This window comes from Salvelinus fontinalis, chromosome 11, assembly GCF_029448725.1.
Source record: "Salvelinus fontinalis isolate EN_2023a chromosome 11, ASM2944872v1, whole genome shotgun sequence".
In the NCBI taxonomy this organism is placed as follows: Eukaryota; Metazoa; Chordata; class Actinopteri; order Salmoniformes; family Salmonidae; genus Salvelinus; species Salvelinus fontinalis.
The window spans coordinates 34288780-34360868 of NC_074675.1; the positions used below are offsets into that span (position 1 = coordinate 34288780).

The following is a 72089-nucleotide window of genomic DNA, read 5'->3' on the forward strand; positions in this document are numbered from 1 at the left end:
CCTTTGCTGGCATATCTGTAAGAAATTATACCACAACTTTTAATAGTCATTGTTATGTGTTTGTCAGTACTTTTGTACTGGCATTACAACAGACAGTTTGAGCGTCCTCTACTGTTTTCCTTAGTACATTACAGAAGGTTTGCCCATTGTGCTGTAAATGGTATGCCGTCTGATAATAATGGGACCACCATAATATGTTGTAATATTCCTGATTAAGCAATGTGCCAGAGAAAAATGCAGTTGGGTGTGCTGTAGTTACATCTATAGTGATGTATTGTAGTTATTTGGTTATTTAATGTAAAAATGCATGGACATAGAACTAAAATGGAATAGTGAATAGTACTTACCTACTTTGCATGCGTACACATATAATGCTATAGGCTATCGCCTTTCCTCCCCCCTCACCAATCCCCCTTCAATTCCCTCCATCCTTTCCCTCTACCCCTCCCCCTCAACCACCATTCAACTCCAGATTACATAATTCATCCCAAAATGACTGTTCTCTAGTCTCCTTCCTATTCTGCATGCCATACAGTGCATTCGGATAGTATTCAGACCATTTGACTTTTTTCACATTCACAGCCTTATTCTAAAATGTATTATATTAGGTTTTTAATTCACACACAATACCCCATAATGACAAGGCAAAAACAGCTTATTTAAAAATGTTTTGCAAATGTATTATAAATAAAATGTGAAAAAAACGTATTTACATAAGTATTCAGACACGTTTGCTATGAGACTCGAAATTTAGCTCAGGTGCATCTTGTATGCATTCATCATCCTTGAGACGTTTCTACAACTTGATTGGAGTCAACCTGTGGTCAATTAAATTGATTGAACATGATTCGGAAAGGCACACACCTGTCTATATTAAAGTCCCACAGTTGGCAGTGCATGTCAGAGCAAAAACCAAGCCATGAGGTCGAAGGAATTGTCCGTAGAGCTTCGAGACAAGATTGTGTCTAGGCAGAGATCTGGGTAACAGATGTCTGCAGCATTGTAGGACCCAAAGAACACAGTGGCCTCCATTAGTCTTAAATGAAAGAAGTTTGGAACCACCAAGAGCCTTCCTTGAGCTGGCCGCCCGGCCAAACTGAGCAATCGGGGGAGAAGGGCCTTGGTCAGGGAGGTGACCAAGAACCCGATGGTCACTCTGACAGAGCTCCAGAGTTCCTCTGTGGAGATGGAAGAATATTCCAGAAGGACAACCATATTTGCAGCACTCCACCAATCAGGTCTTTATGGTAGAATTGCCAGACGGAAGCCACTCCTCAGTAAAAGGTGCATGACAGCCCGCTTGGAGTTTGCCGAAAGGCACCTAAAGGACTCTCAGACCATGAGAAACAAGATTCTCTGGTCTAATGAAACCATGATTGAACTCTTTGGCCTGAATGCCAAGCATCACGTCTGAAGGAAACCTGGCACCATCCCTACGGTGAAGCAAGGTGGTGGCAGCATCATGCTGTGGGGATGTATGTCAGAGGCAGGGACTGGGAGACTAGTCAGGATCGAGGGAAAGATGAGTGGAGCAAAGTACAGGGAGATCCTTGATGAAAACCTGCTCCAGAGTGCTCAGGACCTCAGACTGGGGCAAAGGTTCACCTTCCAATAGAACTTACAACCCTCGGCACACAGCCAAGACAACGCAGGAGTAGCCTCAGGACAAGTCTCTGAATGTCCTTGAGTGGCCCAGCCAGAGCCCGATTGAACATCTCTGGAGAGACCTGAAAATAGCTGTGCAGCGACGCTCCCCATCCAACCTGACAGAGTTTGAGAGGATCTGCAGAGAAGAATGGGAAGAACTTCCCAAATACAGGTGTGCCAAGCTTGTAGAGTCATACCCACGAAGACTCAAGGCTGTAAAATGCAGCCAAAGGTGCTTCAACAAAGTACTGAATAAAGTGTCTGAATACTTATGTAAATGTAATATCTCCATTTTTTATTTTTAATAAATCTGCAAATATTTAGAAAAAGCTGTTTTTGCTTTGTCATTATGGGGTATTGTGTGTAGTTTGATGAGGGGGAAAAAACTATTGAATCCATTTTATAATAAGGCTGTAACGTAACAAAATGCAGAAAAAGTCAAAGAGACTGAATACTTTTCAAATGCACTGTATATCCATATACAGACATACTGTGCAATACATGCATTACTGTGTTTAACCAGTATGTCTTACAGAACCTTATCATTAATAATAATCATTTCTGGAGAGCTATATGCAGGCTTTTGTTCTAGCCCGACACTAATACACTCAATATGACTAACTAGGGTCCAGACTGAAGTGATCTGATGATTAAAGTCCACAATAAATATTTTTAAACCGATCTGGTTAGTGCTGGACAAGACCCTGCAAACCATAGTATTTATGCTCATCCTGATGTACTGTAAATGGTGTTTTAGTCTGTTGATACATATTCCCAACACAGCAGACCAGTGAAGTGTTGTAATATAATCTGTCTGTAGTGCTGGACTGGGAAAAATCTCTGCAAACTCAGACAGTAGCCCCCATGTACAGTAAATGGTGCTTTAGACGGATACTTATCCCCAGCAGACTAGCAGTGTTATCATATACTCTGTGTAGTGCTGTTGAAAAAAAATCTGCTAACCCAGATTATACTGTAGGCGAAATTATACTTTCGTCTGATACATATTCCCAGGCAGCAGTGTGTTCTAATATAACCTTAATCTGTCTGTGGCTCTATCTATGATTAGGTTTATAAATGGTGCAGAGGGACTATAATCTGGGTTTGCTTGCTGTTTTTTGTTCCTGTCCAGTAGTAGAATCTGATAACACTGAAATGTTAATGTAGTCTGATACATATTCCCAGGCAGCATATAATCTGTGTGTGGCTCTATCTATGAGCAGGTTTATAACTGGGCCTGTAGTGTGATTATAATATGGTAAAGGATGACCCAGCCCTCCTACACATTATGTCCTTCTAGGAGCAGGCAGACTGCCCCGCCCGCAGGTAGTAGAACAGTAGATAATTCATAGATTTATACTGAATAAAAATATAAACACAACATGTAACAATTTCAAAGATTTTACTGAGTTAGAGTCAATTGAAATAAATTCATTAGGACCTAATCTATGGATTTCACATGACTGGGCATACAGATAATAATCTGTTGGTCACAGATACCTTTAAAAATATGGGCCTCACAATGGACCTCAGGATCCCGTCACGGTATCTGTGTGCATTCAAATTGCCATCAATAAAATGCAATTGTGTTCATTGTACATGTGGTCTACGGGTGGATGTACTGCAAATGTTTTTTTAACTACGTTGGAAGAAGATTATGGTAGAAAAATTAACATTAAATTCTCTGGCAACAGCTCTGGTGGACATTCTTGCAGTCACCATGCCAATTGCACGCTCCCTCAAAACTTCAGACATCTGTGGCATTGTGTTGTGTGACAAAACCGCACATTTTAGAGTGAGCTTTTATTGTCAACAGCACAAGGTGCACCTGTGTAATGTTCATGATGTTTAATCAGCTTGTTGATATGCCACACCTGTCAGGTCCGTGGACTATTTTGGCAAATGAGAAATGCTCGCTAACAGAGAAATACTATTTTTATGCATATGGAACATTTCTGGGATCTTTCATTTCTGCTCATGGGCCCAACACTTTGCATGTTGCGTTTATATTTTTGTTCAGTGTAGATAGATTGCATTGTATCTGTCCCATTATGGCACATGTAAGAGCATGGGCAGCGCCGTTGAGGCCATCTTCATTTTGAAATATTACATTTTCTTCTTCTACTACTTCTATGAGTTGGCAAACAAACTGAAAGGGTGCATACTGCCATCTAGAGTGTGTTGTTTGAACAGGTATAAAGCCAAGGTTGGCGATTTACTGCCACCTAGTTTTGGAATGTTTGCTCACGAGTATAATTCATTGGCTGATCCCTAATGATGATCAAGATGGACTCATGTGATCCTTCCTTAACCCATGGGAAGTCCCACCCAGTTGACTAGTTCAAAATGGTGAAAGTCCTCAATGGCACTGTCCATGCTAAAACAGGCTTTTGGGCACTTGAGTCCTATATCTATCTCTATGAGATAATCCCAGTCCCAGTTGCATTCTGAGTTACCATCTGCTGCTTTTGCTCCCTCTGCCACCAGGGGGAGTGCTGTAGTTTGATTAAACCCTGAGACATGTACTGGTACATAGGGACAGACAGTAAGCCTACAGGTACAGGGGTTGCCTGTAACCAATGATACATATATTTTTCATAACCCTTTCATTGAGATTTAGGTTTTTATTTGCCCCATCTTTTATCTAATTTGAGATCCATTCAGAACCCCGCAGATATATATTTGTGATCGAGGAAAAATGGTTTATTATAACAGTCAGATATCATTCGATCATGGGAGTAGGTAGAATGTGCACAAGTACAGATACAAGTTTTCATAATTGATGTAAGCAATTAGGTTTACCTTGCTCCTCTGTGTATCTAATTTGAATGCCATTCAGAATACCAAAGCTACAGTATTTGCGATATTGGGAAATATGTTTACTGAAAGACGGCACACTGTTACAATCATTTAACTATATGGCCATACTGTAGGCATATGTACTGTTTGTCTGAGTCACCACATATGGGTCATGAAAGTGCATTATTGTGAGTAAATTGACCAGTAGTGACTAGTCTATTATGAAGCCATGGAAATAGTATCTAATGCAAGCAATGCTAACAAGTTACAGTACACAATTATAGATGAATACAATCAATACTGGTACACAAAACAAAAAACTATAATTCTGATAAAAATGAGTAGAGGGAATGTTTGTGCTTCAGAGTGTATGATTGTGCATCAGATAACTCTTACAAGCTTTGATGGATTGTCTCTCACATTAAAAGAAAGTGTCTATGATGAATGCAATAATTGTTAGCCGCTCTGGATAAGACATTCTGCTAAATTACGTAAATGTGTCTCTGTGAGCACAATGTTCATAGCAGCAACCTCTTGGCCCCATAAAAAAATGTTTAATTTAAAAACACTTTTGTGAATCATTCAACCGATGTACTGTACATGTTACAGTAACTTTTCTCTTATTTGGGGACTTGGTCTTTACACCTGTAGCTACCCACCAATGGAACCTCTGAGCCACTGTGGAGATCTTCTTCACGGCCTTCGGGAGGAGCCGCTTGAAGATCTTGTTGATCTCCTGGGCAGACCTGAAAGACAAGAGAAGAGTTTTACATAAATGTTCCCAACGCAAGAACAGAGTCTAGTAAGAGTGATTTTAGCTTTGCTGCTCCATCATCTTGTAACGTTTTGTAGAAGGACCTGAAATAATAAATAATGCTATGCAACTGAATGTCTAGAATTAGAACAAGATTCAACATTCTACAACTTCTAAATAACTCTAGAAATACATGGCTCTACTAGGGGCTATTCAAATCTAAGCCTGGAGGTCTGACTGGCAGCAACACTGCTGCTGGTTTTCATTCAGGGATGGAACTTAACCTCTCTTGGGTAGGGGGCAGTATTATTTTCACGTCCGGATGAAAAGCGTGCCCAAAGTAAACTGCCTATTACTCAGGCCCAGAAGCTAGGATATGTAGATTGGTAGATTTGGATAGAAAACACTCTAACGTTTCTAAAAACTGTTAAAATGATGTCTGAGTATAACAGAACTGATATGGCAGGTGAAACCCAGAGGACAAACCATCCAAAATAATAATAATTTTCAGCCTCCCACTGTTTCCGATGGCTTTCATGTTTATTATGAGGCGAAGTCCTGCCAGATTGCAGTTCCTAGGGCTTCCACTAGATGTCAACAGTCTTTAGAAAGAGTATCAGGCTGGTTTTTGGAAAAATGAGCTAGAAGTTGTAGTTTTTCTCAGTGGCTCCCATTTTGGCTGTGGTGTTTCCATGCATGTGGGTGAAAGCGCGTTCTTTGTTATTTATCTCCGGTAATGAACATACTATTCTCCGTCTTAAATTGTGTAGTTTATTAACGTATTAGGGTACCTGAGGTTTGATTATAAACATTGTTTGACTTGTTTGGATAAGTTTATTGGTAGCATTTGGGATTCATTTTGTATGCATTTTGAAGGAGGGAAACCGGTGGATTATTGAATGAAGCGCGCCACCAAACCTTAGTTTTTATGGATATAAAGGACTTTATCTAACAAAAGGACCATTTGTGATGTAACTGGGACCTTTTAGAGTGCCAACAGAAGAAGATCTTCAAAGGTAAGGCATTTATTATATTGCTATTTCTGACTTTCGTGTCGCACCTGCCTGGTTGAAAAACAAAACACCGATATTTTGGGTCCATGTCCAGGAAACTCCCCAGACCTTAATCCCATTGAGAACTTGTGGTCAATCCTCAAGAGGCGGGTGGACAAACAAAAACCCACAAATTCTGACAAACTCCAAACATTGATTATGCAAGAATGGGCTGCCATCAGTCAGGATGTGGCCCAGAAGTTAATTGACATCATGCCAGGGCGGATTGCAGAGGTCTTGAAAAAGAAGGTTCAACACTGCAAATATTGACTCTTGCATCAACTTCATGTAATTGTCAATAAAAGCCTTTGACACTTATGAAATGCTTGTAATTATGCTTCAGTATTCCATAGTAACATCTGACAAAAATATCTAAAGGCACTGAGGCAGCAGACTTTGTGAAAAAATGTTTTTTGTCAATCTCAAAACTTTTGGCCACGACTGTACAGTACAAACAACATATGTAGGATTCCACACATACAGTAGGGAGCATTATTGGCAGCTGATAAAAAATGCTATAAGAACCTATAGTACGTGCTTCATATTAGGGCCTGGACGATACCAGTATCGCAATATTTTTTCCATGGCAAAAATGAACACGAAGCAGATCTAACTATTTTGTCCTTTAAAAACCTGTTCTATGTCAAATATTGTTTGCTATAGCTTGGAAAATAAATCAAATGTGACTCGGGATGACAACATCCCGAGGAGATCTTTTGGTAGGTCATCATTTTGTTCTTAACTGACTTGCCTAGTTAAATAAAAGGTTACACACACACACACCACACTGACCAAAAAGTTATTTTGTTGGCATTTACGTACGTCCCCATTACCAGTGAAACATAATAAAATCCTCTCTTTCACTTATTGCTGTGCTGTTTCGTTGTTCATTTGTTTAGTTGTTTCATTCTGAACCAGGATTTTTATGGAATACCGTTTGGGTCTTTGCGTGTCAAATAACACTATTTGACGTTTCAAATAAGTTTGTTGACCAATCAGGGCCTGAATATGACAGCACGTCACATAATAATTTAACGCGTTCATACTTTTTTTTAACACATTGATTACACTATCACTCGTGTTTCATATGTCACTACGATTCATCGATACGTATGCTATGATGCTGGTAACGTTGTCTCGCGCACCTACAGTGCTGGTCATAACAAAAGCTAGCTAGCTCATGGATGCAAACAATGCTCTTCCCCAAAAACATAGTGTAACGACCCTGGGTTTATAAGCGCGGAAATCGACTCTGCCGCTTGAGCATGCTTTTGCGGCACAGTCGATAGCGCGCCGGACCTCGGGCTAGGAGGTCGAGGGTTCGAGACCTGCTCCCTGCCTGTTTCATTACATTGGTGTCGGAAGTGATCGGACCTCGCATCCACGACAGTGCGTGTGCTTGGCCGGTGAGCGCGTTCCTGTAAGACGTAAAGTCGCAAGCTAGCGCGAGGACGCGCTCTTTGAAAGGAGGGAGTAGTGTAACGACCCTGGGTTTATAAGCGCGGAAATCGACTCTGCCGCTTGAGCATGCTTTTGCGGCACAGTCGATAGCGCGCCGGACCTCGGGCTAGGAGGTCGAGGGTTCGAGACCTGCTCCCTGCCTGTTTCATTACAATAGCAAAACGACATTCTGTTTCAGTAGCTATAGTTAGCTAGCTAAAAATATAGCTAGGTGTCATCATCTAAAATAACCCTAATTTATAAGACAGTTCTTATTTGATTAATGGTGGTCGGACCCATCTATGTGAAGCTAGCCACAATACTGGACTTTACGGTTAGCCTTCAAAATAAAAGTATGGCATGATTCTACTATTTGTATTCATTTGCATCACTCAATGACACACTTTTATTTTGAAGGCAAACAGCAAATTCCACTATTGGGCCTAATCCTTATTGTGGCTAGCTTCACAACACAGCCCGGTCTGATCGAACCTCACTAGTCAGATGAAGCTAGCTGGCTGCTTATAACGTTAGCTTTGAGCAACAGGGTTAAGTAGCTGGCTAGCTATTTATTTTCATGAACTGAAGTTCAATTTCAATAGGCGAACAATAAGTGGCTACCTAGCTAATACTTACTCACAAGGATTTCTATATCATTGCTAAGAATAATGAAAATGACTGCAGTTTCTACTGGTCATTGTTTTCAGGCTGGTTGTATTGGCGTTAGCTTGGTACCAAGCTAAAGCTAGCTACCCCAGAAGTTCCGGTTGGGCAAATTATGCTTTATCACCAACGCGGTATTGTAAACACATCGTTCGTGTCCAGGGTTTGCTTGTTTGCATACTTTTTTGTACAGCTTTGACAGTGCTACTGTATCTTTTTTGACGCACAAAGACCCAAATGGCGTTCCACAGTATGTATGTCATGAAGCTAATAGCAGTGACGCATTTACAGTGTAATTCCGGTAGGGCAACATCTGAAAAATAGTGCACGTGGTAGTGTGTACGAGTGCTCGACCAGTCGACAAAGCCAACATCACCCACGACAGAGAACGGTTGATTGTCAAGGGCAATGAATTCCATTATCTTGGCTTTAATAGATTTCGCCTTTGAGTTGTCTCACTGAAATCCACACAGCAGACATTGTGTGGGCTAGGTTATGAATGCTGTGTTGCACGTGTAGCGCAACATTTTATGTGGCATCATTAGGTCATGTACCTACGTTATATAGGTATGCACGGTAGCTTTGACATCGTTTTTTAACATCGGCGTTAAACTAGACATCAGCCAATACCGATGTTGCCATTTTTAGCTAATATCGTCCGATTCCGATATGTTCACCAATATATTGTGCATCCCTAGTGACTACCTCAAGCTCTAAACCCTCAGAGGTAGTAATCGCACCTGTGGGGAGAGGGGCATTCTTCTTAACAAACCACACGACCTTTGTTTTGGAGGTGTTCAGAACAAGGTTAAAGTAGAGAAACCTTGTTGGACACTAAGAAGGCTTTGTTGTAGAGCATTTAACACAAAATCAGGGGAGGGGCCAGCTGAGTATAAGACTATCATCTGCATATGAATGGATGAGAGAGCTTCCTACTGCCTGAGCTTTGTTGTTGATGTAAATTGAGAGGAGCGTGGGGCCTAGGATTGAGCCTTGGGGTACTCCCTTGGCGACAGGCAGTGGCTGAGACAGCAGTTTCTGACTTTATACACGGCACTCTGAGGTAGTTAGCAAACCAGCCCAAAGACCCCTCAGGAGACACCAATTCTCCTTAGCCGGCCCACAAGAATGGAATGTCTACCATATCAAAAGCTTTGGCCAAGTCAATAAAAATAGCAGCACAACATTGCTTAGAATCAACGGCAATGGTGACATCATTGAGGACATTCAAGGTCGCAGTGACACATCCATAACCTGAGCGGAAACCTGACTGCATACCAGAGAGAATACCTTAGACACCAAGAAAGTCAGTCAGTTGATTATTTTACAAGTTTTTCACACTTTTGATAAACAGGGCAAAATAGAACTGGGCCTATAACTGTTAGGATCAGCTTGATCTCCCCCTTTAAATAAAGGACGAACCAGGTCTGCCTTCCAAGCAATGGGAACCTCCCCAGAAAGGAGAGAGAGGTTAAAAAGGTTGGAGATGGGCTTGGCGATTGATAGGGGCAGCAACCTTAAAGGGTCTAAACCATCTGACTCGTGTTTTTTGGGGGGTAAAGTTTAAGGAGCTTCTTCAGCACCTTGGACTCAGTGACTGCCTGAAACTTTGTAGCGGGGCAGGGGGAAAAAGAGGGAGAAGCATCGGGGATAGTAGCATTAGAAGGGGTGGGAGATGAGGAAATGTTGGATGGGCAAGGAGGCATAGCTGAGTCAAATAGGAATCCTGATTTAATGAAGCGGTGATTGAAGAGCTCAGCCATGTGCTTCTTGTCAGTAACAAACAAATCATCAACATTAAGGGACATGAGCAGCTGTGAGGAGGGTTTATTCTCCAGGTCTTTAACTGTTTTCTAGAACTTCTTGGGGATAGATCCACAGAGAGAGAATTGCTCCTTAAAGTAACTAACTTTGGCCTTCCGGATAGCCTGAGTGCACTTATTTCTCATTTGCCTGAACGATAGACAGTAAGCCGGAGCATGCGCGCGCCGAGCCTGAGCATGTGCACGCCGAGCCTGAGCATGCGCACGCCGAGCCTGAGCATGCGCACGCCGAGCCTGAGCATGCGCACGCCGAGCCTGAGCATGCGCGAGCCGAGCCTGAGCATGCGCACGCCGAGCCTTTGACCAAATGCAATTCTTGAGGTGGAGTAACTCTGCAAGATCACAGTCGAACCAGGGGCTGAACCTGTTATTAATTCTCTTTTTTTTAATGAGGGGGGTGTACCACTGAAAATATCAAAAAGAATGTCCAAGCGTCTTCAACAAAGGGGATCAAGCTGATTCTATACCATTTTACAGAGGCCAGTTCATGAAGGAAGGCGTGCTCATACTTTTTTTTTTTAGCAAGCGTCTATGACAAATCAGGACAGGTCGTTTCACTAAGCAGCCATTACAAACACAGGCTGTACAACAGTGATCACTAAAGTCATTACAGAAAACACTAGAATGATACCTTATCAGGATTATTTGCGAGGATAACATCAGGAAGAGTATCCTTTTCTGGGTGTTTGGAGTCATACCTTGTGGGATTGGTAATAATCTGAGAAAGATTTATGGAGTCCCATTGCTTTAGGACTTGGTAAGGGGGTTTAAGCATGTCCCAGTTTAGGTCACCTAGCAGAACAAATTCAGACTTAGTGTAAGGGGCCAGGAGAGAGCTTAGGGAAGGTAGGGTACAGGCCGGTGCTGGTGGAGGACGATAGCACCCAGCAACAGTCAACAAAGAGCTATTTGAAAGTTTAATACTTAAAACCAGCAAATCAAATTGTTTGGGGACAGACTTGGTGGAGACAACAGAGCACTGAAAGTGATCCTTGGTAAAGATTGCCAATCCCCCACCTTTGGAAGATCTGTCTTGACGAAAAAGGTTATAATCAGAAAGGTTAACATCAGTATGTGTCTGGGCAGCTTGTAAGTTTTATTTTCTTCTGGTTTGCTCCATCAAATTTGCAATAGTGCTTCCATACCTTTCATACTAACTTAGAATCAAATCTACACATACAGTATCATAACACTAAGTTTACAAGTGAAACTTAGGCTGAGATTCAATCAAAGGCGCATTGTCAACAACGTACCTTTGACCGAATTACGGCCTCAAACGTGTAAAGTAGAAGAACCGAGTCATCAATGACCAACAAATTAATATAAATGGCAGTGGTGTGACGCCAAACAAAACATTTCAAAAGGATCACAACTAGCTCCAAGTCCTAAACTACAGTAAGTAAAAACATAGCCAAAGAAGTAATGTTATAAATTTTTCATGCTTAACATTACCTTATGTAAATGCAGTTATTTTTCTTTGCAAGCTGTTGCAATTGAGCAGCTTTTTTCATCTTCTATCTCGCCATCTCCTCCATCTGCAGGCCGCGAGCCATTTGCCTGTGGAAAACGAACCGGACACAGAGGCAGGATCAACAAGGAAAGACACACAGACATTAGAGGAGAGACAGGAGAGGGAAGGGAGGAGGGCGTTCCTTACCCTTTCTTGAATTCGGGAGGGACGGGGAGAGGTTTCTCAAAGTTGCCCTTCCCTATAAGCAAGTAGGTCTCCTCTGTTCCTCCTTTTCCCTGTGAAGAAGAGAGGGGGAGAGGACAGAGGGCAGGGAAAGACGAGAGAGAAAGAGTTTAGTAGGGAGATCTAGGTGAGTTCTAGAGAGTTCTAGACAGTTCTATGAAGTTTTAGGGTGTTGTAGGGAGTTTGAAGTATTCTTGAACTTACTGTATGTAACATGATGGTGGTAACAAGTAGTCGGTCCTACCTGTGACTTTTACCTTGAGGCCTGTCCTGCCTCAGTTGCACCTTGAACCTGCCTTGAGATCCAGGAGGATTTTAACTGTGCTGTTATGGATGTGGATTCTGGACGCTGCAAATACAGGCGGCATGACACTCAAAACTCTAATTTATACACACTTTATAAAGAAGCTTCCTGGCTCAGTCAATCATGTACCCACGACAAGTCCCTCACTTTTAAGCAACAGTGCATAGACTACGTCACATATCTATTATACATGCATATGTAATTTACGCATCCCAGTAGACTCGATACGAGAGACGGTTACCGAATAAACGGTATCTGGGCATAGTCAGTTCTACTATCCCTGCTACAAACGGACCTATTGCATAGACACAGATAGGTGAGGTAAGGTATGTGCCCCCACTCTCTCACCTGAATGTAGTCCTATGCTTATGCGTACAGGGACATCAAGCATGTGTCTCATCTTGAAGGTGCCCACAGCATTGAGGTTTTTCTTGATTTTTACTATGTTCTACATTATAGAATAATAGTGAAGACATGAAAACTATGAAATAACACACAAAATAATAAATCTAATTTATTATGAAATAATAAATCAAATCTAAATATATTTTAGAAAGTAGCCACCCTTTGCCTTGATGACAGCTTTGCACACTCTTGGCATTCTCTAAACCAGCTTCACCTGGAATGCTTTTCCAACAGTCTTAAAACACGTTCCCACATACACTGAGCACTAGTTGGCTGCTTTTCCTTCACTCTGTGGTCCCACTCTTCCCAAACCATCTCAATTAGGTTGAGGTCAGGTGATTGTGGAGGCCAGGTTATCTGATGCAGCCGTCCATCACTCCTTCTTGGTCAAATAGCCCTTACAAAGCATGGAAGTGTGTTTTGGGTCATTGTCCTGTTGAAAAACACATGATAGTCCCACTAAGCGCAAACTAGATGAGATGGTGTATCGCTGAAGAATGCTGTGGTAGCCATGCTGGTTAAGTGTGCCTTGAATTCTAAATAAAATCCCAGACAGTGTCACCAACAAAGTACCCCCACACCACCACATCTCCTCCTCCATGCTTCACGGTGGGAAGCACACATGCGGAGATCCTCCGTTCACCTACTTCGCGTCACAAAGACACAAATTTGGACTCAAAAGGACAGATATCCACCGGTCTAATGTCCATTGCTTGTGTTTCTTGGCCCAAGCAAGTCTCTTATTACTATTATTGGTGTCTTTAGTAGTGATTTCATTGCAGAAATTCGAACATGAAGGGCTGATTAATGCAGTCTCCTCTGAACAGTTGATGTTGAGATGTGTCTGTTAATTGAACTCTGTGAAGCATTTATTTGGGCTGCAATTTCTGAGGTGCAGTTAACTCCAATGAAATCCCCTGCAGCAGAGGTAACTCTGTCTTCCTTTCCTATGGCGGTCCTCATGAGAGCCAGTTTCATCATGACGCTTCATGGTTTTTGCGACTGCACTTGAAGAAATGTTCAATATTCGTAATATTCTCCAAATTGACTGACCTTCATGTTTTAAAGTATTGATGGACTGTCATTTCTCTTTGCTTATTTGAGCTGTCATCAAAGCAAAGGGTGGCTATTTGAAGAATCTCAAATAGAAAATATATTTTGACCCTTGAATGAGTAGGTGTGTCCAAACTTTTGACTTGTGGGTGTACGTGTATATACACTGCTCAAAAAAATAAAGGGAACACTTAAACAACACAATGTAACTCCAAGTCAATCACACTTCTGTGAAATAAAACTGTCCACTTAGGAAGCAACACTGATTGACAATAACTTTCACATGCTGTTGTGCAAATGGAATAGACAAAAGGTGTAAATTAAAGGCAATTAGCAAGACACCCTCAATAAAGGAGTGATTCTGCAGGTGGTGACCACAGACCACATCTCAGTTCCTATGCTTCCTGGCTGATGTTTTGGTCACTTTTGAATGCTGGCTGTGCTCTCACTCTAGTGGTAGCATGAGACGGAGTCTACAACCCACACAGGGGGACAGGCCAGTACATCAGGAGACGTGGAGGAGGCCGTAGGAGGGCAACAACCCAGCAACAGGACCGCTACCTCCGCCTTTGAGCAGGAGGAGCACTGCCAGAGCCCTGCAAAATGACCTCCAGCAGGCCACAAATGTGCATGTGTCAGCATATGGTCTCACAAGGGCTCTGAGGATCTCATCTCGGTACCTAATGGCAGTCAGGCTACCTCTGGCGAGCACATGGAGGGCTGTGCGGCCCCACAAAGAAATGCCACCCCACACCATGACTGACCCACTGCCAAACCGGTCATGCTGGAGGATGTTGCAGGCAGCAGAACGTTCTCCACGGCGTCTCCAGACTCTGTCACGTCTGTCACATGTGCTCATGTGCTCAGTGTGAACCTGCTTTCATCTGTGAAGGGCACAGGGCGCCAGTGGCGAATTTGCCAATCTTGGTGTTCTCTGGCAAATGCCAAACGTCCTGCACGGTGTTGGGCTGTAAGCACAGCCCCCAACTGTGGACGTCGGGCCCTCATACCACCCTCATGGAGTCTGTTTCTGACCGTTTGAGCAGACACATGCACATTTGTGGCCTGCTGGAGGTCATTTTGCAAGGCTCTGGCAGTGCTCCTCCTGCTCAAAGGCGGAGGTAGCGGTCCTGCTGCTGGGTTGTTGCCCTCCTACGGCCTCCTCCACGTCTCCTGATGTACTGGCCTGTCTCCTGGTAGCGCATCCATGCTCTGGACACTACGCTGACAGACACAGCAAACCTTCTTGCCACAGCTCGCATTGATGTGCCATCCTGGATGAGCTGCACTACCTGAGCCACTTGTGTGGGTTGTAGACTCTGTCTCATGCTACCACTAGAGTGAGAGCACAGCCAGCATTCAAAAGTGACCAAAACATCAGCCAGGAAGCATAGGAACTGAGAAGTGGTCTGTGGTCACCACCTGCAGAATCACTCCTTTATTGAGGGTGTCTTGCTAATTGCCTTTAATTTCCACCTTTTATCTATTCCATTTGCACAACAGCATGTTAAATTTATTGTCAATCAGTGTTGCTTCCTAAGTGGACAGTTTTATTTCACAGAAGTGTGATTGACTTGGAGTTACATTGTGTTGTTTAAGTGTTCCCTTTATTTTTTTGAGCAGTGTATATCAGTGGATGCTGGTGACTTGAAAAATTGATAATGGGAGACCCACGGTATAAGTGCTGAACGCACAGAGATGTCAGTGTGTTTCAAAAATTGTCAAAAGAGTAACTATTTTAACCTAAAGCATTTAATAAAAGACATTTATAGTTCAATATTATGGGGAATGGGAATAAGAGGGTTCCTTACAGTGTTTATCACAGCAGTGATTGAATGAGTGTGTGAGGCATGAGTTGAGGTGTTCAGAGGCTTGACTTCAGTGCAGGACAGAATGTCTGGGAAGACAAAAAAACAATAACACAACACAGTTAGACCATGCACGTAGCAAAATCATTGATGTGTAATAATGTGATTGTGTATGTGATTGACTCTACATAGAGTAATGAGAGAAAATGATAGGGGTACACAGGGCTTGGAGAGGAAACATTCAATGTTTGAGTTCATTGAGTTTATTTTATTTTTTACAGGGACAGTGCACATTAATCAACGTTTCAGTAAAAGTGCCGGTTTTAGCCAGCCGGCTAATTTTCAACCGCAGTCCCTGGGCAGGTTATTAAAAACAATTACAATATAGACAATCATTGAGCTGTGAGCACACGCAGAGCAACATAGGACAAGCAAGACATAGCATACAGACAGAGCAACATAGGACAAGCAAGACGTAGCATACAGACAGAGCAACATAGAACAAAAAGCAGCAAGACAAAATTCATAAAAGCAACAAAGTGTTTCCACACCTCACAAGCTACAGACAACAGACACCATGAAAAGCGGCAACACACAGCTAGGGATTATATTCACAAATCTGATTGACCTTTAGCCATGTCTTCATGCATTTTGTGAAAGTGTGATATGTGGTGCAGTTATGTGTGTCTGATGGCAGTGTATTCCAGACATGGGAAGCTCTCACAGAGAAAGCGGATTTACTAAAGGTGCTTTTCCTTAAGGGATCTATACAGTCACCTCTCATGGCAGACCTTGTGGATCTGCTGCCATATGTTTGTGTTTTCTGTTTAACAAAAATACTAAGTGGAGGGGGAGCCAAGCCATTTAGGATCTTGAATACAAGTCATGCGTCGATGTATTGCACAAGATTTGCCTAACTCAGGAGCTCATGCTTTCTGAGGATGTAATAGTGATGATGGCTATTGGGCTTCCTATCAAGCAATTTGAGAGCCTGTTTGTAGACAGACTGAATAGGTTTTAATGTTGTACAGCAAGCTTGGGCCCAACTAGTCAAGCAGTATGTTAAGTGGGGGAGTATCATAGATTTGAAGTACAGTTTTGCTACCTCTGTAGTCAAACAATTTCGGAAATTAGCGGAAATTTCGGAAATTAGCTAGGTTGAATTTAAAAGTGGATGAGCGTGCACATGAGACATGGCTTCAGTTCATGTCAGGACAGAGTTGACAATGGTAGCAGAATGGACTGGTCATCACCTCTTAAAATCAGGGAACACGAGGGGACTTTGCTGGAAATACAAATAGCAGATACATTCCATTACAGCTGCGCCATCGTAGGTTTGAAGAAGCTTCTCCGTGAAGTTAAACACAGAGTTGGCATCTCGCCCACGTGACACATCCAAGTAGCCCAAGAAACATTCCGGAATAAAGCCCTGATCATCCACATACCTGACCATAACAGACAACTGTAAGCAGACTGCTGGCACCAGGATCTGTTAACCTAACCAGGAAAACTCTGGATCCTATAAGGTATGACAGTGATTAATCAGTTGTAAAACGTTTTTATAAGGTGTCACGCCCTGACCTTAGTTTTCTATGTTTTCTGTATTATTTTGGTCAAGTCAGGGTGTGACGAGGGTGGGTATGTGTGTTTTTGTCTTGTCTAGGGTTTTTGTTTATCTATGGGGATTTTGTATGTAGGTCATGTAGGTCTATGGTGGACTGAATTGGTTCCCAATCAGAGGCAGCTGTTTATCGTTGTCTCTGATTGGGAATCCTATTTAGGTTGCCATTTTCCATTTTGGGTTTGTGGGTAGTTGTCTATGTTTAGTTGCATGTCAGAACTAGTTGTTTATAGCGGCACAGCCATTTTGTTAGTTTGTTTAAGTGTTCTGCGTTTATTAAAAGAAGAATGTATTCACATCACGCTGCACCTTGGTCTCTTCACTATGACGAACGTGACATAAGGGTTATGATGGGACCAGTTTCTCCCAATCAAGTCCAATGTTTTTAAAAACGGAAGAAAAAAAACTCCTGGCCCTGGGCGGATGAAAACCCTGTCAAACTGCGTCAAACTTACACTTGTTCATTTGAATTATATTTATACTAGGTTAGGAAGGGGATTTCCTCTATCCAGACAACAACAGATAGACAATAGAACTCACAGGGCTGAGCTTGCTTTATGTTTACATCATGCAGTTCTATGCAACTATAGGCCTTATAAAATATTTACTCACATCGGTCAAAAGACTTGTTGATTGATTAATTCCAGTTAATATTTTTTGATTGAAAACGTATTGGCAGCCTAGCCAGCCCAATGTTGACCAAATTTGATCACATTTTCTCCTGACACACAAATGGACTATAAATACATAAAGTTACCAATGAGTTTATCCTGACGAAATGGACAGCGCACATAGGCTGTATGCATCTCCATGAGGTTGAAGAAATTGTACGTAGAGCTCAGAGACATGATTGTGTCGATGCACAGATCTGGGGAAGGGTAACAAAACATTTCTGCAGCATTGAAGATCCCCAGTTTGGAACCACAAACTCTTCCTAGAGCCGGCCGCCCCGGGCCAAACTGAGCAATCAGGCGAGAAGGGCCTTGGTCAGGGAGGTGACCAAGAACCCGATGGTCACTCTGACAGAGCTCTACAGTTCCTCTGTGAAGATGGGAGAATGTTCCAGAAGGACAACCATCTCTGCAGCACTCCACCAATCAGGCCTTTATGGTAGACTGGCCAGACAGAAGCAACTACTCAGTAAAAGGCACGAGAGCCCGCTTGGAGTTCCCCAAAAGGCACCTAAAGACTCTCAGACCATGATAAACAAGATTCTCTGGTCTGATGAAACCAAGATTGAACTCGCTGTACAATTTGCCCAGGGTCATCCTTGTTTGGCTGGTGTAGGCAGTCATTAAGAATTTGTTCTTAACTGACTTGCCTAGTTAAACAAAGGTTACACACTCTTAATCTCTATCCAACAATGTCACCAAGCTTCTCAACACATAGAACCCCCATAATGCTCTGTGGCACAATCCCAATACAACTCACTAGGTTCATTCTCTGATCCTAATTCTATGATTGATGGACAACATGTCAGTTCATACTGCAAAAGTTGATTGGTTGGAGGACATCCTGGTCGTGGTCATAATGACCATTTGTCAAATCAAATCAAATTGTATTTGTCACATACACATGGTTAGCAGATGTTAATGCGAGTGTAGCGAAATGCTTGTGCTTCTAGTTCTGACAATCCAGCAATAACCAACGAGTAATCTAACCTAACAATTCCACAACTACTACCTTATACACACAAGTGTAAAGGGATAAAGAATATGTACATAAAGATATATGAATAAGTGATGGTACAGAACGGCATAGGCAAGATGCAGTAGATGGGATCGAGTACAGTATATACATATGAGATGAGTAATGTATGGTATGTAAACATAAAAGTGGCATAGTTTAAAGTGGCTAGTGATACATGACTCTGGCAGGTCCGGGCTGAGGGACTCTGGCAGGTCCGGGCTGAGGAACTCTGGCAGGTCCGGACTGGGTGGCAGCTCCGGACTGAGTGGCAGCTCATGACTGTAGGGCAGCTCATGACTGTAGGGCAGCTCATGACTGTAGGGCAGCTCATGACTGTAGGGCAGCTCATGACTGTAGGGCAGCTCATGACTGTAGGGCAGCTCCTCATGACTGTAGGGCAGCTCATGACTGTAGGGCAGCTCATGACTGTAGGGCAGCTCATGACTGTAGGGCAGCTCATGACTGTAGGGCAGCTCATGACTGTAGGGCAGCTCATGACTGTAAGGCAGCTCATGACTGTAGGGCAGCTCATGACTGAAGGGCAGCTCATGACTGAAGGGCAGCTCATGACTGAAGGGCAGCTCATGACCGGAGGGCAGCTCTGGCAGCTCCTGACTGGCTGGCGTCTCTGGCAGCTTCTGACTGGCTGGCGTCTCTGGCAGCTCCTGACTGGCCGGCGTCTCTGGCAGCTCCTGACTGGCCGGCGTCTCTGGCAGCTCCTGACTGGCCGGCGTCTCTGGCAGCTCCTGACTGGCCGGCGTCTCTGGCAGCTCCTGACTGGCCGGCGTCTCTGGCAGCTCCTGACTGGCTGGCGGCTCTGGCAGCTCCTGACTGACGGACGGCTCTAGCGGCTCCTGACTGACGGACGGCTCTAGCGGCTCGGGACAGACGGGCGGCTCTAATGGCTCGGGACAGACGGGCGGCTCTAATGGCTCGTGGCAGACGGATGACTCAGAAGGCGCTGGGCAGACAGATGGCTCAGACGGCGCTGGGCAGACAGATGGCTCAGACGGCGCTGGGCAGACAGATGGCTCAGACGGCGCTGGGCAGACAGATGGCTCAGACGGCGCTGGGCAGACAGATGGCTCAGACGGAGCTGGGCAGACAGGCAGTGCAGAAGGCGTTGGGCAGACGGCCGACTCTGCCCTGCTGAGGCGCACAGTAGGCCTGGTGCGTGGTGCCGGAACTGGAGGTACCGGGATGACGGCACGCACTTCAAGGCTAGTGCGGGGAGCAGGGACAGGGCACACTGACCTCTCGAAGCGCACTATAGGCCTGGTGCGTGGTACCGGAACTGGAGGTACCGGGCTGAGGGCACGCACCTCAGGGCGAGTGTGGGGAGAAGGAACAGTGCGTACAGGGCTCTGGAGACGCACAGATGGCTTAGTGCGTGGTGCCGGAACTGGAGGCACTGGGCTGGAGACACTATAGGGAGAGTGCGTGGAGGAGGAACAGGGCTCTTAAAACGCACTGGAAGCCTGGTGCGTGGTGTAGGCACTGGTGGTACTGGGCTGGGGCGAGGAGGTAGCGCCGGAAATACCGGACCGTGTAGGCGTACTGGCTCCCTTGAGCACTGAGCCTGCCCAACCTTACCTGGTTGCATGCTCCCCGTAGCCCGTCCAGTGCAGGGAGGTGGAATAACCCGCACTGGGCTGTGTTGGCGAACCGGGGACACCATGCGTAAGGCTGGTGCCATGTAAGCCGGCCCAAGGAGACGTACTGGTGGCCAGATATGTAGGGCCGGCCTCATGACATTTGGCTCAATGCCCAATCTAGCCCTACCAGTGCGGGGAGGTGGAATAACCCGCACTGGGCTATGCACCCGTACAGGAGACACCGTGCGCTCTACTGCGTAACATGGTGTCTGCCCGTACTCCCGCTCTCCACGGTTAGCCTGGGAAGTGGGCGCAGGTCTCCTACCTGCCCTCGGCCCACTACCTCTTGGCCCACCACCTCTTAGCCCCCCCCCAAGAAATTTTTGGGTGGTACTCACGGGCTTTTCGGGCTTCCGTGCTAGACCCGTCCCCTCATAACTCCGGTTCCCTTCTCCAGTTGCCTCTGCTCTCCTCAGTGCCTCCAGCTGTTCCCATGGGAGGCGATCCCTTCCAGCCAGGATCTCCTCCCATGTGTAGCAACTTTTCCCGTCCAAAACATCCTCCCAAGTCCATTCCTCCTTCTTGCGCTGCTGCTGTCGTTGCTGTCCGTTAACCCGCTGCTTGATCTGGGTTTGGTGGGTGATTCTGTCACGGCTGTCTTTCAGTGAGTGAGTAGACCAAGGCGCAGCGGGTTGTGAATACATAATGACTTTAATAAACAAGACGGGAAAAAACACGAAAACACTATAACAAACTAAACTAGATAACCTACAAAATAATAAACGATGAAGACAGACCTAAACTACGAACTTACATGAAACGAAGAACACATGAACAGGAACGACCGAAAGAACGAGACGAGACAGTACCGTGTGGTGCAACTAACACAGACACAGCGACAATCACCCACAAACAAACAGTGAGAACACCCTACCTTAATATGACTCTCAATTAGAGGAAAACGCAAAACACCTGCCTCTAATTAAGAGCCATACCAGGCAACCCAAAACCAACATAGAAACAGAAAACATAGACTGCCCACCCAAAACTCACGCCCTGACCATCACACACATACAAAACAACAGAAAACAGGTCAGGAACGTGACACTCATAGCAAAGGGTCTGAATACGTATGTAAATACGGTGTTTCTGTTTTTAATCTTTAATAAATTTGCAACCATTATAAAAACTATCTTCGCTTTGTCATTATGGGGTATTGTGTGTAGATTGCTGAGGATTTTTAAATGTAATCTATTAGAATAAGGCTGTAACTTGCGTGTGTGTTGATAGGCAGCGAGAGTCTTCCTGGATGACTCAGTATTGTCTGCCTCGAAGCGAGCATAGAATGTGTTAAGCTTGTCTGGGCGTGAGGCTTCGGTTGGCACCTAACAGCTTTGAAATCCAATCAGTATTCTCAAAAAGGTCCCGCAGTATTAGAGTCTGCCTCTTCTGTCCAGCGCCTCAATATTCTGTGTTGGCTCTCTTGAGTTGCTGCTTGTGGGCAGGGAATAGGAACTGAGAGACCTGATCTGATTGGCTGAAGTGGGGGCGGGAATGGCTTTGTATGCATCACAGATGTTTGTATATAGATGGTCCAGCACGCTGTTTCCTCTCATGGATATATGGTGATATTTTGGAAAAATTTATTTTAAACGTGCTTGGTTAAAAGTCACCCAAGACAATAAAGACTGCCTCCGGGTGTTTGCTTGTGACAGTATGTAAACAGCTGTAATAACACACATGAATTCCCTCGGCAACAGCAGAGGGAGCACCCTTCAATCCACGGGACAGTAGCGGAGAAGGTGGAAAGTTTTGTTCCTCTGCGTTCACATCACGGACAAACTGAAATGGTCCACCCACACAGACAGTGTGGTGAAGACGGTGTAACAGCGCCTCTTCAACCTCATGAGGCTGAAGAAATTTGTCTTGTCACCAAAAACACATCAAACTTTTACAGATGCACAATTAAGAGCAACCTGTCGGGCTGTATCACTGCCTGGTACCACCGCCTACAACTCACCTTTAGGGCATCCGCCACGGACCTAGGAGCGAGAGGGAGACATTACAGGTGTGTTTGCATGTGTATGTGTGTGTACCGGTGTCTTTATATGGCTTACGAAGGCAGCATCTGAGTGAGTAGTTTCTCAGGTCTTCTAGGTCTCTATATCTAGCTCCTCTGTCCTCCAGTTTAGAGGAATACTGCTCCAGCATCCGCAACATAGATTCTATGATGTTGGTCTTCCTGCCCTTGTTGATTTTTCTTAAACTGGAGACAGAAAGAGTATACAGTGTGTGAATGATGAGACTGAGTGAGGGAAAGAGTGAGAGAATGAGAGAATTTAAGGAATACAGTACAGGTTCAGTCAGTGACCCTAAGTTTATGAGTGAATAACAGAGACAGACTTGAAGGTAAGAAGTTCACCCTGATAAACGTATGTCATGGAAATACCAGGAGGGTTAAATCATATTGGACAATATCAAGCCACGGATATACAGTGGAAAGAAAATGTATGTGAACCCTTTGGAATTACCTGGATTTATGCAGAAATTGGTCATAACATTTGATCTGATCTTCGTCTAAGTCACACAATAGACAAACAGTCTGCTTACACTAATAACACACTAAAAAGTATACATTTTTATGCCTTTGTTGAACACACTGTGTAAATATTCACAGTGGAGGCTTGGAAAAGTATGTGAACCCTTGGATTTAATAACTGGTTGACCCTCCTTTGGCAGCAATAACCTCAAACAAATGTTTTCTGTAGTCGCGGATCAGACCTGCACAACGGACAGGAGGAATTTTGGATGATTCCTCTTCACGAAACTGTTTCAGTTAAGCAATATTCTTGGGATGTCTGGTGTGAACTGCTCTCTCGAGGTCATGCCACAGCATCTCAATCGGGTTGAGGTCAGGACTGACTGGGCCACTCCAGAAGGCGTATTTTCTTCTGTTGAAGTCATTCTGTTGCTGATTTACTTCTGTGTTTTGGGTTGTTGTCCTGTTGCATCACCAAACTTCTGTTGAGCTTCAATTGGCAGTCAGCCTTACATTCTCCTGCAAAATGTCTTGATTAACTTGGGAATTCATTCTTCCGATGATGGCAAGCTGTACAGGCCCTGAGGCAGTAAAGCAGCCCCAAACTATGATGCTCCCTCCACCATACTTAACAGTTGGGATGAGGTTGATGTTGCTGTGCTGTGCCTCAACTTTAGTTTCATCTGTCCACATAATATTTTGCCAATAGCGCTGTGGTACATCCAGGTACTCTTTTGCGAACTTCAGACGTGCGGCAATGTTTTTTCGGACAGCAGTGGCTTCTTCCGTGGTGTCCTCCCATGAACACCATTCTTGTTTAGTGTTTTATGGATTGTAAACTCGTCAACAAAGATGTTAGCATGTTCCAGAGATTTACGTAAGTCTTTGGCTGACACTCTAGGATTCTTCTTAACCTCATTGAGTATTATGCGCTGTGCTCTTGCAGTCATCTTTGCAGGACGGCTACTCCTAGGGAGAGTAGCAACACGCTGAACTTTCTCCATTTTATAGACAATTTGTCTTACCGTGGACTGATGAACATCAAGGCTTTTAGAGATACTTTTGTAACCCTTATCAGCTTTATGCAAGTCAACAATTCTTAATCTTGGGTCTTCTGAGATCTCTTTTGTTCGAGGCATGGTTCACATCAGGCAATGCATCTTGTGAATAGCAAACTCAAATGTTGTGAGTGTTTATAGGGCAGCTGTAACCAACATCTCCAATCTCATCTCATTGATTGGACTCCACGTTAGCTGACTCCTCACTCCAATTAGCTTTTGGAGAAGTCATTAGCCTAGGGGTTCACATACTTTTTCCAACCTACACTGTAGTGTCGTGATATATTCAATATAGACAAGAAAAATACAATAATTTGTGTGTTATTAGTTTAAGCACACTGTTTGTCTATTGTTGTGACTTAGATGAAGATCAGATCAAATTTTATGACCAATTTATGCAGAAATCCCAGTAATTCCAAAAGATTCACATACCTTTTCTTGCCACTGTACATTCATCATACAAAACATTAAGAACACCACCTTTCCCCCCCTCGGAACAGCCTCAATTCGTCGGGGCATGACAATACAAGGTGTCGAAAGCATTCCACGGGGAAGCTGGCCCATGTTGACTTCAATGCTTCCCTGGCATGTTGACTCCAATGCTTCCCACAATTGTGTCAAGTTGGCTGGATGTCCTTTGGGTGGTGGACCATCCTTGATGCACATGGGAAACTGTTGAGCGTTGTCGTTTTTGAAACAAACCGGTACGCCTAGCACATACAGCAGGTAGCCTAGTGGTTAGAGCATTGGGCCAGTAACTGGAAGGTTGCTGGATCGAATCCCCGAGCTGACAAAGTAAAAACCTGTTGTTCTGCCCCTGAGCATGACAGTTAACCCACTGATCCCTGGGTGCTGATGTAACGGTTTTCGTCGTCTGAAGAAGAGTAGTCGGACCAAAGCGCAGCGTGGTAAGTGTTCATGTTTTTTATTTACACTGAACACTAAACAAAATAACAAGAGAATAAATGAAACCGAAACAGTCCTGTAAGGTGCAAAACACTAAACAGAAAATAACTACCTACAAAAACCATGTGGGAAAAAACGACCTAAGTATGGTTCCCAATCAGAGACAACGATAGACAGCTGTCCCTGATTGAGAACCATACCCGGCCAAAACAAAGAAATACAAAAACTTAGAAAAAAGAACATAGAATGCCAACCCAAATCACACCTTGACCAAACCAAAATAGAGACATAACAAGCTCTCTTGGGTCAGGGCGTGACAGCCGAAGACGTGGCTGTTGATTATGGCAGCCCCCCGCACCTCTGATTCAGAGGTGTTGGGTTAAATGCGGAAGACACATTTCAGTTGAATACATTCAGTTGGACAACTGACAAGGTATCCCCCCGTTCAAAAGCACTTAAATCTTTTGACTTGCTCACTTTGATTTGATTCACCCTCTGAATGGCACACATACACAATCCATGTCTCAATTCTCTCAAGGCTTAAAAATCCTCCTTTAACTTCTTGCGACTATAGGGGGTGCTGTTTTCTCATTAGCATAATTTGCATTACAGATTAAACGGCTTCCTACTCAATTCTTGCTCGTACAATATGCATATTATTACTATTATTGGATAGAAAACACTCTCTAGTTTCTATAGCCGTTGGAATTTTGTCTCTGAGTGAAACAGAACTCAATCTACAGCACTTTTCATGATAGGGAGTCAGATTTCAGACATCTTGGCACCTGATCTGGAGTCAGTTTAAAGGTCCGTGTAAACGCTATGGAGAAACAGACACTTCTTACGTCTTCCCCTGGATGTCAGTGCGTGATGACGATTTGAATGGTGTCGATTGCGCAATCAGTCCCTCTATAAATCACCAAATACCGGAAGTAGCTTCCCTTTGCTGCCTGCGTCTTGCGCGAGAAGGACATCGGACTCGCCTCCTTCCAACCTGTTGTTTAGCCAGTAATATTTCTCCGGTCATGTTTTTACCCGTTATAGGTGTTAACAGCATCATAAGGTAGTTAATTTGAACCGTTTTATAGCAATTTAGATCCGTTTAGTGCGATTTTGAGGCATTGCTTTGTTATGCACTTTCAAGCACCGGGCACGTTTCGGGGTCCCGGTCGAACGTTAGTGGGCATTTCGACGGACAGAGGACATCTTTCGACCAAATGAAGATTAGACCCAAGAAAGGATACATTGCCCAAGATACTGATGGAAGATCACCTCATAGTAAGAAATATTTAAGATGATAAATCGTTGTTCTGTAGAAAAATGTTAAACGCACGTTCCGCCATCTTGTTTGCTATAGCTTCGCTTGGCGAACCCTGTATTGCACAGTAAGGATAATTTTAGAAATGTAATTCCGCGATTGCATAAAGAACTAATTTGTCTTTCGATAGCTGTCCAACTTATATTTTTTTTGTCAAGTTTATGAATAGATATCCATGAGACAAGATCACTGTGAAAGAGGGCGACCGACATTTTCAGGCTAGTTTTGCTAGTATTGTCATTGTATAACCACGGTTTTTTATGGCTAAATATGCACATTTTTGAACAAACTCTATATGTATGTTGTAATATGATGTTACAGGAGTGTCATCGGAAGAATTCTGAGAAGGTTAGTGAAAAAATTAATATATTTTGGCGATGATTACGTTATCGCTCTCTTTGGCTTGAATCAATGCTCTGGTAACGTTTGCACATGTGGTATGCTAATATAACGATTTATTGTGTTTTCGCTGTAAAACACTTAGAACATCTGAAATATTGTCTGAATTCACAAGATCTGTGTCTTTCCATTGCTATGTGCTGTGTATTTTTAAGAAATGTTTTATGATGAGTAAATTGGTAAAACCCGTTGCTCTCTGTAGTAATTCTAGTCGCTTTGGTGAGATTTGTGATGCTGGCTGCAATGGCAAACTATGATTTATACCTGAAATATGCACATTTTTCTAACAAAACCTATCCTATACAATAAATATGTTATCAGACTGTCATCTGATGAGGTTTTTTCTTGGTTAGTGGCTATCAATATCTTAGTTTAGCCGAATTGGTGATAGCTACTGGTGGAGAGAAAAAATGGTGGACAAAGAAAATTGTTGTCTTTTGCTAACGTGGTTAGCTAATAGATTTACATATTGTGTCTTCCCTGTAAAACATTTAAAAAATCAGAGATGATGGCTTGAATCACAAGATCTGTATCTTTCATTTGGTGTCTTGGACTTGTGATTGAATGATATTTAGATGCTACTATTTAATTGTGACGCTATGCTAGCGATGCTAATCAGTGTGGGAGGGGGGGGGGGGGGGGGGGGGGGGGGTGCTCCCGGACCCGGGGTAGAGGCTCGTGAAAGGTTAACCCGTCTCCTCCAGTACACTGATTGAAGTGGATTTAACAAGAGACATCAATAAGGGATCATAGCTTTTCCCCTGGATTCACCTGGTCAGTCAATGTCATGGAAAGAGCAATGTTGAGTTCACTCAGTGTATAACTTGTATCATTGCCTTATCTTGAAAACATGTTAATTTGATTCGGATTCATCTCTACATCTAATAAAGAACACATACATACACAAGTCAAAGATCTCGTCAAAGCATGGCCTTCCGTCACTGTTTCATCAGCTGGATACACTCCATGGGGCGTAGTCAGGGTAGACCACTAGATGACACAGCGGAGGGGGCTTACGGATCTTCTGGATCAACTCTGGAGGGGCAGGGGGTAAAGGTCAAAAGGACAACAGACTAGTCAGGTATATTAAAGAAAAATACAGTAGCAACATGACTCTCGAGCAGGGTTTCTTAATCCTGGTCCTGGGGACCTATAGGAGCGCACATTTATGTTTGTCTCAACGCCACACACCTGACTCCACTCAGACCAAGTTCCAAAGGATTGATGATGTGTTGAATATTTCAATCAGGTGTGTAGGATTAGGGCAAAAACTAAAATGTACACCTCTTCGGGGGAACACTTCCTGTTACCTGTACTGGGGTACTCTGGGTAATGTACTTTTATCTGCAGCAGACTGCTCCAGCATGCAGAAGGTCGGCCCACTCATGACCACTTCCTGTTCCTTGTACAGGTGTACTCTGATTAATGTAGTCTCTTACCTGCAGCAGACTGCCCCATGCATGCAGAAGGGCGGGCCCCTCATAACCCCTTCCTGGATGATGATGGCGAAGCTGCAGATGTCACCATGGAGACCGCCATAGAGACCGGGGAGGGGCCATCCACAACAGGTCTAGGAGGGACACGCACGCAGACTCACACAGGCATAGATGTAGCACACACACGTGGCGGATGGTGGGAGGAGCTATAGGAGGAAGGGCTCATTGTAATGTTATCAAACATATGGAAACCACATTGACTCTTTTCCATTAACTCCATTCCAGCTATTACAATGAGCCCGTCCTCCTATAGCCCCTCCCACCAGCCTCCTCTGACACACACACACACACACACACACACACACACACACACACACACACACACACACACACACACACACACACACACACACACACACACACACACACATAGAGAAACAAACTACAAGTTACTGTATATTAACTTTTAAATATACAGAATCAGTCTACTCTGACCAGATGGAACTTAAGGCACTCATGGTAAAACTCTCCACCCCTCTCCAGACCTACTCACCCTCTGCAGGCGGTTCTGGGTAGGGGAAACTTGCTGCCTCGTTGTATTCGTAGTCAGTGCTCTTCAGGACAAAACGTCCGTCCACCACACAGTTCCTGCTCTTCAGATGACCATGAAACAAGTTCCTGTGGTGTGGGTACTTCATAACCTGGGGGAGAACATGGAACATAGAACTCAGAGAACATAGAATATAGAGAACATTGGTACACTGGCGTGCCCTCCCACCTTCCCCATTGCACTTTAGACTCCTGCTCCTCCCGCTTTCCTTTTGATTGAGACACTTTCATATCTCTTGCCCTGCCTCCATCCCATCTTACTTCTTCCTTTCCTCCTAATGCCTCCATCCCCCCTCCCTCTCTCCTCACCTTAATAAGGTCCAGCAGTAGAGATGACTTGAACATCCAGTCCACCCTCCCCCATCTTCTTTTCCTCCCTCCCTCCTATCTTAAGGTCTAGCAGTAGTGATGACATCCAGTCCAGTTTTACATCATTGTTGAGCAATAGGTCTTCCATGCTTCCCCTGGTGCAGAACTCTGTCACGATGGCAAACACTCCACAGTTGTGGTAAAAACCCGGGAAAAGGTTAATGTTCTCATGACGCATGTCCTTCATCTGGGGAGATTAGAGGTAGGTATTGTTTTATGGTGACATATTTCAACAGCATTTATGACAGTATAAAGTACACCTAGCCTGTTCCCAGATCTGTTTGTGCCAAACAATGACTAACAAGCAGTGGCATGGTAGCACTAAACAGACAGGCACTAGAGTACAGTGTTGGGTTCCCCTTGGGGTCATGATAGGGGCTGTACCAAATGTTTGATGTATTATAATAATTGATTATGCTTATGTTGTATTAATAGAAGGGGAAGGGTTATAAGACCCCTCCCCCTTACGTTTATAGGGTCCTAGACTACAGATTAACAATATGTATTTGCATTATAAGGTTTAATATTGTTCCACAGTTATTTTCTAGTCTCTGCCTCTTATAAAGAAACGGTCTGAGAGATGTGTGACTGAGAAAGAGCCTCAAAGATAAGAGATGCAGAGACACAGAACTCTGCAGGGGAGTGAAAGAGATGAGACTAGTCAGACATTCCACTATAAATCAACTTGGGGAGTGGACAATTACTGCTGAGCCTTTAGATAACACTGAAACGCTTCTTTGTATAGCTGTGTAGGCATGGGTTTGGTCTCATGAGTAGAAGGTAATGACTTAGGCAGTGACATCACTAAGATATTTGACTGCAGGCATAATAAAACAACTCGGACCCTTTTCTATTATGCAGAACTTACTCGGAAACATGCGTGCTATGTTCCTGTTGTCAACTTCTGTCTGCAACTGCATTAATAAATGAATGATTGATTTAATTAAAGATACTGTCTGAATGCTAATTTCACCAATGAGCCAATGATTGACAAGGAACAAGGAACGAACCCCAACAACAGCAAGGACAGAAAACATCACTAATCACCAACTTGATGTGAAAATATACTTAGAAAACTATAGCCAAGGATATGAATAAACATTAATTTAAAAAAAAATCTTAAGGTAACCCACCCGTTCAAACACGTCATAGACTGTTCTCCTGAGTGCCAAGTCTAGGTCCAAGAGACTTCTAAACAGCTTCAACCCCCAAGCCATAAGACTCCTGAACATCTAATCTAATGGCTACACAGACTATTTGCACCCCCCCCAACGCTGCTGCTCTCTGTTATCATTTATGTATAGTCACTTTATTAACTCTACCTACATGTACATACTACCTCAACAGGTGCCCACGCACATTTACTCTGTACCGGTACCCCCCTGTAAATAGTCTCGCTATTGTTATTTTACTGCTGCTCTTTAATTACTTGTTACTTTTATTTCTTATTCTTATCCGTATTTTTTAAACTGCATTGTTGGTTAGGGGCTCGTATGTAAGCATTTCACTGTAAGGTCTACACCTGTGTATTCGGCGCATGTGACTAATACAATTTGATTTTGGTATTAATGCTCCTGAATGTTCCATGAGGTAGTCTCATAAGCCACGCCCAGTCTAAACCAACATTAAATTGGGCCATAATAGTCAAGAATTTCCCCACTCAGATGTTCATCACAAACATGTTTTTAACTAACGCAGTTCATTATAACAAATCCAATCAATCATTTTAACAATCAAACAACCATTCTGCTCTTTCTTACTTCATAGAGGACGGCGTTATCGTAGGTGGCAGGTAATTGTCCAGAGAAGGGGACATGACGCATGTGCTGTGACAGGCTCCTCAGAGAGACTCCACTGGTCTTACTCTTACTGTCGTCTATACTCAGCTTCTGGAGCACAGCAGAAATAGTTTCAATCATGACTGCTAATACACCAGGGTCTTTCCACAAAAAGAATGCAATTTGATATTTTAAGTAGAAATTGTACACCAATATTGCATTTTTAAAAGCCTGTTATATTAAATGAAGTGCCCTTTAATATAGACCACATGGAGAATTCAATAAATCCGATTTATAGATTTGTTTTATGTAAATGAAGGCTTGCTAAAGTTTAAAAAGTCTGCATTTTGACATGTCCATCCATCAACCCTGTCACTTCTAGGAAGACCCAATTAATCCAAAAATGTCTCCAAGTTTCACCATCATTGTAAAGCCATAGTTACTTTGTTGCTTTGACAAACTCATTTTGGAAGATCATTGTTTTACGTAGTTAGTAATAAATGTAGGTCTGTTCCTCATTTTTAAGTCAACCCTGTTACGTGAACTGATTTCTGGTTTTATATTGTGAAACAAGTCCTTTTTAAATAGATTTCCAAAAGAAGATTTGAATATATAACATTCAAATCATAGCGCAAAAGCCGGTGAGCTGCCTCTACTATTTTTGGCCATTTTCTGGTGTTTTGTGGTAGAAAACTGAGCGGGTTGAGCATAACACTTCAACCCTCAGACATCCTAGAAATGTTTGAGCAATTACATTTTGTTGTCCCTTGCATTCAATTACCACTTCCTGTTGCACACATCAAGCTTCCATTCGCTCTGTCACAAGGGGTTGTATTGCTGATTTAAGATGAAATCGTCAACCCTGTAATTTTATTTGTCACTTAATAGGCGCTTACTATAGTAATTATTTAATTTAACCTGTTGAGATGGGAAAATGTGTTTATGAAGTTGAACATGTGCTCTTTGACAGAATGTTAAAATGAAGTGAAATCAAAAGTTTGTCGACCAAGATACACTTCACAAAAAGGCACTGAATCGGTGGAATCGGCGTCGTAGACGCCCAGTAAAATAAGCCTACATGTTGTTTATGAGAGCATTTCACAATACTTTTTGGTTTGAGTTGGAGTCGAGTTGCTTGGCTGACCTTGTTGGTAAGCGACGGTTTGACGAAAGTGATGTCGTTGAGGGTGACCAGGATCTTGTTGGGACCCCGAAACAACCGGATATGGTTAATGCGTAGCCTAAGAAACAAGAGACCTGGAACGTGTTCGTAGTTCGTAAATTCAATCTGGAGTGCCAGAGTGTGCTCAGAGTGCGCTCTGGGCATTTGTAAATTCAGAGCGTTGTCAGATTGTCCCTTCGTAAATTCACAGCGCACACTAGACGCTCTGGCCAAGGAGTTCGGTTGTTCCGAGCGTTCTGACCTCCGACCTACCTTGCAGTGGTGGGAAAAGTACCCAACTGTCAAAAGTAAAGATACCTTCATAGAAAATGACTCAAGTTAAAGTTAAAGTCCCCCAGAAAATACTAACGTTACCTGAGTAAGTCTAAAACGATTTGGTTTTAAATATACTTAAGTGTCAAAAGTATAAATCATTTCAAATTGCTTATAATAAGACTGCACAATTCTCTTGTTTAAAAAAATATGCTATTTACGGAATGCCAGGGGCACACTACAACACACATACATCATTTATAAATGAAGCATTTGTGTTTAGTGAGTCCTCCAGATCAGAGGCAGTAGGGATAACCATGCATGTTCTCTTGATAAGTGTGTGAATTGGACCACTTTCCTGTCCTGCTAAGCATTAAAAATGTAACAAGTACTTTTGGTTGTAAGGGAAAATGTATGGATCAAAAAGTACATCATTTTCTTTCGGAATGTATTGAAGTAAAAGTAGTCAAAAATATAAATAGTAAAGTATAGACACCTAAAAAATACTTACAGTTGAAGTTTACATACACTTATGTTGGAGTTATTAAAACTCGTTTTTCAACCACTCCACAAATTTCTTGTTAAAAACTATAGTTTTTGCATGTCGGTTAGGACATCCACTGTGTGCATGACAAGTCATTTTTCCAACAATTGTTTACAGACAGATTATTTCACTTATAATTCACTGTATCACAATTCCAGTGGGTCAGAATTTTACATACACTAAGTTGACTGTGCTTTTAAACAGGTCTAGGAGGGAAAATTCCAGCTTGGAAAATTGGAAAATTCCAGAAAATGATGTCATAGCTTCATAAGCTTCTGATAGGCTAATTTACAAAATTTTAGTCAATTGGAGGTGTACCTGTGGATGTAATTCAAGGCCTACTGTCAAACTCAGTGCCTCCTTGCTTGACATCATGGGAAAATCAGAAGAAATCAGCCAAGACCTCAGAAAAAATTATAGACCTCCACAAGTCTGGTTCATCCTTGGGAGCAATTTCCAAACGCCTGAAGGTACCAAGTTCATCTGTACAAACAATAGTACGCAAGTATAAACACCATGGGACCACGCAGCCGTCATACCGCTCAGGAAGGAGACGCGTTCTGTCTCCTAGAGATGAACGTACTTTGGTGCGAAAAGTGCAAATCAATCCCAGAACAACAGCAAAGGACCTTGTGAAGATGCTGGAGGAAACAGGTATAAAGTATCTATATCCACAGTAAAACGAGTCCTATATCAACATAACCTGAACGGCCGCTCAGCAAGGAAGAAGCCACTGCTCCAAAACCGCCATAAAAAAGCCAGACTATGGTTTGCAACTGCACAAGGGGACAAATATCATACTTTTTGGAGAAATGTCCTCTGGCCTGATGAAACAAATATAAAACTGTTTGGCCATAATGACCATTGTTATGTTTGGGGGGGAAAGGGGGAGGCTTGCAAGCCGAAGAACACCATCCCAACTGTGAAGCACGGGGGTGGCAGCATCATGTTGTGGGGGTGCTTTGCTGCATGAGGGACTGGTGCACTTCACAAAATAGATGGCATCCTGAGGTAGGAAAATTGTGGATATATTGAAGCAACATCTCAAGACATCAGTTAGGAAGTTAAAACTTGGTCGCAAATGGGTCTTCCAAATGGATAATGACCCCAAGCATACTTCCAAAGTTGGGGCAAAATGGCTTAAGGACAACAAAGTCAAGGTATTGGAGGGCCATCACAAAGTCCTGACCTCAATCCCATAGAAAATTTGTGAGCAGGACTGATAAAGCATGTGCGAGCAAGGCCTACAAACCTGACTCAGTTACACCAGCTCTGTCAGGAGGAATGGGCCAAAATTCACCTAACTTATTGTGGGAAGCTTGTGGAAGGCTCCCCAAAAAGTTTGACCCAAGTTAAACAATTTAAAGGCAATGCTGCCAAATACTAATTGAGTATATGTAAAATTCTGACCCACTGGGAATGTGATGGAAAAAATAAAAGCTGAAATAAATAATTCTCTCTGCTCTTATTCTGACATTTCACATTCTTAAAATTAAGTGGTGATCCTAACTGACCTAAGACAGGAACTTTTTACCAGGATTAAATGTCAGGAATTGTGAAAAACTGAGTTTAAATGTATTTGGCTAAGGTGTATGTAAACTTCTGACTTCAACTGGTTAGAACACCTACTCATTCAAGGGTTTTTCTTTGTATTTACTATAGTGAATAATAGTGAAGAAATCAAAACTATGAAATAAAACATATGGAATCATGTAGTAACCCAAAAAAGTGTTAAACAAATCAAAATATATTTTCTATTTGAAATTCATCAAATAGCGACCCTTTGCCTTGAAGATAGCCTTGCACACTCTTGGCATTCTCTCAACCAGCTTCTTGAGGTAGTCACCTGGAATGCATTTCAATTAACAGGTTTGCTTTGTTAAAAGTATATTTGTGGGATTTCTTTCCTTCTTGGAGCCAATCAGTTGAGCCAATCAGTTATTTTGTGACAAGGTAGGGTAGGTAAACAGAATATCGACCTATTTGGTAAAAGACCAAGTCCATATTATGGCAAAAACAGCTCAAATAAGCAAAGAGAAATGACAGTCCACCAATACTTTAAGACATGAAGGTCACTCAAAACGGAAAATTTCATGAACTTTGAAAGTTTCTTCAAGTGCAGTCGCAAAAAAACCATCAAGCACTATGATGAAACTGGCTCTCATGAGACTGGCTCTCCTGAGGACCGCCACAGGAATGGAAGACCCAGAATTACCTCTGCTACAGAGGAAAAGTTAATTAGAGTTACCAGCCTCAGATATTGCAGCCTAAATAAATGCTTCACAGAGTTCAAGTAACAGACACATCTCAACATCTGTTCAGAGCAGACTGTGTGAATCAGGCCTTCATGGTCGACTTGCTGCAAAGACACCACTACTAAAGGACATCAATAAGAAGAAGAGACTTGCTTGGGCCAAGAGACACGAGCAATGGACATTAGACCGGTGGAGATTTGTCCTTCGGTCTGGAGTCCAAATTTGAGATTTTTGGTTCCAACCGCCGTGTCTTTGTGAGACGCGGTGTGGGTGAATGGATGATCTCCGCATGTATATTTCCCACCGTAAAGCATGGAGGAGGTGTTATGGTGTGGGGTTGCTTTGCTGGTGGCACTGTTGGTGATTTATTTAGAATTCAAGGCACACTTAACCAGCATGGCTACTACAGCATTCTGCAGCGATACGCCATCCAATCTGGTTTGCGCTTAGTGGGACTATCATTTGTTTTTCAACAGCACAATGACCCAACACACCTCCAGGCTGTGTAAGGTCTATTTTACTAAGAAGGAGAGTAATGGAGTGCTGCATCAGATGACCTGGCCTCCACAATCCCCCGACCTCAACCTAATTGAGATGGTTTGGGATGAGTCGGACTGCAGAGTGAAGGAAAAGCAGCCAACAAGTGCTCAGCATATGTGGGAACTAGTTCAAGACTGTTGGAAAAGCATTCCAGGGTGAAGCTGGTTGAGAAAATGCCAAGGTTGTGCAGAGCTGTCATCAAGGCAAAGGGTGGCTATTTGAAGAACCTCAAATATAAAATATTTTTAGATTTGTTTAACCATGTTATGGTTACTACGTGATTCCATATGTGTTATTTTCATATTTTTGAATGTCTTCACTATTATTCTACAATGTAGAAAATAGTAAAAATGAAGAAAAACCCTTGAATGAGTAGGTGTTCTAAAACTTTTGACTGGTAGTGTATAAAAACAGGAAATGTTTTTACATTAGGCCTACCTATAACCTTTATCTTCAACCTTATTTTGCTCTTTGTAGGTAGGCCTACTCCCGCTGACCAGACACATCTGCCCAAGTAGTGTGGGGCCGAAGTTACTTTGTAGACTACAATAGTGGGACAAATCATGTATCTCAATCTCAACATAATAACCCTATTGTTCTACTGCTGGACTTTCTGGGACAGAGCACAGCCCCAAGCACATGATACGCAGGCTCTAACCTAACATTCCATCTTGATTTTCCATGTCCAGCCTGTCCATGGAGACATTCTGATTTATTCTGTATTTTACAACTCTGGAACTCTGTCTTTGAAACAGATAGAGAAGAGGAAACCATCTGTACTCGGTTGCAACACTCACTGCTGAGTTCCAAACTGCCTCTGGGAGTAACATCAGCACAAGAACTGTTCTTCGGGAGCTTCATGAAATGGGTTTTCATGGCCGAGCAGCCGCACACAAGCCTAAGATCACCATGCACAGTGCCAAGCGTAGGCTGGAGTGGTGTAAAGCTCGCCGCCATTGGACTCTGGAGCAGTGGAAATACGTTCTCTGGAGTGATGAATCACGTCTCACCATCTGGCAGTTCGACGGACGAATCTGGGTTTGGCGGATGCCAGGAGAACGCTACCTGCCTGAACACATAGTGCCAACTGTCTTGTTTGGTAGAAGAGGAATATTGGTCTGTGGCTGTTTTTAGTGGTTTGGGCTAGGCCCCTTAGTTCCAGTGAAGGGAAATCTTAACGCTACAGCATACACTGACATTCCAGACCCTTTCTGTGGTTACAACTTAGTGGCAACAGTTTGGGGAAGGCCCTTTCCTGTCCAGCATGGCAGTGCCCCCATGCACAAAGTGAGGTCCATACAGAAATGGTTTGTCAAGATCTGTGTGGAAAAACTTTACTGGCCAGCACAGATCCCTGACCTCGACCCCATCGAACACCTTTGTGATGAATTGAAATGCCGACAGTGATGTTTCAACATCTAATGGAAAGCGTTCCCAGAAGAGTGGAGGCTGTTCTAACTCCATATTAATACCCATGATTTTGGAATGATATTTTGGAACGAGCAGGTGTCCACATACCTTTGGTCATGTAGTGTATCTTCTAGCCATATTAAGGGAAAGGGTGAAGGGGGTTTACCTAGTCAGTTCAACTGAAAGCCTTCAACTGAAATGTGTCTTCCGCATTTTACCCAACCCCTCTGATTGGATTGGTGTGTGTGTGTCAGTCAGTATAGCAGAATTAGGCTACAAAACATTGTAGGACACTCAAAGACACGACACCAGGATGCGCTTAAACACTGACCTAAGGTCAGTGTTGTGTTTTACTTTGTAATTTACACCTTCAGATATGGGAGTAAGTTGATCCTAGACCTGCTCCTATCTTTGGGCAACTTCTACCAACAGCATCCGGATTTTCAGTTATTCTTCTTGAAGCTAGAGGGCAGCACAAGATAGCAACTTCAGGGGTTCATTCTCATTGGGTAACAGTTCTACAATGGAGTTCCCATGTGGAACTCTTGAGTATAGAGTTACATTCTGGAACTCTATAATGATAGAAAACAGATTCTGATTTTGCATGCGCTTTCCTCATTCACCCAGACTTACTTAACCAATTCACTGTGATAAGCTAGCGTGTACTACTTGGTGTTGGGAACAAACAACAAGATTTAAGTGAGTTTTGGGCTTGGCAAGCACTGTTTAACATAATCTGTAGCAACGGTTTCCTTATTCCCCTATCTCTTTCTTTGTCCCACCCCTCACTCACTCTCTCTCTTCTTCACCTCCTCTCTCTTACCAGTTCTCTCATTCTGAAAATGGCATCATCATGAATCTGTCACGTGACAGAGAGAATAAACTGTGTGAAAGACCATTAGAGAGGGAAACAGATTGGCAGAAAAGAGTGATAAGAGTGAGTGAGTGTGGGAGAGGGAGAGAAAGAGAATGAAAGAGAAAGCCGAACACACGAGAAGTTGTATCCAAGTCCTTATTAAGGATGGTTGTGACATGCTCTCTCTTTCTCTCTCTCTCCCCCCCCCCCCTTCCCCTTACATTAGTAACAGCAGCAGTCTGCCAAAGCTAACAGGTCCAGATGTTAGTAGGGAGACTGACAACCAAGGGTCTGCGTACCAAATGGCACCCTATTCCCTACGTATATAGTGCAGAACTTTTGACCAGGGCCCACAGGACTAATGTCAAAAGTAGTGCACGACACTCTTAGAACAAATAGTTTGAAAAGAGTTCTTTGACTGTCCCCATAGGATAACCCTTTTTGCTTTCAGGTAGAACCAATTTGGGTTCAATGTAGAACCCAAAACAGTAGAACCCAAAACAGTTCTACTTGGAACCAAAAGGGTTCTACCTAGAACCAACAAGGATTCTGATTTGCTTCTAACAGTTCCAAAAATTAGATCAGGTCATAGTAGAAATAGTTTTAGTTACTTAGCACCGTGGTCCTGGAATTCTCTCCTGAACATTTTAAAATGTGATGGTCTAGTTTCGTTGGTGGAGTTTAAACACTCGATCGATGTATATATCATTGAAGAGTGTAATTGTTTTTAGGCCAGCTGTTTTTAGTCAAGATGTTTGTGTTTTTAATGTAATATGTAATTGTTGTACTGTATGTGTGTTTATAGTTTTGTTTAATGCTGTGTTAGTGTATGTAAGTTGTTTTGTCTGAAACGTTATTCCCCCTGCTGCCATTGGACCAGGTCTCTTTTGGAAAATACATATTATCTCAATGAAAAAAAACCTGTATTAAATAAAGGTAACATTTTAAAATGTTTAAATGTTTAAAAAGTTCTCCTATGGGGACAGCCGAAGATCCCTTTTAGGTTCTAGATAGCACCTTTTTTTCTAAGAGTGTTACTATTTATATTCTTTATCTGCATCGTTGGGAAGGGCTCGTAAGCAAGCATTTCACGGTGAAGTCTACACCCGTTGTATTCGGCACATGTGACAAATAACATCTTATTTGATAACATTTTCGGTCAAAGGTTGTTCCCTACATAGGGAATAGGGAGCTATTTTGGAAGCAGACACAGGCTTATGCCCAGGTGAAGACAGGTGGTCAGATAGTGATGCTGTAACTGGTCAAAAGTAGTGCGCTATAATAGGGAATAGGGTGCCATTTGGGACGATATATTGAGCCATGTACTGTCAGTGATGGGTGGTTCCCAAAGACTGGCTATCTCCTAGTGAGACCATATTGAGACATCATCGCCCATTGTCCCTTGAGTCTTGTCTGATGCTGTCCACAACAGTCTGGCTCTCTTCTTAGGGAGGATGATGATAATGAATAATAATGAACAATAATAATAATAATGGCAATGACAGTCTGGACCTCAAAGATTGTAGATCAGAGAGTATTATTTTTGAGGATATTGTTTTATTGTAATGTGGGTTTATTGTAATGATTTTGATGAGCCAGGCCACACTTCCAAGCCTTTGAGCTTGAACCACAGAGTTTAAAGGGGCAATCTGCGCTTTGTACATCAATTTTTTGACTTTTAAATGAATGATACATACATACCCATTGATTCTTGAAGAATATAGCTTATAAATGCCTCAGGAGCTTAGTTCAACTGTCGTACTCCATCCAAACCCAAAATATAAGCTTGTTTTACTTATTGTTTGTAAACAACAAAATTGTAAACAAACACTGTATAGCCTCAAAACATGGTTAAAACTATCATTTTGATATCATGGATGGTAGGTCCTTGCATCCATAGCTCTGTCTGTGAATTTTAGTGGTTACATTTCTCCAGTCCCATGCCTCAGCCTTTTATCAAAACAGTGGTGGGGTAGCCACTTTGTCATTGTGTGAACTGCAGATTGCATTCAGAATAGCCTACAGACTCAGGAAAACACATTAAAACAAATTTTATGCTGTATGAATGGTTATAGTGATGTTTCGGTGCTAGACTTCCGAAGAAGTTTCTCGGTCAAAGAAGGATCTATTCTTCCCCCTCAAGGAAAACATTTTGGAGAGGATGAACGGGTAAACAAGTGCCCCTCCCTCTTTCTTTTTTTCTTCCTCTCTCTGTTTGTTTTACTTGGGGATGAGGGATGTGGGGGAGGGAGGAGAGGATCGGGTCAGTTGGAGTTGGTGATTACAAAACACTCTCGAAGGAAAGAAAATATGACATTGGCCTCAGCTGCAAAATAGCAAATGACATCACTGATATTTCAAAAGGCTTCTTTCTGCAGAATGTGTAATAAAATGCTAAAAACATTATTATGTGTGAATTGAATTTTAAGTATCATTGAATTCACAGAAATTGCAAATACAAATGCAGTCATCTTTCTTGGGTGGTAAGTGTAATATCTCTCTCTCCCTCAACCATATTGGCTATTATGTTAATGTTAATAGCGTTTGGATGTCCAGTGAACCTTTTTAATAGGCCTATACGTGGATAGATAATCACTGAAGCCTGTACGTTTGAGTTTCCATAGCTGACAGATGTATTAGATTAAATATGTTTTATACACCAGACAGGTGCAGTGAAATGTGCTGTATTAACAAGGTCAGCCATTGTAGTTCAGCGGCCCTGGAGCAATTTTGGGTTAAGTGCCTTGCTCAAGGGTACATCGGCAGCTTGTCGACGCGCTAACCGCCAGACTAGCTGCTGCACTGATAGGACTTTTGCCAAGACCGAACAAGGTTCTCGTATATGTGTGCTTAAAACACATTGCTTGCATCCCAAATGGCACTCTTTTCCCTATATAGGGCACTACTTTTGACCAGAGCCCTATGGGCCCTGACCATTGGCCTACACGTATGTTCCCTGGCCAAAAGTTGTGCACTCTAAAGGGAATAGGGACCCATTTGAGACACATCCATTGACTCTTTCTATTTGTTGTGGTAGCAACCAACAGATAATCCCTATTCCCTAACTCATTTTGTCACTCAGAACCAAATGTGTCATCAGAGACTGTGGCTACATGCCAAATGCCACGATATTCCTTATGTAGTGCACTTCTTTTGACCAGGCCCCATAAGACTCTGGTCAAAAGTGGTGCACTATAAAGGGAATAGGGTGCCATTTGGAATGCTTATTATCCCCTAACAACACAGTCATACATCACAGAGCTATTGCAGAGTTGGTTGTTGTTGAGTTCTCTTGAAGACAATTTAGAGAGACAATTTCAAATCAAATCAGATTTGCGCCGAATACAATAGGTGTAGACCTTACCATGAAATGCTTACTTACAAGCCCTTAACCAACAATGCAGTTCAAGAAATAGAGTTAAGAAAATATTGACTAAATAAACTAAAGAAAAACACATAACAATAACGGCTATATACAGGGGGTACCAGTACCGAGTCAATGTGCGGGGGTACAGGTTAGTCGAGGTAATTTGTAAAGTGACTATGCATAGATAATACACAGCGAGTAGCAGCAGTGTAAAAACAAAGGGGGAGGAGGTAGATAGTCATGGGGGGGTAGATAGTCAGGGTGGCCATTTGATTAATTGTTCAGCAGTCTTATGGCTTGGGGGTAGAAGCTGGTAAGGAGCCTTTTGGTCCTAGACTTGGCACTCTGGTACCGCTTGCTGTGCGATGTGCAGAGAGAACAGTCTATGACTTGGATGACTAGTGTCTTTGACAATTTTTGGGTCTTCCTCTGACACCGCTTAGTATATAGGTCCTGGATGTCAGGAAGCTCTGCCCCAGTGATGTACTGGGCCGTACGCATTACCCTCTGTAGCGCCTTACGGTCAGATGCCGAGCAATTATCATACCAGGCGGTGATGCAACCGGTCAGGATGCTCTCATTGGTTTAGCTGTAGGATCTGGGGACCCATGCCAAATCTTTTCAGTCTTCAGAGGGGGAAAAGGTGTTGTTGTGCCCTCTTCACAACTGTCTTGGTGTGGATGATAGTTCCTTGGTGATGTGGACACCAAAGAACTTGAAACTCTCAACCCGCTCCACTTCAGCCCTGTCGATGTTAATGGGGGCCTGTTCGGGCCTCCTTTTCCTATAGTCCACGATCAGCTCCTTTGTCTTGCTCACATTGAGGGAGAGGTTGTTGTAAGCAAACTTAATGATGGTGTTGGAGTCGTGCTTGGCCACGCAGTCGTGGGTGAACAGGGAGTACAGGAGGGTACTAAGCACGAACCCCTGAGGGGTCCCAGTGTTGAGGATCAGCGTGGTGGATGTGTTGATGTCTACCCTTGAAAATAAAGGAGAGCCGCACACTCTAGGAGCTCAGATGCAAAAATGTCATATCCAACGTTTCGACAGGCAAGCTGTCTTCTTCAGGGTGCCTACCCTTACCACCTGGGGGTGGCCTGTCATGAAGTCCAGGATCCAGTTGCAGAGGGAGGTGTTTAGTCCCAGGGTCCTTAGCTTAGTGATGATCTTTGTGGGCACTACGGTGTTGAAGTTGTAGTCAATGAACAGCATTCTCACATAGGTGTTCCTTTTGTCTAGGTGGGAAAGGGAGTGCAATTAAGATTGCATCATCTGTGGATCTGTTGGGGCGGTATGCAAATTGGAGTGGGTCTAGGGTTTCCAGCATTATGGTGTTGATGTGAGACATGACCAGCCTTTCAAAGCACTTCATGGCTACCGATGTGAGTCCTACAGGGCAGTAATAATTTAGGCAGGTTACCTTCACTTTCTTGGCCACATGGACTATGGTGGTCTGTTTGAAACATATAAGTATTCAGACTTGGTCAGGGAGAGGCTGAAAATGTCAGTGAATAGACTTGCCAGTTGGTCCAGGCATGCTTTGAGTACACGTCTTGGTAATCCATCTGGCCCCGCGGCTTTGTGAATGTTGACCTGTTTAAAGGTCTTGCTCAGCTACGGAGAGCGTGATCACACATTTGTCTGGAACAGCTGGTGCTCTCATGCATGCTTCAGTGTTGCTTGCTTCGAAGCGAGCATCAAAGGCAATTACCTCATCTGGAAGGTTCGTGTCACTGGGCAGCTCGCGGAAGGGTTTCCCTTTGTGGTCCGTAATATTTTTCAAGCCCTGCCACATCCGACGAGCATCAGAGGCGGTGTAGTAGGATTCAGTTTTAGTCCTGTATTGATGCTTCGCTTGATTGATGGTTCGTCTGAAGGCATAGCGGGATTTCTTATAATCGTCCGAATTAGTGTCCTGCTCCTTGAAAGCGGCAGCTCTAGCCTTTAGCTTAGTGCGGATGTTGCCTGTAATCCTTGGCTTCTGGTTGGGAAATGTACATACGGTCACTGTGGGGACGACGTCGTCAATACACTTATTGATGAAACCTGTGACTGTGTAACGGTGGTCCTCCTCCTCTTCAACCGAAGAGGAGGAGTAGTGATGGAACCAAACCGCAGCTTCTGAAGTTGACATTATTTATTTACGGAAAAGACGAAAAACACGAACTTCACTATAACTAACAAAACAACAAACGGAGTAGACAGACCTGGACGACGAACTTACATTAAACACGAAGAACGCACCAACAGGGAAAATAGACTACACAAAATGACGATGTACAAAACAAACCGAACAGTCCCGTATGGTGCGACAAACACTGACACAGGAGACAACCACCCACCACGAACACTGTGAAACAACCTACCTAAATATGACTCTCAATTAGAGGAAAACACCAAACACCTGCCTCTAATTAAGAGCCATACCAGGCAACCCTTAAACCAACATAGAAACAGAAAACATAGAATGCCCACCCAAACTCACGTCCTGACCAACTAACACATACAACAAACTAACAGAAATAGGTCAGGAACGTGACATAACCCCCCCCCTTAAGGTGCGAACTCCGGGCGCACCAGCACAAAGTCTAGGGGAGGGTCTGGGTGGGCATCTGACCACGGTGGTGGCTCAGGCTCAGGGTGAGGTCCCCACCCCACCATAGTCAATCCCAGCTTACATCTCCCCCTACAAATGACCACCCTCATATAACACCCACTTCATCTTTTGGGTAACATCGAGACAAGGGGCAGCACCGGGATAGAGGGATAGCTCAGGACAGAGGGATAGCTCAGGACAGAGGGATAGCTCAGGACAGAGAGATAGCTCAGGATAGAGAGGTAGCTCAGGATAGAGGGGCAACTCCAGACTGAAAGGCAGCTCCGGACAGAGAGACAGCTCTGGACTGAGGGGCAGTTCTGGATAAATAGCCGCTCTGGGCTGAGGGACAGCTCATGACTGGCTGACGGCTCTGGACGCTCATGGCTGGCTGACGGCTCTGGACGCTCATGGCTGGCTGACGGCTCTGGACGCTCATGGCTGGCTGACGGCTCTGGACGCTCATGGCTGGCTGACGGCTCTGGACGCTCATGGCTGGCTGACGGCTCTGGACGCTCATGGCTGGCTGACGGCTCTGGACGCTCATGGCTCACTGACGGCTCTGGACGCTCATGGCTCACTGACGGCTCTGGACGCTCATGGCTCACTGACGGCTCTGGCAGATCCTGTCTGGTTGGCAGCTCTGGCAGATCCTGTCTGGTTGGCGGCTCTGGCAGATCCTGTCTGGTTTGCGGCTCTGGCAGATCCTGTCTGGTTGGCGGCTCTGGCAGATCCTGTCTGGTTGGCGGCCCTGGCAGATCCTGTCTGGTTGGCGGCTCTGGCAGATCCTGTCTGGTTGGCGGCTCTGGTAGATCCTGACTGACGAATGGCTCTAGCGGCTCCTGACTGACTAACGGCTCTGACGGCTCGGGACAGACGGGCGGCTCTAATGGCTCGGGACAGACGGATGGCTCAGACGGCGCTGGGGAGACGGATGGCTCAGACGGCGCTGGGGAGACGGATGGCTCAGATGGCGCTGAGGAGACGGATGGCTCAGACAGCGCTGAGGAGACGGATGGCTCAGATGGCGCTGCGGAGACGGATGGCTCAGATGGCGCTGCGGAGACGGATGGCTCAGACTGATCCTGTCTAGCGGAAGGCTTTGGCTGCTCCTGTCTGGTGGAAGGCTCTAGTGGCTCCTGTCTGACGGAAGGCTCTAGCGGCTCCAGTCTGGCGGAAGGCTCTGTAGGCTCATGGCAGACGGGCGGCTTTGCAGGCTCAATGCAGGCGGGCGGCTTTGAAGGCTCAATACAGACGAGCAGTTCATGCGGCGCTTGGCAGACGGACAGTTCAGGCGCCGTTGGGCAGACGGCAGACTCTGGCCAGCTGAGACGCACTGTAGGCCTGGTGCGTGGTGCCGGAACTGGAGGCACCGGACTGGATACACGCACTTCAAGCCTAGTGCGGGGAGCAGGGACAGGGCACACTGGACTCTCAAAACGTACTATTTGTCTGGTGCGTGGTACAGGCACTGGTGCCACCGGGCTGAGTGCACGCACATCAGGACGAGTACGGGGAGAAGGAACAGTGTGTGCAGGGCTCTGGAGACGCACAGGTAGCTCAGTGCGTGGTGCCGGAACTGGAGGCACTGGACTGGAGACACGCACCATAGAGAGAGTGCGTGGAGGAGGAACAGGGCTCTGGAAACGCACTGGAAGCCTGGTGCGTGGTGTAGGCACTGGTGGTACTGGGCTGGGGCGGGGAGGTAGTGCCGGAAATACCGGACCGTGCAAGCGTACTGGCTCCCTTGAGCATTGAGCCTGCCCAACCTTACCTGGTTGAATGCTCCCCGTCGCCCGACCAGTGCGGGGAGGTGGAATAACCCGCACAGGGCTATGTAGGGGAACCGGGGACACCATGCGTAAGGCTGGTGCCATGTATGCCGGCCCGAGGAGACGCACTGGAGACCAGACGCGTTGAGCCGGCCTCATGGCACCTGGCTCAATGCCCAATCTAGCCCTACCAGTGCGGGGAGGTGGAATAACCCACACGTACAGGAGACACCGTGCGCTCTACTGCGTAACACGGTGTCTGCCCGTACTCCCGCTCTCCACGGTTAGCCTGGTAAGTGGGCGCAGGTCTTTCTTATCGGGCTTCCTTGCTAGCAGCATACCTTCATAAATCCGGTCTCGAGCGTCATTCTCCGGTTTCCAGCCACTTCTCCTAGCTGCCTCCTCATACCACCGCTGTTGGGCTCTCGCTGCCTCCATCTCCTCACGAGCGCGGCGATATTCCCCAATGTGCGCCCAGTGTCCTTTTCCCTCCAATACTTCTTCCCAAGTCCATGAGTCCTGATTTCTTGGCCGCTGCTCAAACTTGCGCTGCTTGGTTCTGGATTGTTGGTGGGTGGTTCTGTAACGGTGGTCCTCCTCCTCTTTAACCGAAGAGGAGGAGTAGTGATGGAACCAAAACGCAGCTTCTGAAGTTGACATTATTTATTTACAGAAAAGACGAAAAAACACGAACTTCACTATAACTAACAAAACAACAAACGGAGTAGACAGACCTGGACGACGAACTTACATTAAACACGAAGAACGCACGAACAGGGAAAATAGACTACACAAAATGACGATGTACAAAACAAACCGAACAGTCCCGTATGGTGTGACAAACACTGACACAGGAGACAACCACCCACAACGAACACTGTGAAACAACCTACCTAAATATGACTCTCAATTAGAGGAAAACGCCAAACACCTGCCTCTAATTAAGAGCCATACCAGGCAACCCTTAAACCAACATAGAAACAGAAAACATAGAATGCCCACCCAAACTCACATCCTGACCAACTAACACATACAACAAACTAACAGAAATAGGTCAGGAACGTGACAGACTGAGGTGGTATTGGATGAATCCTGGATCATTTTCCACTCTGTGCTAGCAAAACAATCTGGGGTTGAAAAAACAACATGGCTAAATATCATTCATTCAAAAGTCCAAAAATGGATGTAGTAATCCCAGATTGCCCCTTTAAATAAACAGACTGATTTAGAAGCAGGTCCATGTCTCGCCACCAAAATTAACAAAAATCATGGTTTCTAATTGATATCAAATAAATAGACAGGCGGTTGGCTATTTATCATGTTTTTCAGCAGGGTACGTGCAATGCCGTCGGGGGTAGGCCAAATAAAAATGGGATTCACTTTTTATTTTCAAACAGTCCATTTATATTTTCCAACGGAGCTATACCTTTGGGTGAGGTTTTTTTCTCGCCTGAGTAGCCTCGTTTCACTGCCAAAAATAAATTTAAACCATCTAGTGTTCAGCGAAATAACAACACAATATCAAATACAGGTAGACCAGTAAATAATTTACATCCAATCACATTAGATGGTTTAATTAAGACTACTTTCGAGTAGTAAGACATGTACAAAAGCAACAGATCCCATTAATAAGAAGGGGTTATATGGTGAGCTACCTAGTGGCTAGGACAGGCAAGCCCCATACTATTGTGGAGGACTTAATTCGTCCTGCTGCCGCAGTTATGGCTGGGACAATGCTGGGGGTTAAAGGTCAAAAGAACTATACAGACAATGACTTCATCAAACAACACTGTTTCACGACACATCAGTGACATGGCAGGAGATGTTTTGAAACAATTACTGCTTCGCATACAAGCCAGTGAAATCTATGCGCTACAGCTGGATGAGTCAACAGACGTGGCGGCCTGGCACAGCTCCTGGTATATGTCCGTGTCACGCCCTGGCCTTAGTTATCTTTGTTTTCTTTATTATTTTAGTTAGGTCAGGGTGTGACATGGGGGATGTTTGTGTGTTTTTGTCTCGTCTAGGGTGTTTGTATTGTTCATTGTAGGTGTTTATGTAAGTCTATGGTTGCCTAGATTGGTTCTCAATTAGAGACAGCTGTCTATCGTTGTCTCTGATTGGGAGCAGTATTTAGGCAGCCATAGTCATTAGGTAGGTTGTGGGTGATTGTCTATGTGTAAGTTGCCAGTGTCTGCACTTATTGTTTGTATAGCTTCACGGTCGTCGGTTTGTTGTTTTGTTAGTTTGTAAAAGTGTTCATTTCGTCTTCATTAAAAAGTAAGATGTATTGTTATCACGCTGCGCCTTGGTCATCCTCTCCTTCACGTAACCACTGGAAACCAGGACAACAGAAGAGGACATTTTTAAAGTACTGGACAGCTTTGTGACATCAAATGGACTTTGACAGGGAGTCTCTTTTTAAAGTACTGGACAGCTTTGTGACATCAAATGGACTTTGACAGGGAGTTACTATGTCTCCCATGACAGGGAGACATAGTAACGCACGTGCAAGCAGTTGCTCCCGACACCACTTGGGTACACTGTAGCATCCACTGAGGGATTGCTGCCAAATAGATGCCTGACAGCTTGAAAGACGTTTTGAACACTCCAGTGACAATGGTTAACTTTCTTAAAGCAAGGCCCCTGAACTCTTGTGTATTTTCTGCACTATGTAATGATATGGGCAGCGAACATGTAACGCTTTTACAACATACAGAAGTGCGCTGGTGGTCAAGGGGCAAAGAATTGACACGTTTTTTTAAAATTGAGAGACAAGCTTCAAGTTTTCTTTACTGACCATAATTTTTACTTGTCTGACCACTTGCATGATGACTAGTTTCTCACACGACTGGCCTATCTGGGTGATGTTTTTTCTCAGCTGAATGATCTGAATCTAGGATTACAGGGACTCTCCGCAACTATATTCAATGTGCGGGCCAAAGTTGAGCCTATGATTAAGAAGTTGGAGCTCTTCTCTGTCTGCATTAAGAAGGACAACACACAGGTCTTTCCATCATTGTATGATTTTTTGTGTGCAAATGAACTCAAGCTTACGGACAATGTCAAATGTGATATAGCGAAGCACCTGAGTGAGTTGGGTGCGCAATTACGCGGGTACTTTCCCGAAAAGGATGACACAAACAACTGGATTCGTTATCCCTTTCATGCCCTGCCTCCAGTCCACTTACCGGTATCTGAACAAGAGAGCCTCATTGAAATTGCAACAAGCGGTTCTGTGAAAATTGAATTTAAACAGAAGCTACTGCCAGATTTTTGGATTGGGCTGTGCTCAGAGTATTCTGCCTTGGCAAATCGTGCTGTTAAAACACTGATGCCCTTTGCAAACAGGTATCTATGTGAGAGTGGATTCTCAGCCCTCACTAGCATGAAAACTAAATACAGGCACAGACTGTGTGGAAAATGATTTAAGACTGAGACTCTCTCCAATACAACCCAACATTGCAAAGTTATGTGCATCCTTTCAAGCAAACCCTTCTCATTAACCTGTGGTGAGTTATTCACAATTTACAATGACAAATAACGTTTTATATGTAAGATGGCTAAATAAAGAGCAAAAGTATTGATTATTATATTATTATTTGTGCCCTGGTCCTATAAGAGCTCTTTGTCACTTCAAACGAGCCGGGCTGTGACAAAAACCCACACTCATTCTTATGTTTAATAAATGTATCGTATCATGTGTGTGTGGCAGGCTTACAATGATGGCAAAAAACATTTGAGAGTGCGCTGACCCTGGTGCTAGAGGGGGTACGCAGCTGGAGGTTGAATGTTTGAAGGGGTACGGGACTATCAAAGTTTGGGAACCACTGATCTAGGTTAAGTTTTGTGATGATCCGTGTATGGTTAAGGTAAGGCTTTAGGAGACTGAGCTGATCATAGACCTGTGCATATACTGACATCTTTGATATTGTGGTATCAGATAAATTGGTCGACTGACGAAACACGCACACACACACCACACAGAGGAACGGCCCACATTCAGTTAAAAGCAGCTAGTCTCTGAACTACAAATGATTGCACATAGAAGCAAATATGTCCACGTTTCTTGATGTTTATCAAACAGACCGTGCTCAGTGATCAGACACAATTCACACAGTAGATAAGGAAGCAAACCAGTCCAGTTTTTTTATGTCACAAGTAGTATGTGGTACATTTCACAACTCTTAGTACAAAACTCCAAACTAGTCACACTTGTAAGACAGTCTTTTATTCAAAACATGTCATTGTGCATTCATTTGGATTTTAAACATCTCTCACCACATAACCCTTGATTCAAAATATATTTATAGTGAAATGTAAATGAGAACATGGCTTTAATCACCAAAATACAATATAAGGATATCTTTTCAATTGAGTCGTTTTAACTACCAGTTAATCCAATAGCAAACAATGCAAGATACTTGTTTCAAATCACCCTTAGAAGAAGTGATGAAAGTAATATGCTCCACTACTGTAAATTACACAGTTCACATTAGGCAATACACTTACATTACCCAACAAAATTGACAGAACATATATAATTTCCATAATATCTATCAAAGGTGTGATCAATGAATCATGAATACAATTTTTTTTCTACTTTTCAGATATAATTGCAACATAGATGTACTGTCTGTAATCAAATGTCACAAAATTCAATGCAACAAATGAAAGGAATGAAAATCAAACATAACGTTTAGCACACGTTAATTTGCATGCAAGTGTTTCTTGAGCATTTGGCCATCATTTCTCATCCACATCACGGTGAATGTCCTCATTGTTCACGCACCGTGGGAAAAACATTTTGGCATGGCGAATCCAAGCTTGACATTGGTCTGCATTGATGTTGTCGTATGACTCATCCTTGGCCAGAAGGAGGGTGGCATGTTCATGGGGATGGCGATCATACACCTTCCACCTCCATGCTGAAAATGTTTATTCAATAGCTTTGAAGAAAGGAGAGTATGTGGGCAGGTATAGGGTCACGAATCGGGGATGGGCCCGAAACCGTGCCTGAACCAACTCTGCATGGTGGAACCTGACATTGTCCCACACAATGACATAGGGGACCCTTTCACCTTGACAGGCCTGCTCATTTTAATTGAGAAACACAATGAGGTGTGCAGCGTCGCAGTCTCCAAGAAATGGCCTAGATCCTACCACACCATCTTCAGAGATAGCTGTGCACATGGAGATGTTTCCCCCACGTTATCCAGGCACTTGGGCGGTCGCCCATTGGCTGATGATGCTCTGCCCACGATGCTGAGTTTGATGCCTGCTTCACTCACAAAGATATACTTGTGATGGTTCACAACAACATCAATCCCCCTCTTTTTACAGTATAGTTCCAATATGATATTGTGAAGTAGCATGTGCATCAAATAGTAACGGCAATACAGTATATATTGCTGTACCTGAACATACTCGGCCCGCAGTTGTTTCACCCGGTCGTTGTTTCTTTTAAAAGGCACCAGGTAAATGTGTTTCATAGATACCTGGTGCCTCTTCAAAAGACAGGCGATTGTTGGTAGGCTGATGGATGCCACATTGGCAAAGATGTCATCGTTCTCCATCAACCAATCAGTCAAATGTATTTATGAAGCCCTTTTTACATCAGCCGATGTCACAAAGTGCTATACAGAAACCCAGCGTAAAACCCCAAACAGCAAGCAATGCAGAAGCACGGTGGCTAGGAAAAACTCCCTAGAAAGGCAGGAACTTAGGAAGAAATCTAGAGGAAGCATGCTCTGAGGGGTGGCCAGTCCTCTTCTGGTTGTGCCGGGTGGAGATTATAACTGTCACGCCATGATCTGTTTCACCTGTTCCTGTGATTGTCTCCACCCCCTCCAGGTGTCGCTTATTTTCCCCAGTGTATTTATCCCTGTGTTTCCTGTCTCTCTGTTTCAGTTTGTCTTGTATGTTAGTCAAGTCAACCAGTGTGGTTTTTCCCATAATCCTTTTGCTATTCTCTTTTTGTTAGTCTTCCTGGTTTTGACCCCTGCCTGACTGTGGACTACTTTCCCGCCTGCCTGATCATCCTGCCTGTCCTGACCTTCGGTACCTTTTGGACTCTGAACTGGTTTTGACCTTTTTGCCTGTCCACGACCATTCTCTCTCCTTACCCCTTTGGATTAATAAATATTGTAAGACTCCAACCATCTGCCTCCTGTGTCTGCATTTGGGTCTCGCCTTGTGTCATGATAATAACAGTACATGGCCAAGATGTTAAAATGTTCATAGATGACCAGCAATGGCCTGCTTTATTGCGAACAGCTCTGTCATTCCTGGGCCTCACCATTTCCACCACTGCCCACTCCTGTTGGTCGATCAGCACACGGCTGCATGCATTTACAATATGTCACTGTAAATGTAATGGTAAAGCATAGTGCATGTCCTGCAGAGATACCGGTTATCTTGGCAAAATGTTCCAATGATCGAATTGACAGTTATCTTCAGATTTGGGTGAACTAATCTGGTAGCCTCTGCCATGGTAAGGTCTCTGTTTACTACACGGTCAACAATTTTGGCACAGACTTCAATAGACACAACAGTTCCCTGCTGTCTGCCTCCCCCGCTCTGATGTTCACCTCTTTGACGGGGCCCATGCCCACCTCTTTGACGGGGCCCATGCCCACCGCTTTGACCTCTTTGACGGGGTCCATGCCCACCTCTTTGACGGGGTCCATGCCCACCTCTTTGACGGGTCCCATGGCCACCTCTTTGACCTCTTTGATGGGGTCCATGCCCACCTCTTTGAACTCTTTGATGGGGCCCATGCCCACCTCTTTGACGGGGCCCATGCCCACCTCTTTGACCTCTTTGATGGGGCCCATGCCCACCTCTTTGAACTCTTTGATGGGTCCCATGCCCACCTCTTTGACCTCTTTGACGGAGTCCATGCCCACCTCTTTGACGGGCCCATGCCCACCTCTTTGACCTCTTTGACAGGGTCCATGCCCACCTCTTTGACCTCTTTGATGGGGCCCATGCCCACCTCTCTGAACTCTTTGATGGGGCCCATGCCCACCTCTTTGACCTCTTTGACGGGGCCCATGCCCACCTCTTTGAACTCTTTGATGGGGCCCAAGCCCATCTCTCTGACGGGCCTCTTGTCCACAAGATCTTTTATTTCTTCATCTCCCTTGCTGTCTATCCTGCTCCATGATGAAAGAAATTGCAAGTGTTCACACACTGCCTTTTATTGGCGACCAATTGTGTTAACCACTATGTGAAATCAATTAGCAATAACCTGTAGTTACTATGCATGGTTATCATGTACCATATATATCATTTAGATGATTATACCTTACAAACACACATTTTATTTATATTTCTCCAAATCCATATATAGTAGACAACCCAGTTTAAAATCTATAGGTATACCAAATGGTTAAGTGATTAACCGTTAAGCACAGTTGGATTAAGTGATGGTCAAATGTATTTAAACAAATGACAAGAGAATCATATGAAAAGTATTGTGAGCATTGCATTGTGAAAGGCAATTACTTTAATAAATGAAAGGTATTTCTAGATTAAACACTGATAAGGTTTGGTGAAAAAGTTACTGTGTCAATTGAAAATGTGCTTAAAGTTTTGAAAAAACAGCTTTTTTGATGATCTGTTTTGATTTTTGTACTAAGAGTTGTGACATTTGACCACATACCTGTGAAAATAGTAACAAAGCGATAAACAACTGTAATGACTCAACATCAGCAAGTTGTTTTTCAAATCAAATCAAATTGTATTTGTCACATGCGCCGAATACAACAGATGTAGACCTTACCGTGAAATGCTTACTTACAAGTCCTTAATCAACAATGCAGTTCAAGAAATAGAGTTGAGATAATATTTACTGATTAAAAAATACAATAAAAAGTTACATAAAAATAACAATATCGAGGCTATATACAGGGGGTACTGGTACCGAGGCAATGTGTGGGGGTACAGGTTAGTCGAGGTAATTTGTACATGAAGGTTGGGGTAAAATGACTATGCATAGATAACAGACAGCGAGTAGCAGCAGCAGCATGCCCATGCCAGCAGCAGCATGCCAGCAGCAGCAAACCACCCTGCATCCCACTGCTGGCTTGCTTCTGAAGCTAAGCAGGGTTGGTCCTGGATGGGAGACCAGATGCTGCTGGAAGTGGTGTTGGAGGGCCAGTAGAAGGCACCCTTTCCTCTGGTCTAATTTTTTTTATTTTTTTTATCCCAGGGCAGATTGGGGACATTGCCCTGTGTAGGGTGCTGTCTTTAAGAATGGAAGTTAAATGGGTGTCCTGGCTCTCTGTGGTCACTAAAGATCCCATGGCACTTGTTGTAAGAGTAGGGGTGTTAACCCTGGTGTCCTAGCTAAATTCCCAATCTGGCCCTCATACCCTCACAGTCACCTAATCATCCCCAGCTTACAATTGTCTCATTCATCCCTGTAACTATTCCCCAGGTTGTTGCTGTAAATGAGAATGTGTTCTCAGTCAACTTATCTGGTTAAATAAGTAAAAAGCAGTGTAAAAACAAAAGGGTGGGGGGGTGTCAATGTATATAGTCTGGGTTGCCATTTGATTAATTGTTCAGCAGTCTTTTTGCTTGCGGGTAGAAGCTGTTAAGGAGCCTTTCGGACCTAGATTTGACGCTTATTTCTGCTACCGCTTGCCGTGCCGTTGCAGAAAGAACACTTGGGTGACTGGAGTCTTTGACAATTTTTTGGACCTTCCTCTGACAAAGCCTGGTATATAGGGCCTGGATGGCAGGAAACTTTGCCCCAGTGATGTACTGGGCCATATGCACTACCATCTGTAGCGCCTTATGGTCAGATGCCGAGCAGTTGCCATACCAGGCAGTGATGCAACCGGTCAGGATGCTCTCAATGGTGCAGCTGTAGAACATTTTGAGGATCTGGGGACCCATGCCAAATCTTTTTAGTCTCATGAGGGGGGAAAGGTGTTGTCGTGCCCTCTTCACGACTGTTTTGGTGTGTTTGGACCATGATAGTTTGTTGGTGATGTGGATACCAAGGAGCTTGAAACTATATATTCAATACATATTGTATGTGTGAGTGCTATTGCATTCTTATTTGTTTCATTTCAAACAATTGTTTTAACATTTAATAGACGGGTTGGGTGTTCACCAACAAAACCGATGTGTGCGCAACTTTGAGGCAAAACAGACAGGTTTGGCTTACAATCAAAGGATTATTGACAATCTGTAAACTATATTTTGTACGCAAATGTTTATTGAAAACATAAATACATTTGAAAAAAGGGTTCCAAAAGGATTCTCCAGCTGTCTCCATATGAGAACCCTTTTTGGTTCCATATAGAACCCTCTGTGGAAAGGGTTCTATCTAGTAGCAAAAAGGGTTCTACAAATGGTTTTCTTATGGGGAATGCCGAAGAACCCTTTTTGGTTCTAGATAGCACCTTTTTTTCTAAGAGTGTAATATGGCCAACCATTCCACAGAGGGCTCTACATGAAACCAAAAACCAAAAAGTGTTCCACCTGGAACCAAAAACAGTTCACCTATGGGGACAGCCAAAGAACCATTTTGGAACCCTTTTTACTAGAGTGTGGCAAAAATATGGCATAGGTCAAAAGACTTCAAGACAAGAGATGATTTCAAGAACAAGATACACAGCAGCTTCTTGTCATTGTTGCTAGCTATCTGACCGCTCAGAATCATAACACACGGCCTTTAGCCTCTGAGTTGTGCGTGCATCGTTGTGGTGAAGTTGTCAACCTACCCTTCTATAGACAGTGGTTGAAAGTGGACAGTTATCTGATGAGACACTCTTATTGACTTAAGTTGTGTTCCCTTATTCCTTATCTAAAACCCAGATACAGATGTAAGCCCAAAGTCTAGTGTAGGGAAAAGTGGTGTGTGTGTGTCTGTGTGTGCATGTGTGCGTGCGTGCGTGTTGGGTGCTGCAGAGCGTTCATACATCAGTCAGTTTGACTGATGGACTCACAGGTAATTCCAGACCAGCACACTGACATGAGTTCTACTCCAGGCCCATCTATCTCTCTCACTTTCTTTCTTTCTTTTCTGCTGCCCTGCCCTTTCACTCCCTTTTGCTCCCCACATCTCAATCGCCCTCTGTCTCTGCTTGTCCCCCTCTGCTCTGGCCTCTGCTCTGGCCTCTCTCTCTCTCATTCTCTCCCAACCCTCCTCTCCTGCCCCCTGCTCTCTATCCCTCTAACCCCCTCTCCCTTGGCCTTTCTCTTCCTCCCTCCTCTCCCTCCCTCATCCATCCCCCTCTCTCATCCTAGGAGGTTAGTGTCTCTCTCTTTCGCTCTCTCTCGCTCTCTTTCTCTCTCCTCCTCCCCCTCTCCCCTCATCCCAGGCGGTAAGTAGCCTAGTGGTTAGAGAGTTGGACTTGTAACCGAAAGGTTGCATAATCGAATCCCTGAGCTGACAAGGTGAAAATCTGTAATTCTGCCCCTGAACAAGGCAGTTAACCCACTGTTCCTAGGCTGTCATTGAAAATATGAATTTGTTCTAAACTGACTTGCCTAGTTGAAAATAAAGGTAAAAAAATGAGTGGCAGTGAGTGTTCTCCTGGCCTCCGAACCCGCACATCCTGCCTCGTCTGATAACGAGGCAAAGCGTTAACAACCTCGCCCACTCTAACACGGACACACACACTAACAAGTCCAACAGCTGTTCCATGTCCAGCAACACATTTCCTTAGAAGACGTTCCACTTTCCATGTTCTAATCCCTCTCATAACGATCCCTCTCCCACCATCTATCATGCTTTCACAGACTGATAGAGGCACACTATAAATGCTAGTTTACATGCTTTATTTTTGAGTTAGCTGATAACCCCCTTTACAGTTAAAAGAGTTTGTTTTCTTAATTTACATTTTTTAAATATTTTTTCATCTCTTTAAGGGTTGCGAGGAGTAGGAGGAAGTTGCCACAAGAAAGATCTAAGACTAATCTACGGTTAGAATTCAGAGAGGGTAAACTGATCCTAGATCTGCGGGGAAGTTTCTGCCCCAAGCAAGAGCGAGGCCCATCATCAGAAGACAGGAAGTGATCCATTTTAATCTGTCAAAGGGAGTGATCTCATTGTTTATGTTGTTGTCAGCGGTGTCAGTGGGACGTGAGGGACAGGAGAGAGCTGGCCAGTGAAGGATGACGGAGGAGACTATCAACAACTGCTTATTAGGGTATAGGGAAGGAGAGGGTCATCATCACATGCATCTCTCTGAGACCCTTGAGCGCAAATGGCTTTTCTGTGTCATGTTTTGACTTTCTTTGCAGTAATTTCTGGGTATATACTGGTAAATTATCTTTATTGAATAATTTAGTCAGTGAAAGCATTGGCAATGTATCGTTTTGGATAAGATGTACCTTATTGTTGTACCATTTCAGTAATATTTTATTTGTATAATGTATAAATGCGATCTATCTAGATTAAACGTATATCAAAATATATGCAATGTAACTACTGTAAAAAAAAAAGTGCCATGTATGTAAAATGTATGTAGAATTGGGTTGAGGTCATGGCTCTGTGCAGGCAAATCATGTTCTTCCACACCAATCTCGACAAACCATTTCTGTATGGACCTCGCTTTGTGCACGGAGGTATTGTCATGCTGAAACAGGAAATGGCCTTCCCCAAACTGTTTCCACAAAGTTGGAAGCAAAGAATCGTCTAGAATTTTATTGTATCCTGTAGCGTTAAGATTTCCCTTCACTGGAACTAAGGGGCCTAGCCTGAACCATGAAAAACAGTCTGACCATTATTCCTCTTCCACCAAACTTTATAGTTGGCACTACGCATTTGGGTAGCATTCTTCTGGCATCCGCCAAATACAGATTCGGCCATCGGACAGCCAGATGGTGAAGCGTGATTCATCACTCCAGAGAAAGCGTTTCTACTGCTCCAGAGTCCAATGGTGGCGAGCTTTACACCACTCCAGCCGACGCTTGGAATTGTGCATGGTGATCTTAGGCTTGTGTGCGGCTGCTTGACCATGGAAACCCATTTCATGAAGCTCCCGATGAACAGTTATTGTGCTGACGTTGCTTCCAGACAAAGGTTGGTAATCGGTAGAGAGTGTTGCAACCGAGGACAGACAATTTTTACACGCTACGTGCTTCAGCACTCTGCGGTCCCGTTCTGTGAACTTGTGTGGCCTACCACTTGACGGCTGACCGTTGTTGCTCCTAGATGTTTCCACTTCACAATAACAGCATTTACAGCTGACTGGGGCAGCTCTATCAGGGCAGACATTTTACGAACTGACTTGTTGGAATTGTGGCATCCTATGACGGTGCCACGTTGAAAGTCACTGAGCTCCAATATTTGTCTATGGAGATTGCATGGCTGTGTGCTCGATTTTATACACCTGTAAGCAACGGGTGTGGCTGAAATAGCCACTTATTTGAAGGGGTGTCCACATCATTTTTAAATGTAACTTTTTTATTATTGAATAAAAATGCAATCTACTTGTAGTGAAGCCGCTCAACATTTACATTACATTCAGTCATCTAACAGAAGCAACCAGGGTCAATGCCCTGCTCAAGGGCACGTTGACAGATTTCCCACAAGGTCAAAAACAGGGAGCCAAACCAGCGACCTGCCATCCACCAAGAACAAGCTCCCAAACGCCAGGCCATCAGCCCTCCAAAGTTCCCCGAGAGCTGCTCCTCAACCATCTGAGACCCCCCCCCCCACAGTCCCCACCCTCCCGAAAAAAATAATAATAAAGTAAAATAATTCCTTTCCCTACCCCCAAGACCCCCGTCCCCCCAAGACCCCGTCCCCAAATGCACTAACAAATAACAAAATTAACAAAAGAGAAAAAAGAGGGGGAAAAAACGAAAACAGAAAACACTGCAAAAAATAAATCAAGGACAACAAAAATCATGACAGCAAGGCCAAATTAATACGTTTGAGTGCATGTATAGCACTATTTACATGTGTGTGTGTGTGTGTGTGTGTGTGTGTGTGTGTGTGTGTGTGTGTGTGTGTGTGTGTGTGTGTGTGTGTGTGTGTGTGTGTGTGTTTGAATGCAAGTGCATCCATTCCTGAACCTGAGACCAGAAACAGGCTACCTGAAGGCAATACCAAATAAAATGGTCTATTGATTCTGTGACTCACAACAAAATCTGCAGAGCTGCGATGATTGTATGCCCCAAATATCCTGTTGGTGGCACTGCCCCCTGCCTCCTCCATTTTTGGGGTAATGCTGTAATCAATTGGTTGTAATCTTGGATTGAGCAGACCTTCCCATACCATTCTGATAACTCCATGAAAGACATAACTCTACCATTCCAATTTCAAATATAACTTAAAAACAAAATACCCTTTTAAACACGTTTTCCATAAATACAGGTATTTTATCAGCCAGCACATTTGAGTTCAACCATAATATTTGTTCTATGTTTTCAGGGGGATGAAATTTAAATACATATGAACCAGCTCTGTAATGCTTGTTTGAAAAAGAGAGATAAGAAAAAGGTTTGATTTTCAATTAAATAAAAAATTTGACATGTCAATATGCACAAAGGCAAAAAGGCCATTTTTAAACTGAAATTGTCCCCCCCCCCCAGTTTTATGATACAAAATGAGGCACCAGAGTGCTTTAGGACCATGTGGACTCCTCCGAGCGGTTGGGTAGGCTGTTTGTCCGATTGGATAATAATTATGTCCCCCCCACTTCTAAAACCAAAATTGCACCTCTGGGTTCAAGAAAACATTTGTATAAGTGAAGCTTTTAGAGAGAGTTTTACTGCTTTTATATTTAATCATCTCAACCCACCCAGTTCATATTCATTATATATATAGGCATGTTTTATCTTGTCTGGTTTAGCATCCCAGACAAAGCAAAATATTTTTTGCTCATATGATTTGAAAAACAAATCATTAGGAGTAGGCAGCGCCATAAGTAAGTGAGTAAATTGAGATATGACTAAGGAGTTAATCAGTGCAATTTTTTTACCTCTCCATGGTTGCTATTTTTTACTAGTTTTCTATTGAAATTCATTGTGGAGAGCTCATATCTGTTGTGATATGAATACCAAGTATGTCTACTTCACCGTCAGCCAATTTTATAGGTAAACTGCAGGGTAATGTAAAAGTTGTATTTTTTAAAGATCCAATACGTAATACTGTACACCTTGGCTTTAGTCCAGAGGGTCCAGAAAAGTTACCTAGATCTTCAACGAGACATTGCAGGGATCTAGCTGGCGGACTATAAAACTTGAGTCATCAGCATACATGGACACCTTTGTTTTTAAGCCTTGAATTTCTAATCCTTTAATGTTGTCATTTGATCTGATTTTAATAGCTAGCATTTTGATGGCCATAACGAATAGATATGGTGACAGCAGACACCCTTGATTAACTCCTTTTGACAATTCAAAACTCTGAGAATTAGCCACTATTTACTATTTTACACCTGGGGTTGCTATATATACTTTTAGCCATTTTATAAGAGACTCATCAAAATTGAAAAAATCCAGGCATTTATAAATCTAATCCAGTATTACTTTGTTGAAGGCCTGGCATCTTAGATGTTTAATGTTGTTCTATTATTTCTAGTAGTTGTCGTATTTTATCTCCAATGTATCGTCCATGTAAAAAAAACTCTGATCAGGATGAACAATATCTGGTAAAACCTTTTCATTTCTGAGTGCTATGCATTTCGCTAGTATTTTTGCATCACAACATTGAAGTGTAAGGGGCCTCCAATTTTTTTCGATCTTTATATTTGCTGACCGGGTCTTGTTTTAATAATAGAGAAATCAGACATTCCTGCTGAGTACCTGAAAGACCAACATTTCTATAGGAGTAGTTAAAACAAGCCCAAACATGGAGCTTTGAGTATATAAAAAAAGGTATGCCATCAAGCCTTGGTGTTTTTACAGACTGAAAGGATTCAATAGCCTCAAAAAGTTAATAAAAGGTTACTTTGTCATTTGGCCTTCGCACTGATCTTTTTGTATGTTTGTTACTTTTCCATTTTTTTATTATTTGGAAAGAATTCCTTACAGTAATCGTCATTCATAGGGGGAGGGGGAGACAGAAAAGAAAACGTCTGCTTAAAATATTTAGCTTCCTGTTTTAAAATATAATTCAGAGAATCATAGATGACTCCGTCTTTAGTAACTCGTTTTTGCTACTTATTTTTGGCAGCATCACTGAGTTGGAGGTTCAAGGAGAATTTGGTGCATTTTTCTCCATATTACATCCAGTTTGCTTTATGTTTGTAATAGATTACGTTAGATCATTCTTGAATAAGGTCCTCTATTTTTGGGGGTTTTCCTCTAACTTATTTTGTATCTTTGTAGTACCGTTTTTATTGCTATCTACCTGTAGTATTTGTCACATCTGCTCCTGCAACGTCCTCTACTGCTCATCCTGTGTATCCTTGACCTGTCGCCACTCCCCCAGTACTCTCTCCCTCTCTCTGTGTGTATGTGTTTGATTGTGTGGGCGGAGACAGGTGTGCTGGAGTCAGAGCAGATCCCCACCAGCTGCAACCTGTTCCATAATCAAGAACTCTACAAATACTCAGCCCTGCCACTTCCACACTGCCAGATCGTAATCTCTGCTCATTCTGCCCACTCTGACTCTGGTCCCTGTCTCCTGTCCCACGTCTCGTCATCCTGCTACTCTGTCCTGGATTCCCCACTCTACTACTCCCTTGGATTCCCCTCTGGACCTGCTTACCTTGTCTCAACCCCTCTCGCTCCAGCCTAAGCCTCCGCACCTGGTTTTCAGCAACCCGCCCGAGCTTCCCCTGACCTGTACTCCATCTCCCACCTGTGTTTCAATAAATTCCTTGGTTACTTCATCCCAGTCTCCTCGTCTGAGTCTGCTCTTGTGTTCCCCTGTTCCACTCCGTGTAACACTATTTGTTCATGTATTTCCCTTGTTAGTCTTGTCTCATTAGACAGAAACTGCTTTCTTATTATTATTATTGAATGATCTCTGAAGGTATATTTAAAGGTATCCCAAACAACAAGGGGATTTGTTGAACCTACATTGTTCTGGAAAAAATTAAGTTATAAATTATTTTGTCTTGTCCACATTCTTTTGTAAATATAGTGTGTATACAGTGTATTCTTTGTGGAACTATTGAAACCAAGCAACTCAGATAAGGCCCTAGGCAGCCAGCCTGTTAGCTAGAAATAAACGTCGATTTCAGACGTTTGAAAAGGTCCTGAGAACGTTGATATCTGCCTTGCTCGGTGCTCACCAAATGTTTGTAAAACAATACTTGTGATGCTCGGAGTTCGAAGCACGCTGCTCAGACCACTGTGCCACCACACTTCACAATGCTCTAGCAAGCCATGAGAATACTGATGATACCTGATGGTAATAGCGTATAGTTTTTTATTATTATTCTATTAGCCTTCCCCAAACCATAGCCCTAACCCCAACATCAGGCCATGCCAGAGACCATTACACACACACACAGTCTTGTACAGCTAACCTTGTGGGGACACACAATTCAGTCCCATTCAAAATCCTATTTTTCCTAACACCTAACCCGCAGGTAGCCTAGTGGTTAGAGCATTGGACTGGTAACTGAAAGGTTGCAAGATTGAATCCCTGAGCTGACAAGGTAAAAATAAGAATTTGTTCTTATCTGACTTGCCTAGTTAAATAAAGATAAAAATAAATAACCTGTATGCTTACCCTAACACAAATTCTAACCCTAAACCCCGTAAAAATAGCATTTCACCTTGTGTAGACTAACAACATTTCTCCAGTTGGTCATATTGTGGTTTGTTTACTATTCTTGTGGGGACTTCTGGTCCTCACAAGAATAGTTAAACACGTCCACACACAGACACAGAACAGTTAGACCTAGCTAGTGATATCCATGACAGATTTGACCCTGTTGTGCAAGCCCGCTATTCTGAAGACAGGAAGATGCACTGAGCTAGAAGAAGAGGCTTGCAGAGAGCTGCTGGGTTCAAAGGTCAGAGCTCTTTTTCTATGGTGGGCTGGGGACATGTTACTACTGTCAGGCTCTTCTTCTATAGTGGGCTGGGGCCATGTTGCTACTGTCTGCTCTTCTTCTATGGTGGTTTGGGGCCATGTTGCTACTATCTGCTCTTCTTCTATGGTGGGCTGGAGTGTCATGTTCGTCGTATGAGTGAGACCAAGGCACAGCGTGGTATGCGTACATTCTCTTTTAATGAATGAACACTTAACAAACCAACAAAATCAACGACCGAAACGTGAAGCTATACAAATAGTGCAGACAGGCAACTAAACATAGACAAGATCCCACAAACACAAAAGGGAAATGGCTGCCTAAATATGATCCCCAATCAGAGACAACGATAAACAGCTGCCTCTGATTGGGAAGCATATCAGGCCACCATAGACATACAAATACACATAGATAACCCATCCAAGTCACCATCACGCCCCAACCAACACAGCGAAAAAACAGCTTACTATGTTCAGGGCGTGCCACCCTAACACAAATTCTAACCATAAACCCCCTAAAAATAGCATTTCACCTTGTGTAGACTAATAACATTTCTCCAGTTGGTCATATTGTGGTTTGTTTACTATTCTTGTGGGGACTTCTGGTCCCCACAAGAATAGTTAAACACGTCCCCCCACACACACACACACAGAACAGTTAGACCTAGCTAGTGATATCCATGACAGATTTGACCCTGTTGTGCAAGCCTGCTATTCTGAAGACAGGAAGATGCACTGAGCTAGAAGAAGAGGCTTGGAGAGAGCTGCTGGGTTCAAAGGTCAGAGCTCTTTTTCTATGGTGGGCTGGGGCCATGTTGCTACTGTCTGCTCTTCTTCTATGGTGGTTTGGGGTCATGTTGCTACTATCTGCTCTTCTTCTATGGTGAGCTGGAGCCATGTTACTGCTGTCTGCTCTTCTATGGTGGGCTGGGGCGATGTTGCTACTGTTTGGCTCATCTGGTAGACTGGGTGGACTAAAGGCATTCAGGCACACTTGGAGGGAAATAAGAGTACGGCTGCCTCCCAAATGGCACCCTATTCCCCACATAGTGCACTTCTTGTGACCATAGCCTATTCTCCATGTAGTGCAATACTTCTGACAACCAGGGTCCATAGGGTTGTGTAGGGAATAAGGTTCCATTTGTGAGAAAACCTAAAATATAACGTATCAGATTGTGCTGTTAAAAACAAATATATAGGTTTTTGTTGTTTCTCTGTAATACTACTAGCCACCTAGCAATTTTATGAAGTTGGCTTTAGCTAGCTCAGATAGGTTACCAATCTCTCAACCTCTAATGCCGTGTGTGTAGGTGGCAGGGAAGTCAGGCGCAGGAGAATCGAACTTATATCATAGACTTGACAAAACTCCATAATCAAAAATACAAAATAAATAAAAGTGGGTACAAGAACCCGTCGCGCACCAATACATAATACACGAACATACAAAACAAACAGTCTCTGACAAGGACATGAGGGTAAACAGAGGGTTAAATACACAACATGTAATGAATGGGATTGGAACCAGGTGTGTAGGAAGACAAGACAAAACCAATGGAAAATGAAAAATGGATCAATGATGGCTAGAAGAGCGGTGACGTCGACCGCCGAGCACCGCCCGAACAAGGAGAGGCATCGACTTCGGCAGAAGTTGTGACAACCTCATAACTAGCTATCAAGAAGCCATTGCAGGCTATCAATTTAGAGTAACTAGCTTGTCTAACTCTCTTAGCTGGGATTGCCCTGCTGGCAAGATTGGTAAACTTTAGATAAGCATGCAATAACTAAATGTACTGAATAAGACTCACATTCCTTTCAATCTTTGACCAAGATTTTAGCAGAGAAGCATATTTAGTTTATTTTTAAAAAGACAGACAGCTCAAGAGGTATGCTTAGATATGCAGAAAATAAACATATGCTTGTCATAGAATTAAGCATAATGATTATGGCTCTATATTGCAGGAAAAGGCTGTTTAAGGTGTTTGACAACCCCCTACAGACCACTCACCAGCCATCCTCATGTACTTCATGCCCCCTCAGATTTTTGGCCTGTGTGTGTGTGTGTGTGTGTGTGTGTGTGTGTGTGTGTGTGTGTGTGTGTGTGTAAGTAGTCAGGGAGTTTAAATACTCAGGAAGAGAAGGACATTCAAATGTAAAGAATACAGTCAATTACTTCTCTCTCATTTTTTCTTTATTTGCATTTCTAAACTACATGTCAAACATCCAGGTCTTGTTTAATAGGGCACTCAGCAGAAAACTGAAAATAAAAAGCACTGTTTCAGTCCGTTTGGACCCTAATGGGCATGACCCAGTATAGCGATACTCGGTCAGCCACCACTGTGAGATGAATCCTTGTACTGCCACATATTGAGACTGATTAATTTGATTGGTTAAAGGTCAGGGCTCAAGGGGTTAAAAGGTTTTGAAGTGTGCGTGCGTGTGTGTGTGTGTGTGTATGTGTCTGTGTGTGTGTGTCTGTGTGTGTGTGTGTGTGTGTGTGTGTTTAGGGTTGGGGAGTTACATGTCATCTGATTACAATTTTCTTTTGACTGTAATCAGTTACGTTACCAGCAAAGATATTGTCTCACCTAGCTATCTTAATTTACTGCAGTGGGCTAAATCAGTGTCACACGGGGTTTCTTGGTAGTCTTAAACAAATCTATTTTGAATCTACTAGAAATAGAGTTGAAATGTATTGCATCCCGATATTACAACTTTATATATAACAGAAGACTGAAATATAACAAAGTGACAGATATGACAACTATAAATAACATTTCACCCATGAGGCCACTAGAGGGAGATTTGGTCATTTGCCTGCAGGAAAGGGCTAAAGGGATACTTCGGGATTTTGTCAAGGAAGCCCTTTATCTACTTCACAAATGGTATCCACGGGTTCATCCGACTCTGGGGAAGTAGATAAAGGGCTTCATTTCCAAAATGAAGTATCCCTTGAAGATGAATGCACTAAACTAAGTCGCTCTGGATAAGTGCGTCTGCTAAATTACTAAAATGTACATGTAAAATGTAAGTGAAGAGAAAAGAGAAAAGTTGAAAAAACTGACCCTCCGTTACATCGTGACGTGTCATGCCGTAACGAACAGCACGCATTAAGCAACTATTTCTGTCTTACAATCTCTCTCCACCAGGTGTAGCACTTCTCTCATCGTTTAAAAACAAGAAATGGACAGTGACGGGGGTAAGGGTAGTAATAGTAATTTTTTGCATCATCACTGTAAACGATCATGACTCTCAAAGCCGCTGTTTACTTCTGAACTAACTTTAGCACCGCCCTAAAAACCCGATTCAAATTCGACACAAACCTTCAAATAGGTATGTAATGACACATTATATAAACTCTTTATAGTGTTTTATTTACATTTTAGAGGCGATAAGGTGATAAGTTGGACAGATCGAGTGAAGAAAAGCCATTTTCCCACACATCTCCTCTTCTCTCACTACCACGCATTAGTTTCGCTTCCCCACCCGCCATTTTTAAAAAGACCCGACGGAGCTCATTGCCTTCTTGAATAATGCAGAAACGGGCAGCTTGGAGGTCATGTCATTAATTTTGTTGGAAAGGGGAGAAATTGTGCTTTACAATGGTATTGACATTACAGTTGATCTGGAAGTATTACGTTTTTAGGGCGCTAAAATAAGGTCAATTGTACGGACCAAGGCGATGTACAAAAGTGAGTGAGTTTACGTTAGTATCTGTAATGGATTACATTTAGAAAGTCAAGTGTGTCTAACGGAGGAGGTTGGGGGCAACGACCAGATTCACAAATAAAAATTCCAGGTGCCGAGGAATTTCTCATTATCAGAGCACTGTACCCCCAGGTGTCCTAGTGTGTTGTCATTTCTGCGTCTCTCTTCTGGTTATGTGTAACAGTCTTGCTTCCATCCCTCTCCTTGCCCCAACCTGGGTTCGAATCAGGAACCTTCTGAACACATCAATAACCTGCCTCCCGCAAAACATCATTACCCATCGCTCCACAAAGCCGCAGTCATTACAGAGCAAGGGAAACAATTACTCTGAGCGAGTGACATCACCGATTGAAACGCCACTAGTGCGCACCGCTAATTAGCTAGCCATTTCACACCGGTTACACTCACCCCCCCCCCCCCCCCTTTGACCTCTTCCTTCTCCATAGCAACCCCAGCTGCTGGGCAGAGCCCAACTGAATGATCCGGGTCAACAACATTAATGTAACAGTATTGCTTCCATCCCGCTCTTTGCCCCAATCTGGGCTCAAACCAGGGACCCTCTGAATACATTGACAACAGTCACCCATGAAGCATCGTTACCTATCGCTCCAAAGAGCAAGGGAAACAACTACTTCAAGGTTTCAGAGCGAGTGACGTCACTGATTGAAATGTTACTAGCACAAACCTCTAACTAGCTATCCATTTAACACCAGTTACTTGTGTGTGTGTGTGTGTGTGTGTGTGTGTGTGTGTGTGTGTGTGTGTGTGTGTGTGTGTGTGTGTGTGTGTGTGTGTGTGTGTGTGTGTGTGTGTGTGTGTGTGTGTGTGTTCTGGGGGAACTGGGCACTCCCTAACCTCTGGTGCAGGGTTCCCCAACTGGAGTTTTCTGGGTCCCAAAAATATATTTTACTTTTATTGATGGACATAAAAGACTAAAAACACCAGCAAATCAGCTCCAAGTGATTTTAATTATGGAAATCTGTTCCAAAGTATTCCCGCACATAATAGATATATACTGTATATACAGTATGTGATTGTATACAAATGTAAACAAGGTTTGATATATTATATCAGTTTCGGCTTCTTGCGGTCTATTTGCGGTTTTCAAATTATTTGTAATTATGTTCCGGCCCCCTGACCATCCGCTCAAGAAAAGAAATCACCCTGCGGCTGAATCTAGTGGATGATCCCTGCTCTGGTGTGTGTTAAACTCTGACACAGCAGATAGAGGTGAAAGGTCATGAGAACTTGTGTGCATCCCAAATGGCACCCTATTCCCTATATAGTGCATTCCTTTTGATAGGCCCTGGTCAAAAGTAGTGCACTATATAGGGAATAAGGTGCCATTTGGGACGCATCCCATGTCTCTTCCTTTCCAGACTCATATAAAAAACACAGACAGAAAGATACATCTGTAGGACATACAACCGCCACATATGTTACCTTAAAGGGGCCTGAGTAGGGTTGCAAAATTCCTGTAATTTTCCCATAATTCCCAGGTTTTTCTGAAATGCTGGTTGAAGGATTCAAAGTGTCCTGCTTATTCCCTCCTGATTCCAGGAATCTTCCAACCCTAGGCATCACAGTGGTTTGATGTAGGATGGAGTTTCCCCTAAGAACTGGTCTGTGGTCAGTTTTATCTATTGCCTTCCTGATGGTTTAAGTTAGGGTTGGGGTAGGGTAAACTGATCCTGTGGTTAGTGACTGTTCAGGGGAACCAAGCTGGCATAGATTAGTACAGACCAGGATGTCAAGGACTGTGGTTGAGTGCATTTTTTTGCGATTCAATTAAATTAAGCATGGTCCGTCCATGTTTTAAATGTTTCATTGAGAAAATACATAGGTTCCATCTCTAATGCTATAATATAGCCTAGAGCACTATAATATAGCCTAGAGCACTACCTTTGACCAGGGCTCGTAGAGTGCCATTAGAGATAAAGACTCCCTTCATTATAGGTAATCTGTGATACCAACATAATTTTTCTTTGCCTCTGGGTACAGTTTATTTTAGATTACATTCTTTAAATACAAATGTATCAAAAGCAAGGAAAGTTGACTACTGCATGATCGCTTAGTACAAATAGCGATCTCAGATAAGCCTACGATTGGTCCGTTAGACCTGTCAGTCATAGTCTGTTTTTCAGTCTCCTCAGTCACCATTGGTTGAATCGGCAGACAGGCTTGTGATATCACATACCACGAAGCCCACTCCTTTGCTGGAAGCGTTTGGTCTTGCTGTCTCTGTGCCATTCCTTCCACAAGTGGAATATAGATTTCCTTATCTCAACGTTCCATTCCAATAGAATGAAATAGAATATAGAACCGTTTATCTCTTCTCTCTGTTCCATTGAAACTGTTCCATTGAAACTGTTACATTCATTCTCATACAATGACATCACAAGAGAGTCAACTGGGCTAAATCAATAATTCCAATTCTGGAACCAGAACTAGAACCATCGGAACCAGAACCAGAATCATCACAGCGGGGTAGTGGAAGACTTCCCCTTGGAAGAGAGCACCTGTCGGAACCTTCTTTTGAGCTCTTGCATGTTGGGGGACTTAGGCCGAGCTAGGTGCAGCCCTCTCCTCTTCTCCCCGTTCCCCCCGCCCAGCGCTCGGCTCACCTCGCCACAGAGGTGCAGGAAGGCGGCGTGGACCCCCTCGTGGTTCTCCCGGGCAGAGACCTCGAAATACGCACCACCCAGAGAGGCTGCCAAAGTCTCACCCTCATCGGCTGGCACCTGGCGGGCACGGAGGAGGTCACTCTTGTTGCCCACCTGGGAGGAGGTGAGAGATGGATTAGACCAATGTTAAGGCAATGTCCAGAAATACTTCCAGATAAAACGAAGGTTATCGAGCCACCAGTATGACGAGGACATACACCGGGAGAGTTAAATATAACATATAATTTAATGTATCGCTATGGACACGGATGTAATAGATGGGTAACAGATACTGTATAGTTAAATAATACTAATAATAGCATCCAGCTCCCGTTACTAATAGATGTAATACAACGGTCAAACTCACCAGTATGACAGGTATATTCCCTGCAGGGTGGATGCGTCTGACGTGCTGGTAGAGAGGCTGGATGGTCCTATAGCTGCTGTCATCTGTGATGGAGAAGACCAGGACGTATCCATCCGCCCAGTAGATAGACCTGTTGATCTGCTCCTGACAATAAAGTCCCTCTGCATCGTCCTGGATGGAGGGTTGAGGGGGGAAAGGGGGGTGGGTAGAGGAGAGAAAGAGAGGAAAGAGAGAGGGGAAGTCAATGGTATGTAGCTAGTGATGTGTTCATCCCGAACTCCCACAGTAGTCGGCACGGTTATTATTATGAGATTATGGAGCAGACAGAAAGACAGCACACACTCTCTATCTCAGGCATAGTCTGTTTACAAGACCAGGCCTTTGAACGGGCGGTGGAAGTGAGTTTGATAAACGAATGGGAGCCTCCCCCAGGCCTGGCACTGAATTATCAAAAACCACTCTAGAGGGAGAAGAATAATTGAGATATGCCCTGATACTGGATGTAGGCCTGTTCTACTGTAACATCATAGCTTCTTACTGGTAGTGATGAACTGTAAATAAGGAGATGTTTCCACTTGTTATATCCAGACCGGGATCAAATACATAAGCTACTGTATGTATGTCAAATACTTTTTTGCGATGGAGCCAATACAATGGAATCGTCCCAAAAGTGCAAACCGAGATACTGTTTTATTTACGGGAACTTTTATTTTATTGAACCAGAAAGTCCCATGGAGGTTAGAAAACCTATTTCCCAAGAGAGACTTGGCAAGTAATTTAAAGTACTTGACATTTGAAAGTATTTCACAAATATTTGACCCAGGTCTGGTTACATATACCCTTAGACTGTAGAGAGGACTAGGAATTACCTGTAGAGAGATACAGAGGCTGTGTTACAAATGGCACCATACTCCCTATGGAGACAAGGTCCCATAAGGCTCCATAATGCCTGAGACTCTAGTCACTCTGTTATCATTTGGCAAGCGGTATCGAAGCATCGCGTCTCAGACCAACAGGCTCTGAGACAGCTACTAGCACCTGGCCATCAGACTGCTGAACAGCCAACCCTAGCTGACTCCCTGCACAGACTTGTACCTGTGACTATTTTTACCTAAGAGACAATCTGCACCTCAGACATTATTTGCACTGACTAAGCAAAACCCTCACACACAAACACACAAACCTACATAAACACACACCCAAGCACCCACACGCACTCACAACTCACACACACATATAACACAACCAATGTTGCTGTCCTATTATATACTATTTACAGTATTCCACTGTGTGAACAAGTCCCTGCCCACTACAATGTAATACAGTCCATCTCTTATTACTTCTATTACTTGTTATTTTTGACTTGACTCTTTTTATTGTTATTAATGTTATTGACTGATGTACTGCGTTGCTGAGGGAGCTTGCGCATAAGCATTTCACCGCACCTTTTATACCTGTTGTAAACTGTGTATGTGATGTGACTAATAAAATGTCATTTGATTTGAAAAGTAGTGCACTATATAGGAAAGATTTCTGGATCGAATCCCCGAGCTGACAAGGTAAAAATCTGTTGTTCTGCCCCTGAGCAAGGCAGTTAACCCACATTTCCTCGGGCGTCGAAGACGTGGATGTCGATTAAGGCAGCCCCCCTCACCTCTCTGATTCAGAGGTTGAGTTAAATGCAGAAGACACATTCTGTTGTACAACTGACTAGGTATCCTCCTTTCCCATTCCTTAATGTGCTATTTGGGACTCAGCCCTTGTGTGGAGAGAGAGAGAGACCGACCTGTAGAGAGACGCAGGGCGTGTCCTGAACCTGTAGTGAAACCTGTTCTCCATCTAGATTGATCTTTCTGGAGTACAGGGCCCCTGGGAACAGAGATAAGCAAAACATTACTGACTACGCACAAGTGATTTCTATGCAACAAATGAATGAGGATGTAAAATGTATAAGTTGCCTGTATTATTAGGGTGGGTGTTTACAGTATAAGTTAATAAAGAGAGACATTTGTTGGGTAAACCACCAAAGTGTCAGCATCACAGTGCCTACTTCACAGTTTAGTGCCCTGTATAGTGCCCTACACAGGGATGCCGAAACGTTGGTATTTATCCAATAAATTACTGGGAGTCTATCGAGTGTGTGACTCCATTTATTTTTATAGCCTACAGTTAACTCGCCATTAGTCAGCACTTTTTTGGGTGTGCGCCAGCTCAGGCTTTTCACTGGGTGTTTACAAGTGAAATTGTTTCTAAATGTGTAGTAAACTAGTATGGGGTTCTTACAAGGTTATAACAATGTGAAATGACAAGTTCAAGTTTTACTGTCACATGCACAAGTACAGTGAAATGTTTCACTTGCAAGCTCTACCCAACAGTGCAGTAATCAATATCAAAATAGTATAACTAATACAAAATAAATATACATAACAAAGAAAAACACGAACATAACATACATTACAGGGTGACTGGCAATACCAAATTTACAAGACTATGCATATTATGCAGGGGTACTGGAGTAATTGGAGGTAGATATGTACATGTAAGCAGGGGATTAGGCGAAAGTGACTGGTTGTCATGGTTCCACCACCAGAGGGCAGCAAAGACCATCCTAGAGGCAATTACGACACTCAGGTGTGTTCTATTACTCATTATGATTTCCCTGTTTAAAAAAAGAGGTGTGTTTTCTGCTGTACATTGCAGAAGCTTGAATTGTTGACCGTGTGCGGTCGTTTCCTGAGTGAGTTTTCGAGACTTAGTGTTTGTTTTCAAGTGTACTGGGATCCCGTGGCTACCGTTCTTAGTAAACTATTATGTTTATCCTTAACCACTGATTCCTCGTTTAATCTCATCTCTGCACCTGG

At 43.5% G+C, this 72089-nt stretch overlaps 1 protein-coding gene and 1 pseudogene across 1 annotated transcript in view; both read right to left on the reverse strand.

The window, feature by feature from the left end:
- Positions 1–3715: 3715 nt before the first annotated feature.
- Positions 3716–51109, reverse strand: LOC129864716 (retinal guanylyl cyclase 2-like; annotated as a pseudogene).
- A 15524-nt stretch (positions 51110–66633) lies between these two features.
- LOC129865610 (ras-like protein family member 11A-like) overlaps positions 66634–72089 on the reverse strand; it is a 7066-nt gene continuing 1610 nt past the window's right edge. Inside the window, exons 3-5 of the mRNA XM_055938517.1 lie at positions 71015–71097; positions 69229–69399; positions 66634–68975 (exon numbers count right to left, since the gene is read on the reverse strand). Of these exons, the coding sequence (XP_055794492.1) occupies positions 68676–68975; positions 69229–69399; positions 71015–71097 (554 nt within the window). The 3' untranslated portion in view covers positions 66634–68675. The remainder of the gene's footprint in view (positions 68976–69228; positions 69400–71014; positions 71098–72089) is intronic.